Source organism: Panicum hallii, chromosome 9, assembly GCF_002211085.1.
Source record: "Panicum hallii strain FIL2 chromosome 9, PHallii_v3.1, whole genome shotgun sequence".
NCBI classification, from domain to species: Eukaryota; Viridiplantae; Streptophyta; class Magnoliopsida; order Poales; family Poaceae; genus Panicum; species Panicum hallii.
Genome location: NC_038050.1, coordinates 50,885,258 through 50,957,346, shown reverse-complemented (window position 1 = coordinate 50,957,346; position 72,089 = coordinate 50,885,258).

Sequence of the window (72,089 nt, the reverse complement as noted above, 5' to 3'; positions counted from 1 at the left end):
ATTCTATTGAAACCACACTAAAGATAGACAACACTTTACCTATCCTTAAAAGAACAACACATTCAAGCACTCATTTTGTTTGTTAATGGATTATGCATGCACGTACTAGTCGACCTCACAACCAAAACAATTGCCGAATATCTTCGGACTTACGTGGTTAGTTTCGATGGCATAATTCTTACGTCTCTCACTAATATCTAGTCGATAAGTCCTATCTGTCTTAACCTCTTAATCGTGGTTAGTGTACCTGCAGAAGACCATAATATATATCCAATGAACCTTTCATGCTAGCATGTCATGAAAGCGTTCCCAGTCATTACTGTTCACTATAGAAACAGCATCTATACAATTACTGCTGTACAGACAACGTTAGCATACGTTATCGAAACAACGTATTCACGGGGGTACCGCAAAATGCGGGGGTATGAACAGCGATCACCATACCCTGCACCGAACCATATACTCCCAATATATTCCACCAAAGTTGATATATTGGCAGCATCTCAAGTAGGCCACTGCTTGAGAAATAGCGTTCGGTTCGCATCACCAACGGGAAGGCCAAGCTCCCTCAGTTGGCTGAGGATCCTTACCTTCTTACCTCACCATCGAAGGTGTCGTTACCGAAAGTAAAGTTGGGTTATGCATAAATTTAAGTTTTGACGGAAAAGTAATACTGGGAGTTAGAGTTATATTTATATATATTATAGCCATCTCTAATTCCCCTTAATAAACATCACCCTAGGGCTTTACGTACTAAGCACCATCCTTAACAAAACCAACGTAGTTTTGCAAAATACTTTGTTGGTTTAATTTTATATTAAAAGATATTTTAAGGCTAATTATATCTCCAGGGTACACTTGTTAGCTCTGATACCAGCTGTGGCAGAACCAACCTGAATTACACCAGCTCAAGTACGCAAGTCCTCTCTCAAGGGCTCCAATCGTACTTCAAATGGTGTAACCCCTTGGCCTGTCGGGTAACATCCCGATAAACCACCAAAAGCAGGATCAAACAAGGTATCTCGCACAAAGGCGAGTTCAGAGATACAATCGCCATCATATTTTACATCACAGGCATTTATATTACAAGAGTTTCCAAAAGTGGCATAAGTTCCAAACTGATAGAAATTATTACAAACCAGTATAAAGTTTCCAGTTCACGGCAGCGGAATTTAAAATACGACAACTATACACGTCGCCAGTACAGACATCATGCTAAGCCCTGGCATGACATCACTCGGTATGATCAGTGTTGGTCGGGGACGGGTCCTATTCCACGGACCAACCATCGGGAAGAGCATAGGGCCATGGCACAGGCAGAGTAGAGTCCTCAGGGGGATTACCTAGAGCAAAAGTCACAATGCAAGGCTGAGTATCCTAATACTTAGCAAGGCTTACCCGTTTCATGGTATACTTAGCAATGTAACTAGACTATGAAGGCTTTAAATGGTTCTGGGTTTAGTTTTAAGCTGAAAAGCATCAAAGAGTAGATCCTTACTTTCAAATTTTAGCTTTCAGGTTCTAGTTGATTATCCATTCTAGGTAAGCAACTATAACTAATCAAGCATGGTAGAATCTTTTAAACAAACATCATCTTTGATAACCATAAGGTTGCTCTTGTTACTCTATGTGGCAAAGGGATCAAGCAGTCTCAATCTCCACGAGAAACGGACGATTCTGAATTGAATTTCATAACCTTGCAAGGGCAAACCTAACTCACATGCTTGGAACATCCAACGATTGTTCCGAAGCAACCGTTTGCCTTTCATTCCGACTCGTGGATCAGATCCACCACAAGCGACTGCAGGACCGTACCCACATCCAATGTGCAGGACGTACGTCTGTAGCACGACTACATGACCGTACTCCTTGTTGCCCTGCAACACATATTCCCACACGTCGAAGCGAGTAACCGGAAAAACCAAATACGAGTGGTGGGAGGTATGTCCACTTGCCGGGCCGATTGGTTACTAGGCTTACCGCTTACAATATTTAATGGCATGTGGCTAGTACTTTCAAACGCTTAACCACCGCTACCACACACTGCAACCTTAGCCAAATTCATCAACACAAACGGGGTATCATTGCAACCATGATACTTCACATAGATCCCGTCCATCATCCTTATAGTGATTACTATAATGTAAACACTACAATTCCTATAAAGCTCGCGGGGGATAGGCAATCACTCGACTTCTACCGGTCCTATTAGCATAGCAGCTATTCGGACTCAAGTTCTAATATTCAGTATATTGGTTCCTAGGAATATGCAACTAGAGTTTCTAGACAACTCCTAAGAACTTAATGCACAAGTATATATATATAAATGTAGATTGCAGTGTAAATAAAGTAGCGGGTTTATGTCCGGGGCTTGCCTTCTTGAGTGAGGCTGGGGGCAGGAGTATCAAAGTTTTTCGAACTTTGGTTCGGAGCTTCAGTTAGATTTCCGATGACGTTCCCGGGGTCTTCAGAATAACCTCCTTCTGGTTCCAGGATCAATTCGTAGTCTCCGTCAGCGAGAGTGGTTGAGTCTATATGTTATGCGAAGATGTGGTTCAATGGATGCATACACTTTCATTTCACTTCATGATAAAGTTACAATCCAAGGAAAACATAGTTCACTCATCAAACATCTCATTTACTCTTCTGCTGGGCAGTCATTTATCGAGTATAAACTAACCTAGTTAGCTACACTAAACAACATGTTTCATTTTTACAGAACAAACTACTATAGCACTGGGGTTGAAACTTTTTATTAATTACAGATAAAGCTATATCTAAGCTACCGTAAATTTATCAAGATTTCATCTTCACAGAATTTATGCCACAAAAATAAACATCAACAGCACTAACATATTAAGAATTATTTATAACTATAGATGTACACAAGATTTTGTTCTGGATTTTTGTGAACACGTTACACTACTCAAGAGTAACATCTCAAAATATTTTCATATTTTTTCATGAACTAGAGCTACTGTTCATGAATTTCCTTTTAATCTAAGCTTAAATTTCATTACTGAAGCTACACTAGGGTGCTGAGTCTCAAACCTTTATCTTGGATTATACATACTGAAACAAAACTAAGGTAAAATTTTCAGTTATAAACATGAAGAGGTGCATTTGGAATTAAATCATGAAACTTTTACCAACATAAAGCAAAGTTATCTAAACACCATAGCTAGAGGGCTGTTCTAAGTCTCCAAAATTTACACATAACTACTTATAGCCTACACATCTCATGTTTCAATTTTGAGCCTTAGCACTGCTATGGATAAAAAGATCTACTTAAAGTACCCGTTATATGCTAATTAAATCACAGCACAAAATACACATATTCATCTCATGATCGTAATACAAAAGTTGTAGTATTTAACACAATGATTCAAACCCAACTAGTTTGACATTTTTTTGAATTTTCTACAATATTCTACACATTTTAGAAGTTCACTAATTTGAATTTGGGGGAGGGACTGGAAATTTACAGACAGAACCCTAGAAAGATTGAAATCAGAGCAATTGGGTCCTTGCGCATCGGGGAAGAAGGGGCAGGGACATTGCCGGCCAAATTCAAGCGAGGGGCGGTGTCGGGGGTGGAGTAGGACTGGCTCACGAGCATCAGGAGCTCAAGGCGCGTCCTGGGGTGAGCTTGGGAGGAAGAGGAGGTGACCGGAGGTGGGGTTCCCACGGCGGACCGAAGCAGCGGCGGAAAGGAGCTCGTCGGCGAGAGGTTTCCCGGCGAGGAGGACGGTCAAGTTCTGGTCCAGCAGCTGCAGCAGGAGGAGAGGAAGCTACTGGGGGGGTTGGATCGGTCGGAGGAGGGTTTGAGGGATGAGTTCGACGGGAACAGAAACTCACCGGCGAGGAGGTAGCGATGGCGAGGTGGTTCCGGTGGGGGTCCGGCCGCGAGGAGTGGCGTGGAAGTATTAGTGGGGCGAGGGGAAGCTCCCCAGGGGATTGTAGTGGTGCGGGGAGGGCTGGGGTGAGCTGCCCACGGCGAACAGGGAGTCACCGGAGTGGAGGAAGGTGGCGGCGGTGGTGCTCGGGGCTCGGGGCGTTGGGCGGCAAGGGAAAGGGAGGGGAATGGGTTGAGTACTATCTGCTGGTGCTGTGGGCAGAAGAGGGAGGGGAGAAGAGCAGGCGTGGGCGCGGGACACGGCAGCGGCCGGCAGGAGCTCGGGTGGCCGTGGCGCTCGCGGAAGAGGACAATAGGGGAGGGAAGCAGGACCGGGGAAGGGGAAGGGCGACGCGTGGAGTCCGCCCGCGCAGGAGGTGGCGCCGGGGAGGAGTTAGAGCGACGGTGGGCGGCGCTGACAGCCGGCGGCAGAGGGAAGCAGAGGAGCAGAGGGGCGCCAGAGGAAGAAGAAGAGAGGGGGGGGGGGGGGGGGGCGTCCGAGGGACTCGCTTGCAAAAATAGAAATTCCAGGGACCTCACTGTAAAGTAAGATTTCCCACTGATCCAAAACCCTAATGAGAAAATGACCAAAATAGAAGTTGTAGTGTTTTTCAAACCCTACAGCATTGCTTTAGGGTTCAAGTTCAAAAACCCAAAGTACAAAGCTTTAATTTTAAACTTTGAACTAAATTTAAACTTAATAAGGTTTTGTCCTTATTAAGGTAAATTTTATGCAGTATTGGACATAATTGCAAGTTTTCATGTAATGTCATGATGACTTGCATTCTTACACTTTAGCCCTAAGTAAACTTTGAAAGTTGCTTTTTTACTTCAAATATTTTACATAAAAGGACTCATACTTTTGCAAAAATTACACATAAGTCCTTATTTTCACATAAACACCCAAATTTTATATAATTCAACATATCTATTACAATTCCTTCCCTAGTGTGATACAAATTTGACACCTAGGGTGTCACAGGTTGAGTCCTTGCCGCCTTTCGAAAATGGATCAGCGCACTTGAGCCAGTGTAATTCAGGTTGGTTCTGCCACATCCAGCAGCTCCGCCATCGAGCTTAAGAGATCCATTGAAATACATGGTCCAGTGCTCTAGCTTGTCAACTGGAGTTGGAATTTGGTTCTCTCTCCATGCAGCCATAAAATCGACTAGAGCTTGAGACTTAATTGCAGTGCGTGGTTTGAAGTCGATTGACAGAGCCCCAAGTTCCACTGCCCACTTTGATATACGTCCTGTGGCATCCTGATTGTGTAGAATATCCGCCAACAGAAAATTCGTAATCAAAGTGATCTTGTACTCCTCAAAGTAATGGCGTAGCTTTCTTGATGTGATTAGTATTGAATATAGAAGTTTCTTAACTACTGGATATCGTACCTTAGATTCGGAGAGTACCTCGCTGATGAAGTACACGGGCCTCTGCACTCCGAATGCATGGCCCTCCTCATTGCGCTCGACGACGATGGCACTGCTGATGACATGAGTTGTCGCCGTAATATAGAGTAGTAGAGTTTCTCCCGGCAGTGGTGCTGTGAGGATGGGGGGTAACTGTAGGTGTTGTTTCAGATCCTGCAGGGCCCGCTCGGCCTCTTCCGTCCACTAGAACTTGTGTTGGCGCTTCAGGAGTTTGAAGAAGGGTAGTCCTCTCTCCCCGAGTCGGGAGATGAACCTGTTTAGGGCTGCCATACATCCTGTTAGTTTCTGCACATCCTTGATTGTGGCCGGAGCCTCCATGTCAGTGATGGCCGTGATCTTTTCAGGATTGGCTTCAATTCGCCGGTGGCTGACGATGAACCCGAGCAATTTCCCTGATGGTACTCCAAATACGCACTTTGTTGGGTTGAGCTTCCATCAAAACTTTCGTAAGCTGTTGAACGTTTCTTCCAAGTCTACGATCAGGTCCTCGAGATTCCTGGTCTTGATGACCACATCATCCACGTAGGCCTCAACATTCCGATGCAGCTGATCGGCGAAGCACATTTGAATTGCGTGTTGATAGGTTGCACCTGCGTTTTTTCAACCCGAAAGACATAGTTTTGTAGGCATATGTCCCGAACGGGGTGATAAACACGGTCTTTATTTGATCTTCTTCCTTGAGTGCGATCTGGTGGTACCCCGAATAGCAGTCAAGGAAACAGAGGAGTACACAACCCGCCGTCGAGTCGATGACTTGATCGATGCACGGTAGCCCGAAGTGGTCCTTTGGGCAATGCTTATTGAGGTCGGTGTAGTCAACGCACATTCTCCATTCATTGTTCTTTTTCTTTACAAGGACAGGGTTAGCTACCCACTCTGGATGGATTACTTCTTTAATGAAGCCAGCCACGAGGAGTTTAGCTATTTCCCTTTTGATTGCCTCTCGTTTGTCTTGAGCAAACCTGCAAAGGCATTGCTTTTTGGGCATAGCTTGTGCGTGTACATTTAGGCTATGCTCGATCAGTTCCTTGGGCACCCCTAGCATATCCGCTGGTTTCCACACGAATATGTCTCGGTTAGCCCGAAGGAAACTGACGAGCGCGATTTCCTATTTCTCACCTAAGCTTGCACCGATGACAGCGGTCTTAGATGAGTCGCCCTCCTGGAGCTGGATTGTCTTGAGGGCCACATCACGGGTCGACTGGATGCTCGACTAGCTTGCCTTACTTGTTGGGATTTCCAGCCTGGCTTGGGAGAGTTGTTGCGCGGCCGCGAGTACGTCTCCTGAAGCGTGTGGCACACGCGTAGTCGAAGCATACTGGATGGCCTCCTGGTTGCAGTCATACGACTTCTTCAAGTCACCTCGGAGAGTGAGTACCCCACTTCATCTTGGCATCTTGAGAAGTAGATAAACATAGTGCGGCACTGCCATAAATTTGGCGAGTGCCGGCCTGCCTAGTATGGCATGATATGAAGATTCGAAGTTGGCAACTTCAAATTTGATGAACTTGGTATGGTAGTTCTCCCACGTGCCGAAGGTGACTGGAAGGACCACCATGACAAGAGGACGAGCTGCATTTCCTGGGACAATGCCGTAGAAGGGAGACTTGCTGGGGACGAGCATGTCCATTAAGTCTAAGCCCATCTTTCTCAACATGCTGGCGAAGATAAGGTTGAGACCGCTTCCGCCGTCGATGAGTACTCTGGTGAGCTTGACCTCTGCCACCACCGAGTCCAGAACCAGGGGGAATTTGCCGGGCTCCGAGAAGCTGGTCCATTGATTGTCTCGTGAGAACGAGATGGGGACCTCCGACCATCGGAGTGGTCGTTGTACCGCCGGCTCGACAGACATGATTTCTCCTAGAACTGAACTCTTCATCACCTCCAAAGATGAAGTTGATGGTTTTCGAGGCATCTTGGAACTTCACGTTGCGCGATTTGTCCCCTTGGTCATCCTCTTCGGGCTCTTTATCTGTTAACTTGTTCTTCTTGTCATTGCTGGGATTGCTGAATGTCCTCCGGAGGTTGTAGCAATCGATTGCCGTATGATTGGCATCTGGATGCCATGGGCATTTCTTCTGCAAGAGCTATTCGAATTGCTCCTGCGTCGTTGTCTTCTTGCCTCTTGGAGGACGATCCACGGCCGCGATGAGGTCATCTGGCTTGCGCTTTCGGGATGAACCCGAGTAGTCCCGCTGGCTCTTGTCGGTATGGTTGTCATTTGTGCACCTCGGGTTGTTGTCGTTGCGCCTCGGGAACTGTTCACGCATCTTATCCTCTTGCTCGGACCAATCGTGCATCATGTCATGAAGTCCTACAACAGTTTTTGGTCTATTCCGCCCAAAGTCTCTAAAGATGCCTGGGTCGGTGAGGCCATTGTAGAAGTAGTCGATGATGTTCTCTTCCGAGATGTTCGCAATGGTGGCTCGTACGTCAAAGAAACGGCATGTGTATGATCGTAGGAGCTTGTTGCGTTCTTGTTTACACTGAGCAAGGTCATGTCGAGTACTTGCTGTGGTAGAACGAACCCAAATTATACCGGCTCAAGTACGCGAGTCCACTTCCGAGGGCTCCAACGTGCTTCAAATGGTATAATCCCTTGGCCTGTCGGGTAACGTCCCGATAAACCACCGATACTCAGGATCAAATAAGGTTACCTCACACGAAGGTGAGTCCAGAGATACAATCACCATCATATTTTACATCACAGAGAATTACATTACAAGAGTTTCCAAGAGAAGTATGAAGTTTCAAATTTAGAGAAAAGATTACAAACCATTAAAGCTATGGTTTTTGGCAGCGGAAAACATACGCGACGATTACAACACGTCGTTAAGACGGATGTCATGCTAAGCCCAGGCTCGACATCCCTCGGTAACCCAATGTTGGTCGGGGACGGATCCATTCCACGGACCAACTTTCTGGAAGAGCACAGGGCCAAGACAAGGGGAGAGTAGGGTCTTCAAGATATTACCTGCAAAATATATAGCTAGCAAGGCTGAGTATACTAATACTCAGCAAGGCTTACCCGGGATTGGGTATACTTTAGCCCATAACTAGACTCATGAAGGCATTGTAAAGGCTCTGGGTTTATTTTCAGCTGAAAAGCAACAAAGAGTATGAACTACTTTCAAGTTTTAGCTTTCATCTTCTAGTTGAGTATTTAATCTAGATTAGCACCTACACTAAGCAAGCAAGGTAGTGATTATCATCCATCAAGATTATCCATCATTTGTTACACTTCTTACTCAATGTGGTAAAAGGGATAAGCAGTCTCATACATCGTGAGAGGCGGACGATTCGAATCGAATTTAACCTTGCAAGGTAAACCTAACACACACGCTTGGAAGATCCAACGATCGTTCCGAAGCAACCATTTGCCTTTCATTCCGGGTCGTGGATCAGGTCCACCACAAGCGACTGTAGGACCGTACGCACACCCAATGTGTGCAGGACATACGTCTGTAGCGCGACTACAAAACCCGTATTCCTGTCTGCCTTGCAGAACGTACTCCCACACGTCGGTGCGTGTGAACATAACATAAAATCGAGTGGTGGGAGGTATGTCCACTTGCCGGGCCGATTGGTTACTAGGCTTACCGCTTACCATATTTCGCGGCATGTGGCTAGTACTTTCAAAAACTTAGCCACCACTACCACACATTTCGACTTTAAAGCTTTTATCAAACAGACAGGGTAAACTTCCAGGTCATGATACAACACATGACCCTGTCCGTCATCCTTATAGTGGTTGCAGGAATGTAAACATGCAACTCCTATATCGCGCGAGTGACAGGAAATCACTCGACTTCTACCGGTTCTATTAGTGGAGCAACTATCCGATAAGGACTCGGGAGTATTACATTGGATTCCTAGGATTCATGCATCTAGGGTTTCACTTCAATTCCTAGACTTAATGCAAGATATAATATAGATAGACATAGATTGCAGTGTAAATAAAGTAGTGGGATATGTCTGGGGCTTGCCTTTATTGGTGGGTCTGAAGTTAGAAATGTCAATATCTTCCGAACTTTGGTTCGGGGCTTCAGTTAATCCCTTGGTGACGTTCATTTGGTCTTCAGGAACATCCTCCATAGACTCCGGGGAGATCTCGTAGGTACCGTTGCCGAAGTAATCGTATCTACATGCAATGCAATATTTCATTCAAAGTATGCACTTTAAACTACCTTCACAATTCAATTGCAATCCAGCACTCATATAACATACTATTTACATATCAACCAGAAAGATCGGAACTAGACTTAGATAGAGCCTTAGAGGGATAACTAATTAGAATCGGCTACTTGTTGAAGATTACAACAGAGCCATTTGGAACAACAGGGGTTTAGCTGATTGATGAGCGCATCGGGTTCTCAGATTAGATGATCGATGAAAGCATTGATTACTTTGGCAGAAGGATGATTCCTAAAGCAATGGTCTTGACTAAGATGTGCTTAAGTGTGATTCTAGGTAACTAAGTGTGGTTGTATCGGCTCAATTACGTCAGCACAACAATTGAGTGACGTATAGCCGATTGGAGTGTGGTTAAGGGTATATGACCGATAAGTATAAGGCCGACCTCTCAGTCGATAGATCGACTGATAGAAGTGTGTGGATAAGGATGGGGAAACTAAGGATTGATCGGCCATATTTGACCGATACGGAAAACAACTAGAATCGGTTTGGATTGGCCGATAGCAAGAACCCTAAGATCGTGTGTGCACCTCAAATTGATCGGCTATGTGATAGCCGATGTAGGACAGAACAACAGAATGTTACCGGCAGTAGCCGATACTAGAAAGGTAACAACCGTATCGACTAACCAGCCGATGGTAGAAATATCGACTAACAGCTGTTACATAGAAACATCCTAGACGCAAGGAAATGGATGCTTAGCGGCTGAATCAAAAAGCTGATGTTGAATTGCAGCTGCAGAGATGAATAAGCTAAGCAACAGATGCACATGAATTAATAAAGATCCTTATATGAAGAGAATCTTAAGGAAACGGCAATCAAGACAAGGATAACGTCTTAACGGTAAGGATATGAGCACTTCGTGGGAAAGGATTAACTAGATATCGTATATCTCTACTTATGACATAACTTCTATAGCTTACTCTTTAGCTATAACACAAGCATACAATATAAAGCACAATAAAATATTCATTCCCTAACATTTGACCTAGACCACACATCAAAGATCTCAACTCAAGATCATGACATAAAACTTATAGAGTTTGACTTGGGGTTTCAAACAAAACTGATTTTACATTTTTATGAACTTCCTACGAAAATCTATGAAATGTAGAAGTTCATCGATTTGAATATAGCAAGCTTTGGAAATTTTACAAAGAACACCCTAGAACTTTCTAAAACATAGCAATCAAGTCCCTGGTCCGGGAAAAACAGATAGCAGGAAGATACTGACGATATTCCGGCAAAGGGATCGCCGGCATTAGAAAGATTCAAAGAATCAGGGCAGACCTTGGTTATGGAGGAGAACACGCGGAAAGTAATTTCCCACGGTGAACAGGATTGGCGACGATAAGATGAGCTCGATGATGACGAGATTTTGTGGTTGACGAAGAAGTTTGCCGGGAATGGTTGTAGTGGATGGAAGATGGCCTGTTGTCTTGTACACGCATGCGCTTGCAGAAACGAGCCGAGTCGGTCACTGGTAGAACACTCTCGCTCTTATCCGCGGACGTACTATCCAAATCCGTACGAACCTTCACTTTTGCTTCGCCACGCCACACTTGCCTTTTCTACCTCCGCGAGGACTGTGGTCAACCTGTATTAAGGCCGTGCCTTCCGTTGCGTTTCCCTCGACGGCCTCTAATGTCCATCACGCGTGACCCTCCTGCACACCAGCTCGGTCGTGGCCTGAGCTCGCCCAGTGGGAACTCCGTCATGCGTTGCACGCCGCCGCTCTGTACGTCGTTGCCCTGCATAGGTCTTCCTCCTTCTTCCGTTGTTGGTCACGCGCTCGCTTCGGCCTCGCCGCGTCACATCTGCACATGTCCAAGCCGCGCGCATCCTAGACCCGCTCCCACTTCGCAGGCTCAGCTTCACTTCTCCTGCGGTTAGCATTTCGTCGAATACCTTGGCTGCGTCCTCGATACGGCTACCATGTTCCTGCATCTCGCGTAACAGCTTTCCACCGCTACTCCTCCTGCGCGTGCCGTTGCTCGGCACGTCGCGCTTCAGCACCGTCTGCTCGTGCCCATGGGCCCGCTTTGCTCCGGCCGCCCAACACCTGCGCACACGCGTCACCGCGCGCTCGCTCGCACCACCCGCTCGGCATCGCTCACGTTCTTGCCGCTTCAGCACCTGCACCGGCTTTTCAGCACGCGAGGTCCTGCATCGCTGAAACCATGCCGCTCCAGCTTCCGTACTCGCTCGACGCCAGTTCGCTTGCGTCGCGCCGTATCAGCTCAAGCCGGAGCCGTTCGTGCCAATTCAGCTGCGGTCGTCGCTCGTGCGCTCTGCTCCCGCGCACCCTTTCCTCCTGTGCCGCCCAGCTCCTGCTCCACCCCTGCACAGCCGGCCCCACTCCAATGCCTGCCTCCACCCGCTCCACTTCACATCCACGCTCTGCCTAGGCGCCGCTCCGCTGCTGCCTGGCCATCGCTAGCCCGCGCGCCTGGCCTAGCCGCCAGCGCCAGCCACTCGTCCACGCGCTTCTGCTCCGCCAGTGCTCCTCCCAAGCCGCGCGCACCCACGGCCGCCTCGCTCTAGCGCCACCGCGCTCCCACGCAAGGCCGCCCAGCTCACGTACGCGTCACCACGTCACCTGGATCCGCCGCGCTGTGACCCGCTGCTCGCCTCCGCTCCAGCTGTTCGGGTCACCAATGCCAGCCACCCGCACCCGCTGCTGCGCTCCAATCCCCGCGACGCACGCGCCGCCTGCTGGCCTGCCTCCTGCGCCGCGCCACCCGCCGTTCTGCCCAGGCCGCCTCCGCTCGCTCCTCTCACCAGCGCGCCGAACTGAGCCGCGCGCCCGCGCCTGGGAGTCGCGCTCCGCCCGCGTGGGCCGCTCGCCGTTCGGGCTGGCCCCACTCCGCGCGCCCCCAAGCCGCTGGTCAAGCCGCGCGCCACCGCCAGGGGCCCGCCACCGCCTGCCCCGCGACCCGACCGAGCCCGCGCCGCCATCCCCGAACGGCCGCGCTTCGGCCTTGCGCGCGCCGTCCCGCCGCCAGCTGAGCCGAGCCGCCCCGCGCGCGCTCAGCCTCCGCCCGCCACGAGCCGCTGCCGCCCTCGAGCCCGCGCGCACTGCGCCCAGGCGCACCTGCGGCCGCCGCCTCCGTGCCCTGCGCCAGTGCTCGTGGAGGGGAGATAGAGGGAGGGAACCGGTGGAGATAAGGATGGGGTCTGAGAAAGGGGATGCCGCCGGTGGGAAGAAGATAAGCGCCAGGGGCAGGAATAAAACAGAGAGAGAAGAACAGAGGAGAAGAAGGAGGGGTGGATTTTCCCAAGGACTTATGCGCAATTTCAGAAAATCACAGGGACCTTTCTGTAAAGCAAAATTTCACATCAATCCAAAACCCTAATGAGGAAATGCCCAAAATGAAAGTTGGAGAGTTTTTCAAACTCTACAACATTGCTTTAGGGCCCAAGTTCAAAAACTCAAAATTTATATTTTTACACGTGAATTTTTGAACAAAAATCGGATTTGAATTGTTTTTGTCCTAAAGAATAAAATTTTATAATATTCAGGATCTAAATGCAAGTATTTATGATATGTCATGATGACGGGATAGACTCGTCATAATGGTTGGATAGACATGTCATGATGACTTGCACTTTTACACTTTAGTCCTGAGTAAATTTGAAAGTTACTTTTGTAAATCAAACATTCGCATAAAAGGACTTGTACTTTTATAAAATTACATAAACACTCTTAATTTTTTACCATTTTACCCAAAATTTTACACACTTCAACACATGCATTTCTAATGCAACTTTTGGATAAATATATATTTTTTACAGGGAATAAAATAAGAAAAACATGTTTACAAAACCACTTTTCACTTATTTTGAAATTACCCTAATCCAAATACATTTTGCAAAAACTACCCTAGGTTTTTCTATAATTATAAAATACCCTTTTTATTTGTACGTTTAAATTTTCAAAAGTTTCACATAAACATACACAAGCTTTACATTTAACAAACATATACTTCACACTAACAAAATATATGTCTAGCATTACAAATACACGAACTGTCACACTTGCGTGGGCGATCGCCCCCTGGAAGTTGTCGATGAAGACTTTCTTGAGCCCCTCCCAGGAGTCGATCGAGTTGTTGCTGAGACTCTCCAGCCATGTGAGCGGTGCAGGGTCCAAAGTCATCGGGAAGTAGATAACCTTGGTGGTGTTGGAGCCTCCTGCGACTTCTATGGCGGTAGAGTAACATCGTAGCCATTGCTGAGGAGCTTGTTTGCCATCATACTTGGTGATCCCAATTGGCTTGAAGCCCTCAGGGTACTTGTAACTGTTGAACCGTGCTGTGAACGCTGTAAAGCGATCACTGCAGTCGGTACCTTCTGGATCGGCTACTTCACGCTCTCTGCGTCTGGAATCAATTATGGATTGCGCATCGTGTCCTTCATTGATTTTATGGCGCAGGTCTTCAATGGGTAAGTCTTGAGGATTCCGATGGTTGGGATGATTAGGTTGTCGCGGGTTGCCTCCTAGAGGTGGCTGCTGCCTCTCGCCAGTGGCCTGACTTCCACGAGTGTTGTCGTTGTTATTGCATCATTGATGTCGAAGACGGCCGCCTGCCGTTCGACTGTTAGCCTGGCTGTGACTTTCGCCCATGTGTTCTTCTCCGATGGCTGATGCCAGGTTTTGTTGATCGAGCTGGATCCATGCTCTCTGCACGTAGCGAAGTGCTTGGCGCAAGTTTGGATCGTTGCTACGTTCGAGTATGGTGGTTACCCTAGCAATGTTGGCCATGGGGGTTATGAAGCCCCGCTCGCTCACAACGGTGAATTCGGCGTCCAGTTCACGATGCATAGATTGTATGCGCTCGTTGACCCTCCTTCGCCGGGCTGCGCGGGCTCTGTTCCTGGCCCTTCGTGCCTCACGCTCGGTGTCTTTTTCATCGCTGGCATTGGCTATGGCCTTGTCTTCGGATATCATGTCAAGTGTTTCGTTGGGTGAGAGGCCATCGTCCTCCCCCTCTTCTGCCATCAACACTTGGCGTGATATGAGTTCGTCGGAGCTCGCTTCGACTAGCTCGGTCGATTCTTCTGCCGTGGTGCCTAATGGCGTGCCCTCCTGAAAAGGCAAGGGCTCGAGGTGTGCCACGAGTCGGTCTTCATCTTCGAGTAGATCGGAGAGTTTCATTCCCTTCCAATGCACGAAACAACCTTCTGGGGTGGAGGTGATCATCAGACCATCATCACCAAGGTGACTCGCAGCCCCCCGACGTGCCGTGGCTTCGGGTTTCCCGATTTGGAGTAAAAAGTTCAAGTCCTTTTCCAATGTGGAGAGGGACTCAGAATTGTTGGCCTCCTGAGGTTCAGTGGCCGAATTGCATGGACCAAGTCGTGATCGGCTAGGCAAGTCCTTAGATTGGAGTGAGTAAACAGCGATCGCCATACCCTGCACCGAACCATATATTCCCAATGTAGTCAACCAAAGTTGGTACATTGGAAGCATCTCAAGTAGGCCACTGCTTGAGAAACAGCGTTCGGTTCGCATCACCGATGAGAAGGCCAAGCTCCGTCAGTTGGCTAAGGATCCTTACCTTCTTACCTCATCATCGAAGGTGTCGTTACAAATGTAAAGTTGGGTTATACATAAATTTAAGTTTTGATAGAAAAGTAATGCTGAAAGTTAGAGTTATATATATGTATTACAGCCACCTCTACTTTTCCTTTAAACATCACCCTAGGGCTTTACGTACTAAGCACAACCTTAATGAATCCAACGTACTTTTGCAACATACTTTGTTAATCAAATTTTATACCGAAAGTATTTTTTAGGCACTTCACATCTCTAGTGTACACTTATTAGCTCTGATACCAGCTGTGGCAGAACCAACCTGAATTACACCGGCTCAAGTACGCGAGTCCACTCTTGAGGGCTTCAACGTGCTTCAAACGGTATAATCCTTGGGTCTGTCGGGTAACGTCCCGATAAACCACCGAATGCAGGATCAAACAAGGTACCCCGCACGAAGGCGAGTCCAGAGATACAAATGCCATCATATTTTACATCACAGGCAGATATATTACATGAGTATTCAAACGTGACATAAACTTTCTGAACTGAGGAAATTATTACACAACAACCTTAAGTTTCAAGTTATGCAGCGGAGTTTTAAAGCACGGAAACTATACATGTCGTCGATGCAGACATCATGCTAGCCCAAGCATGACGTCACTCGGAGGGGTCTACGTTGGCCGGGGATGGGTCCCACTCCACGGACCAACCATCAGGCAGAGGGTAGGGCCATGGTACAGGTAGAGCTGAGTCATCAGGAGGATTACCTGAACAAAAATTACAAGGCAAGACTGAGTATTCTAATACTCAGCAAGGCTTACCCGGTCATGGTATACTTAGCCAAGTACCTAGACTTATGAAGGTTTGTAATAGATCCGGGTTTAGTTTTTCAGCTGAAAAGCGATAAAGAGTAGATCCTTATTTTCAACTTTTAGCTTTTAGGTTCTAATTGATTATCCATTCTAGGTAAGCACCTATATTTAAGCAAGCATGGTATAATCTTTGATCAAATATCATTTTTGATAATCATATGATTGCTCTTGTTACGCAATGTGGTAAAGGGATCAAGCAGTCTCAATCTGCGTGAGAAGCGGACGATTCTGAATCGAATTCAACCTTGCAAGGATAAACCTAACAAACACGCTTAGAACACCAAAGGGTCATTCCGAAGCAACCATTTGCCTTTAATTCCGACTCGTGGATCAGAGCCACCACAAGCCACTGCAGGACCATACGCACTTCCAAAGTGCAGGACGTACGCCTGTAGCGCGACTACATGACCGTACTCCTGGTTACCCTTGCAACACGTATTCCCACACGTCAAACTAAGTAACCAGAAGAAGCAAGACGAGTGGTGGGAGGTATGTCCACTCATCGGGCCGATTGGTTACTAGGCTTACCGCTTACCATATTTTGCGGCATGTGGTTAGTACTTTCAAACACTTAACCCGCACTACCACACACTGCGACCTTATCAAATTCAACAACACAGACGGGGTATCACCTTAACCATGATACCTCACAAAACTCCCATCTGTCATACGTTGGTTCCTAGGGAAATGCAACTAGGGTTTCAAGCAATTCCTAAGAACATAATGCATAGAATACGTAAATAGATATAGATTGCAGTGTAATTAAAATAGTGAGTTATGTCCGGGGCTTGCCTTCTTGCGTAGAGTTGGGGGTAGTAGTGTCAAGATTTGCCGAACTTTGGTTCGGAGCTTTAGTTAGACCTTCGACGGTGCTCTCGGGGTCTTCGGAAACTTCTACGGCTTGATCCGGGATTAGCTCGTGGTCACCGTCAGCAAGAGTAAACGGGTCTACATGATATGCAACAATATAAAATTAAGGAATGCATATTCTTTTATTTTATTTCACGATAAGGTTGCAATCCAAACAATTAACACACATGAACTCATGAAACAGAAGGAGGTTTAGTCTTGAGTTATCACTCATATTTAAGTCATGATTACAGTATTGAATTTATTGAAACAGGAACTAAAATATTTGAATTTGAATACAAATTTCAAGTTTAAGTTCAAACCCTAGACAAAAAGAATTATAAAGTCTTGAAAATTTAATTATAGACTAATTATCAACATATTAAATCATGACAAAAAGATCTAGTTAATTAAGCCTAAGGAACATAGTTAATTAATTTCATAGCATTTCAAATTTGAATTTCCCAAATCCAAAAGAACTTAAATTACAAAATATTGCTGGGTTTGAAACTTTTACATAAGCTCACACATGACCTATGGAAGCTACTTACCAAAAATTACAAGAAACAAAGTAAGCATGTGAAAGTTATGCATCCTTTACCCTTTTACCCTAAGTTTAAAATAGATTTAAAAATATTTAGTTTCACACCAAACTTTATTAATAAAAGTTGTAGATGTTGAAATCTTGTTCCCAGCAAAATTGGTTTGACATTTTTTTGAAATTTTCCACAAATTTCTATCAATTTTACAAGCTATCAGCATGGCTCACATGAAATGATAGAAACCTTTACATAGAGGTCCCTAAATAGCACTATTCCTATAAGTAGGACTTTGCAAATAGCCCCCTAGGCTTCTGCCTCTTCTAACCCGCGATCCTTGCTGGGTCAAGGCAGTAGCTGCGAGAGTTGACCGGCTTGTCCCGGCGACGGCGATCACCGGCGGCGAGGATGGAGGGGTAGGGAAGCACCACGAGGCTCTTGCGCACCTGTGACAGCTCGGAGTCGGGTGGGGGCAGCCCGCAGTGGCGGCGCGACAGGAGCGTGCGGCCGGCGGCGGAGGGGAACAGCGGGGGCCGTGCTCTGGTGGTCTTGGGCGGTGAGGAGGTGGTCGAGGAACCTCCTGGCAGTGTGAGGAAGCTTAGTGCAGCAGCAATTGGGGTTGAGGAAGGCTAGGGAGGGGTGTCCCGCGGCGAGATCGAATGGCGGCGGGTGGAGCTCACCGGCGATGACGCTTCGGCCGAAATTGAGCTGCGGCTACAGGCTGGGGAGCACGAGGGGGAATTGGGGAAGCTGATTAGGGGGTCGGTGGAGGCAATTGGTGGCCGATGGCTGCCGCCCACGGTGGTCCGGGGTTTACCGGAGAGAAGGAGCGGTGGCGGAGGTATTTGGAGGCCGGGATGTGCACAGCGAAAGGAGAAAAGATTCAAATGACATCTCTAAGATCTTCTAATCAGGTTAAGCAGAAGAGGAGAGAAGAAAGGTAGGCGTGGGCACAGAATGTGGCGGCGACGACATGGCGGCCGGCGGGCGGCTTGGGACGCCGTGGCGCGCGCGCAAGGAAGCAGCAAGGGAGGGGAGCAGGGCTAGGACAGGGAGAGGACAACGCGTGGGTGTGATCCCAGCAGGAGGTGGGCGGCGGCGGTCTGCACAGCGGCTGCCAGGGGAGCGGCACTGACGGCGGAGCAGAGAAGGCAGGGGAAAAAACAGAGCAGAGCAGGTGCTCGGGGAAGAAGAAGAGAGGAGAGGGGGTCCAGGGACCTGTTTGCAAAACTCAAGAATAACAGGGACCCTTCGGTAATCTAACTTTTCCCACTGATCTAGGGGTTTTCTGAGAAAAAGACCAAAATGAAAGTTGTAGAATTTGTCAAGCTCTACAAACTTGCTTTAGGTCTCAAATTCAAAAACTCAAAGTTTACAACATTACATGTTGAATTTTGAGCAAGGTAAAATTTAAATTACCCCTGTCCTTACCAAACGAGGTTTTGATCAAATTTTTGATATATTTGCAAATATTCATGAAATGTCATGATGACTAGTATTTTTACAGATAAACCCTCAAGTAAACATGAAAGTTACTTTTATTCCACAACTATTTGCATAGAAGACCCTATAGCTTATATTTATTTACAAATAGGCCCCTATTCTTACTTAAGGGCTTATTTTTCCTTATGATAACATAAAGTTAACACCTAATATTATGTTTCTCCTAAGTTTCAAGGCTACCTTCCAATCCACCCATCTTACACTTAAAGGCCTATATTTTCATAGAAATTACAAATACACCCCTAGCCCTTTGTACTACCCATAACAAACATGCCTACTCCACACTAGAGTTTGGAGTCTATATCCCTTATTACCTGGATGTCACAGCCTTCCCCCCTAAAAAGAATCTCGTCCCGAGATTCGAAAGTAGAAGAAGATTGGACGATTAGATTTGGGAATTGGTTGAAAGAAAAGTTGGGAAATTTTGTTGAAGATACGATTCTGTTTCCCAAGTTGCTTCTTCTTTGGTATGGTGATCCCAAAAGATCTTATGCATTTTGATCCTTTTCCTTCTGGTGACCCTTTCCTTGGTATCCAGGATTTGGATGGGTTGCTCAATATAGGATAAATCGGGTTCAATCTCAACAGCTGGGGTTTCAATAATCTCCATAGGTACTTTGATACTCTTTTTGAGTTGGGAGATATGAAAAACATCGTGGATAGCAGCCATTTGAAATGGAAGGCGAAGTTTGTAAGCCACTGGGCCACAAACTTTAAGAATCTCAAAGGGTCCGACATATTGAGGTGCTATTTTTCCTTTTATGCCGAAACGTTGAGATTATTCCCCAAGGTAGTTTAAACTTGATCTCCGTTGAGTCTACTTTGCGGGATAAAATCATCATGTCGCAGCTACATGATGAGGGTGTCAAAATTATTAAATCCAAGCTATCCCAGGGAGAAGCTAAATATCGGTGTTTTCACACTGATCATCAAGGAGTCCTATGGTTCAACGATCGAATTGTTGTGCCTAAGGATCATCAACTTCGTAAGCAAATTCTCGACGAAGCACATTTGTCCAAATTCTCTATTCATCCTGGTAGCACCAAGATGTATCAAGATCTTCGGCAACATTTTTGGTGGACCAGAATGAAGAGAGAAATTGCCAAATATGTGTCTGAGTGCGATACGTGCCAGCGAGTCAAAGCCAGTCATCTCAACGCTTCTGGTACACTTCAGCCATTACCCATACCATCATGGAAATGGGAAGACATTAGCAAGGATTTTATTGTCAGTCTTCCCAACACATCTCAAAAACATGACTCCATATGGGTAATCATCGATAGACTCACAAAAACAGCTCATTTTCTTCCGGTGCATACCACTTACTCTGCTAAGAAGTATGCCGAAGTTTATCTGGAACAAATCGTTCGATTGCATGGGGTTCCGAAAACTATCATATCTGATCGTGGGCCCCAATTTATCGCACGGTTCTAGGAGCGGTTACAATCAGCTCTAGGAACCAAATTGATTCGAAGCTCTGCGTATCATCCCCAGACTGATGGGCAGACTGAGCGAGTTAACCAAATTCTTGAAGACATGCTCCGAGCTTGTATTATTCACTATGGTACAAGTTGGGACAAGTGCCTTGCTCTAGCTGAATTTGCCTACAACAACAGTTATCAAGCTAGTCTTCAAATGGCTCCTTTCGAAGCGTTATATGGTCGCAGGTGTCGAACTCCTTTGAGTTGGTCAGAGACCGGTGAACGCAAAATCTTTGGACCCGACCTAGTCATTGAAGCCAAAGATAAGGTTAAGGTTATTCAATCTAATCTTAAAACCGCTCAGTCCAGACAAAAGAGCTATGCAGATAAAAGAAGGAAACCTCTGCAATTCCAGATAGGAGATTTTGTCTATCTCCGAGTATCTCCTACCAAAGGTGTCCAACGTTTCGGCATAAAAGGGAAGTTAGCACCTCGATATGTCGGACCCTTTGAAATTTTAAACGTTTGTGGCCCAGTGGCTTACAAACTTCGTCTTCCATCTCAATGGGCGGCTATTCACGATGTCTTTCACATCTCTCAACTTAAGAAGTGTGTCAAAGTACCCACAGAAATCGTTGAGACAGGTGCCCTTGAGATTGAACCTGATTTGTCGTACATCGAACAACCTCTTCGAATTCTGGATACTAAGGAAAGATTCACCAGAAGAAGGGCAGTTAAGATGTACAAGGTCTTATGGGATCATCACACCGAAGAAGAAGCGACTTGGGAGACTGAGTCTTATCTTCAACGGAATTTTCCAGACTTCCTGCAAGCCAATCCCCAAATCTAATTATCCATTTCTGTTCAGCTTTGGAATCTCGGGACGAGATTCTTTTTAAGGGGGGAAGGCTGTGATATCCAGGTAGTTAGATAACTAGATACTAAATCTGGGTGTAATATATGTAAGCATGTTATAGTGTATATAAGTTGTACAAAGCAATAAGGGTATATTTGTAAATTATGAGTTTTATAACTTCTCATGTGCAAGTATGTGAAAATGTTCTTAAGTGTCAAATTTCAGATGGCTATAGAAAAGAAAAGATCAAAAGTTAAATAAACACTAAGGGGAATAGACTTTATATGAAATTAAGGACCTATATGTAATTAATACAAACATATAAGGACTTACATGTGAAACGGTAAAAAGATAAAAGTAAAACTTAGTTTTACCTAAGGACTAAAGTGTAAAAAGAGCTAGTCATGATTACTGCAGAAAAACTTACAAAAGGACCCCAAACATTAGGGCATTTTGTTTTAGTTAACACATAAAAATTAAAATTTGAATTGTGTTCAAAAAACTCAAAATAAAACCGTACCCTTTAAGATTTTAAACCAAAGCCTTAAAGCAATATTGTAGAGTTTGAAAAACTCTACAACTTTCATGTTGAGCACTTTTCCATTTGACCTTTGTAACAGTGGGAAAATTTTAGTTTACAGAGGGGTCCCTGAACTCTTTGGAAATTACGAACAAGTCCCCCTGACACCCCCTGCTTCGTCTTCCTCTGGCACGCGCCGCTTCCCTCTCTGCGCCGCTCCTGCCACCGCCGCTCACCGCCGATACCGCGCCCCGAGCTCCACCTCTTGCTGGCATAACCTCCCACGCGTCATCCTCTCCCGGTCTCGACTTCTTTCCTCTCTCTTCCTGGCCTCACGCGCGCGCGCCACGGCAACCCGAGGCTACCGCCGGACGCCACCTCCTGGTCACCGTGGACAGGCCACCCCAGAGCCTTAACCTCCTCCCTCGCTCGTGCAGCAGCACCACATCAACACCCACATGCTGTTCTGCTACTCCCAGCGTCCAATTTTCAACAACCAAACTGCATTTCCTCGCCGTCGTCTTCTTCCTCTCCGGCCGCGCACAACCCGCCCGTGGGCAGCCCACACCGAACTTCCTCCGCCCCAGCCAACACTTGCACCAGCTTCCCCGTGACTTGTTCGTGCTCGACGACCCCCTGATCCTCCCCAATTTCCACTGGAGCCCTGTCCTCGACGAGCGCCGCCGCCGTCGCCTTCGGCCTCCACCGTGGGCAGCTCGCTCCAGGTACTCCCACACCACCACGACCCCCTAGCCAGCACCACATCATCACCCTGAAGCTGTACGACTCATCCATTGGCTCTTTAGTGCATCACAGTGCCTTCCCGACGCTCGCCGGCGTTCTTCCTCGCCGCCGCCGCATCGGTCTCCGTCGAATTCCCTCAATCCATCATGATTTCATCCAATTGATGACACGTGAACGTTCCCCATGACTCACTGGTTCTCGTGCGCAGGATCTTGGCCAACGTTCATCACCGGAGCACCCTCGTCGCCGTCGATCCCTCCGCCGCAGCCTCGGGTCCTCGTCGGGATCCATCTTTCCGGCCGTTCCAACCCTCGACAAGTGGAGCAACGGGATCACCGTAAGCTCCTGAATCTATCCCTGCACCTGGACCTCGCCGCCGGCGACCACCGTCGCCGGAACATGGCCGCCTCACCTTGCTCTATCTCGGTTCCCAGACCAAGGGCTTCGGGTTAGAAGAAACAGAACTTCAGGGGGTTATGTGCATAGCCTTATGTAATTTTTGCTGTCAACTTAGAAATACCATATCTCTTCAAGGAAAAATCATAAAATGGTAAACTAAATTTTGTTGGAATCTTTAGACAAAGATCTGTAACTTTGCTTTAAGGGTCGACTTCAGTTTTTGAATGTTTAATGACTTAATTTAAATATCAAAGTTAATTGCTTGTAGGCTTAAGAAATACATAGTAATTCACGGAAAAATGATAAATTAGTAAAACCAGTGCTGATAAATTTCTTTTAACATTTAGAATTGAAGAAAAATAATTAGCCTTGTACTCTAGTATTATTTTCTTGTTGTATAAATTTTATTAGGAATAAGGAGTAGTTTCCTTAATATAATTAATAAATACAGTTTTAAATGTTCTAAAATCATGAAAATAGATTAAGGTCCTGTTTTGAAATATTATAGCATGTTATTAAAATTTTCAACCAAGATTTAGATGTTAATTAAATTAGATGTAATATAATTGATTTTAATGCAATGGTAACTTAAAGTTCATATAAATTGTGAGGTCAATGTGTAAAGCTTTTTAATACAAATGTTAAAAACCACCCCACTTGTTGCTCCATGCTACTAGTTAGTTAATTAGTGTAATCAACCCCGTTGTCTAATGGATTTAGATAAAATAATTCATACTCCATAAATGACTGCCCAGTGCAGGGTTAGTTAACTTATCATCGTAATGTAATTTTTCTTAGGATTGGATTGCAACTTTATTGTGAATCATTATAAAAATATCTATACAATTTCATAACTGGTAACCTTGCATCTCATATAGACTCGACCACGCTCGCTGACGGGGATTATCAGCTGATCCCGGAACAAGAAGAAGGTTATTCTGAAGACCCCGGGACTCTCGTCGCGGATTTCTCTGAAGCCCCGAACCAAGGTTCGGAAGAAAATATTTTGACTAACCCCAACCCCACCAGCGAAGGCAAGCCCCGGACATAACCTCTACTTTATTACACTGCAACCTATAATACTTATGTATATCTTTATGCATTAAGTTCTTAGGAGTTGTTTGTAAACCCTAGTTGCATAATTCCAGAAACCTATGTATTTAACACTAGAACTTGAGTCCGACTAGCTGCTCTGCTTATAGGACCGGTAGAAGTCGAGTGATTTCCTGTCACTCGCGCGATATAGGAGTTGTAATGTTTACATTCCTGTTATCACTATAAGGATGCCGGACGGGAATTGTGAGGTATCATGGTTGAGATGATACCCCGTCTGTGTTGTGGAATTTGATAAGGTCGCAGTGTGTGGTAGCGGTGGCTAAGCGTTTGAAAGTACTAGCCACATGCCGTGAAATATGGTAAGCGGTAAGCCTAGTAACCGATCGGCCCGAGGAGTGGACATACCACCCACCACATGTATTTGCTTCTTTTGGTTACTTTGTTCGACGTGTAGGCATATGTGTTGCTGGGCAACCAGGAGTACGGGTTTTGTAGTCGCGCTACAGACGTACTTCCTGCACTTTGGATGTGCATATGACCTGCAGTCGCTTGTGGTGGCACTGATCCATGAGTCGGAATGAAAGACAAACGGTTGCTTCGGAACAACCCTGTGGTGTTCCAAGCGTGTGAGTTAGGTTTACCTTGCAAGGATTGAATCTCGATTCAGAATCGTCCGCCTCTCACGATGTATGAGACTGCTTATCCCCTTTATCACATAGAGTAACAAGAGCAATTATGTAATTATCAAAGATGATGTTTGAGTAAAGATTCTACCATGTTTGAATAGTTATAGGTGCTTACCTAGAATGGTTAATCAACTAGAACCTGAAAGCTAAAAGTTGAAATTAAGGATCTACTCTTTGTTGCTTTTCAGCTAAAAACCCTACCCAAAGCTAAAAGCCATCATGAGTCTAGTTATGGGCTAAGATATACCCAATTCCGGGTAAGTCTTGCTGAGTATTAGTATACTCAGCCTTGCTTTCGTTGATTTACTTCAGGTAATCCTTCTGATGAGCCAGCGTTCATTACACCGTGGCCTTACCCTTTGCCTGATGGTTGGTCCGTGGAATGGGATCCGTCCCCGGCCAACACAGACTCCGCCGAGTGATATTATGCCAGGGCTAGCATAATATCTGTAATGACGCCGTGTATATTGACTCCGCTTTTCAAACTCCGCTGTTTTAACTAGAAACTTGAACTTGTGTTGTAATAAACTCTCCTCTGTGGGAACAAATGTTATTGTGTACATTTTTGTAATATAACTGCCTGTGGTGTAAATTATTTTGGCATTATATCTCTGGACTCACCTTCGTGTGAGGTACCTTGTTGGATCCTGAGTTCGGTGGTTTATCGGGACGTTACCCGACAGACCAATAGTTTATACCGTTTGAAGTACGAGATAGCCCTTCAGTGAGGACTAGCGTACTTGAGTCGGTATAATTCAGGTTGGTTCTGCCACAGCTGGTATCAGAGCTAACAAGTGTACCCTGGAGATATAATTAGCGTTAAAAAGTAATTTTTAGTATAAAATTTCATTAATCAAGTATTTGCAAACTACGTTGGTTCGTTAAGGATTATGTATAGTACGTAAGCCCTAGGGTAATACTATTATGGGAATTAAAGGTGGCTGTAATATATATATGACTCTGACTTCCAGCATTACTTTTCTGTTGAAACTTAAATTTATGCACAACCCAACCTTACTTTCTGTAACGACATCTTCGATCGGGAGGTAAGAAGGTAAGAATCCTCAGCCAACTGAGGGAGCTTGGCCTTCCCGTCGGTGATGCGAACCGAACGCTGTTTCTCAAGCAGTGGCCTACTTGAGATGCTGCCAATGTACCAACCTCGGTTGACTACATTGGGAGTATATGGTTCGGCGCAGGGTATGGCGATCGCTGTTCATACCCCCGCATTTTGCGGTACCCCCGTGAATACGTTATTCAATAACGTATGTTAACGTTGTCTGTACGGCGGTAATTGTACAGATGCTGTTTCTATAGTGAACAGTAATGAATGGGGACGCTTTCATGACATGCTGGCATGAAAGGTTCATTGGATATATATATGCATTGTGGTTTTTTGCAGGTACACTAACCACGATTCCGAAACTAGGACGGATAGGGTTTATCGACTAGTTAATAGTGAGAGACGTATTTATATTATGCCACCGTAACTAACCACGTAAGACCAAGATTACTTGGCAGTTACTTTTGGTTGTGAGATCGATTAGTACGTGCATGCATAATCCATTAATCAACTAAATTGAATGTTTAAATTGATGCTTCCTAAGAAATAGACAACATGTTGGTATTTCTTAATTTGGGTAAGTAAGAATCTTTAGTTGAGTATCTTAGGCATCCATCTGATTTCCAGCTTTTGCTGTTATCAGAATCATCTATCTTAATCCATTTACCTTGTGAGCTTTCCGCAGGGTAAATATATCTTACCATTTGCATTGTTGTCGCAGATGGCTGCTCCTACTAGTACCTTTTGGGATCAGGAGGGGCACTTTCACACCAATGGTTTACATTGGGAAGGGTTTCCTCGTCTTTTGTGGGAATCTTTAAGCATGTTTCATTATACAGAGCCTCCTTTGTATGATGGGGTAGAGTATCTTGAAGAAGGAGTTTCCCGCTGCAGGGTTAAGATGATAATTCCTCAACACCCTTTCCGCTCCTTATGGCCTCCCATAGAAGTGGAAGTGGTTGGATATCGTCTAGTGGATACTCTTGAAACTGCTGCTTTAGAAGGTATCAAACTCTTCTGCAATCAACATCCGATTGAAGTTGCTGCATATCCTATTGGGTTATTTCCTACCATAGACCCGGGTAATTCGGACTGGGATTTTCGGACAGATCATCATGGTCATCTGCTAGGAGATCTGGCTGAAGAAACCGTCCGTAGCGTTACCAGGTTTATGGATGTGCAATATCATTACCAGATGCTACTGCGTCATGGGGTGAGTCAGATAACTGGTGTGGCTCAAAGCCACTATCGGAACGCTGACCATCAAGTAATCCAAATAGAAGAATTACAAGCTTTGGTGACTCAGAAGGATGAAATTATTGCAGCAAGAGATGAGACAATCCTCCATCGTGAAGATCAGATCAATGAGAGTGATCATATTATCACTCAGCGTGACACTGTTATTGAGTTCCTACAGGCACAAATTCATGATCTGATACTTGTGGCTGATGATGCCCAAGCTCACATTGAGGAATTGCAGCAGCAACCGATACTTCCCGCTATACCCATAGTACCTGAAGAAGAAGAAGAAGACCCCGAGGAGATTGAGGGTATCTCTGAGATTGATTCTGAGCATGGGGATCCTGTTCTTAGTCCCCATCACTCTCTATCTGGTAGTCAGTCTTCTGTAGGAAATTTCGACGATTTTTAGTAAATCGTCGACTTTCGAGATGTAATCTAAAGGAATGTAATAGTTTAAGTAGTCAAACCTCGCGCCATTTGATGTAACATAGATGGCCTATGTAGTGAACTTTCGACATGCGAAGTGGGAACTATCTGAGTCAGCAATGTAATATAATTTCCGGTTTTATCATCTTGTTCGTTATCTTTAATTCTGAGATGAGATGATTGTGCGGAATATATGCATTGTTTATGTCTTCTGAAATTGGGAGTAAGGATATATGGTTAATAATGGACATCTCCTTTATTTCAGATGGTCGGTGCTACACGAGGAACCCCGGAGGGTTTCCGGGCTGATCAGGCCAGCGGTTCTCAGCAACCGCCACCACCTCCTCCCAACCTTGCCGAAGTCATGGCTCGGCAAACAGAATTGCTTAATTTGCTAGTTCAAGCACAGCAGAATCAGCAGCAACAATTCCGAGGAGGCCGGGATGATCGTAATCCTCCTGTGGCTAGTTACCAAGATTTCCTCAGTACCCAACCGCCTTTCTTCAGTAAGGCCGAGGAACCATTGGATGCCGATGCCTGGCTCCACATCATTGAATCGAAGTTCGCTCTCCTGACCATACCTTGTGCGGATTCTAGCAAAGCTTCTTTTGCTGCTCAACAACTTCGTGGTGCTGCTAGAATCTGGTGGGACAATTTCTATGCCATGCAACCTGCAGGGCATATTATCACATGGGATGAATTCCGGGTCGCCTTCCGAGCGCACTATATTCCCGCAGGGTTATTGGAGCGAAAGCTTAACGAGTTCCTGGCTCTTACACAAGGTGCCAACACAGTTCTGCAATACGCACAGAATTTCAATCATTTGTGCCAGTATGCCGGGTATCATGCAGATAATGATACCAAGAAACAAGACCGCTTCCGTCGGGGCCTGAACACCAAACTCAAAGAGCGCCTGAACCTTGTGAAGGCAAATACTTTCAGTGAGTTGGTTAACATGGCCCTAACTCAAGAAGACTGTATTGTGGCACATTATGCCGAGAAGAAGCGGAAGAACCCTGCAAGGACCTCGAGTGCTCAACCACCAAGGTATCGGGTTGTTTCTAATACGCCGCCCAGGGCACCACAACGCAATGCTCCTACGGGAAGATTGGTTTTTAGGCCGCCTCAGCAGCAAGGAAGGTTCAGACCTCCTGTGCCCCCGCAACAAGCACAACAAGCTGGCCAACGGCCAAATATTCAGCAAGTGCCACAGAAAGGCAGCAGCTATCGCTGCTACAATTGCGGAAGTGCGGATCATTTCATCCGAGATTGCCCGCGGCCTAAGAAACCGAATCAAGGGCAGAGCTCCACCCAGGGAAATCAGAATAAGGGCAAGAAGCCGGTGATGCAAGTCCGACAAGGACGAATTAACTTCACCACTCTTGCAGAACTTCCAGATGGAGCTCCTGTCATGTCGGGTACATTTTCTATTCACCACCAACCAGTTGTTACTTTGTTTGACTCTGGGGCAACACATAGCTTTATTAGTAACAACTGTGGAACCCGACTAGGACTTGAATCTTGTCCTATCCAGGGGTCATATATGATTACTACCCCTGGAGGAAATATTACTTCCAACCGAATAAGTAGATATGTGCCAATTCAATTAGGTAGTAAAGAGATTAAAACTGATTTGGTTTTACTCAGTTTAGAGGGTATCGATGTCATACTTGGGACAAACTGGATGGCTGAACATCGAGTCCAGTTAGATATATCTTCCCGGGTTATCGAAATTGATTCACCATATTGTGGAGCCATTACTCTTGTTCTGCCTCCACCAGAATGTCTTCTACACCCTTGCGCATATACTATCACAGATGTCAAGGTCAAAGATATCCCTGTAGTATGTGAATACCACGATGTCTTTCCAGACGATTTGCCTGGAATGCCACCAGATAGAGACATCGAGTTCATTATTGAACTTCAACCTGGCACTGCTCCAATTTCAAAAAGGCCGTATCGCATGCCTCCAAATGAATTGGCAGAACTGAAAATTCAGCTACAAGATCTTCTTGATAAGGGTTATATACGCCCCAGTGCTTCACCTTGGGGTTGTTCTGCTCTTTTTGTCAAGAAGAAAGACGATAGTCTGAGACTATGTGTCGACTACCGTCCACTCAATGCGGTTACTATCAAAAACAAGTATCCTCTTCCCCGCATTGATATCTTGTTCGATCAACTAGCTGGAGCAAAGGTCTTTTCTAAAATTAATTTACGCTCCGGTTATCATCAGATCAAGATCAGGCCTAGTGACATTCCAAAAACGGCCTTCTCAACCAGATACGGACTTTATGAATATCTGGTCATGTCATTTGGACTTACAAATGCACCGGCATATTTCATGTATCTCATGAATTCCGTATTTATGCCGGAGCTCGATAAATTCGTCGTGGTCTTCATCGATGATATTCTGATATACTCCAGAACCAAAGAAGATCATGCTAACCATTTACGTGTCGTTCTTCAACGATTACGGGATCATCGCCTTTATGCCAAATTTGCAAAATGTGAATTCTGGCTGGATAGTGTGAAATTTTTGGGACATACTATTTCTAGTCAAGGCATATCGGTCGATCCAACCAAAGTTCAAGAAGTTATGGACTGGAACCCTCCCACTTCAGTCCATCAAATACGAAGTTTTCTTGGATTGGCAGGATATTATCGCCGATTCATTCCAGACTTCTCCAAGATAGCTAAACCCATGACTGAGCTACTTAAGAAAGAAGTTAAGTTCCGTTGGGATGATAAGTGTGAGGAAGCATTTCACACTTTGAGAAAACTTCTGACGACTGCTCCAGTACTAGCTCAGCCAGATAGTACCCAGCCTTTTGATGTCTACTGTGACGCTTCTGGAATTGGCCTTGGTTATGTTCTTATGCAAAACAACCGGGTTATTGCTTATGCATCTCGAGCACTTCGGACTCATGAGCAAAATTATCCAACACATGATCTTGAATTGGCAGCAGTTATTCACGCTCTCAAGATCTGGAGACATCATCTTATGGGTGCTAAGTGTAACATTTACACTGACCACAAGAGCCTCAAATATATTTTCACTCAAGCTGATCTAAATATGAGGCAAAGGCGTTGGTTGGAGTTAATCAAAGATTATGACCTTGAGGTACACTATCATCTGGGCAAAGCTAACGTGGTTGCGGATGCACTTAGCCGCAAGTCACATTGTCACTGCTTAACCATATCCACCTTTAATGACACTCTTTGTCATCAAATGCGGAGACTCAATCTTGAGATTATTCACCAAGGTAGTTTAAACTTGATCTCCGTTGAGTCTACTTTGCGGGATAAAATCATCATGTCGCAGCTACATGATGAGGGTGTCAAAATTATTAAATCCAAGCTATCCCAGGGAGAAGCTAAATATCGGTGTTTTCACACTGATCATCAAGGAGTCCTATGGTTCAACGATCGAATTGTTGTGCCTAAGGATCATCAACTTCGTAAGCAAATTCTCGACGAAGCACATTTGTCCAAATTCTCTATTCATCCTGGTAGCACCAAGATGTATCAAGATCTTCGGCAACATTTTTGGTGGACCAGAATGAAGAGAGAAATTGCCAAATATGTGTCTGAGTGCGATACGTGCCAGCGAGTCAAAGCCAGTCATCTCAAGGCTTCTGGTACACTTCAGCCATTACCCATACCATCATGGAAATGGGAAGACATTAGCAAGGATTTTATTGTCAGTCTTCCCAACACATCTCAAAAACATGACTCCATATGGGTAATCATCGATAGACTCACAAAAACAGCTCATTTTCTTCCGGTGCATACCACTTACTCTGCTAAGAAGTATGTCGAAGTTTATCTGGAACAAATCGTTCGATTGCATGGGGTTCCGAAAACTATCATATCTGATCGTGGGCCCCAATTTATCGCACGGTTCTGGGAGCGGTTACAATCAGCTCTAGGAACCAAATTGATTCGAAGCTCTGCGTATCATCCCCAGACTGATGGGCAGACTGAGCGAGTTAACCAAATTCTTGAAGACATGCTCCGAGCTTGTATTATTCACTATGGTACAAGTTGGGACAAGTGCCTTGCTCTAGCTGAATTTGCCTACAACAACAGTTATCAAGCTAGTCTTCAAATGGCTCCTTTCGAAGCGTTATATGGTCGCAGGTGTCGAACTCCTTTGAGTTGGTCAGAGACCGGTGAACGCAAAATCTTTGGACCCGACCTAGTCATTGAAGCCGAAGATAAGGTTAAGGTTATTCAATCTAATCTTAAAACCGCTCAGTCCAGACAAAAGAGCTATGCAGATAAAAGAAGGAAACCTCTGCAATTCCAGATAGGAGATTTTGTCTATCTCCGAGTATCTCCTACCAAAGGTGTCCAACGTTTCGGCATAAAAGGGAAGTTAGCACTTCGATATGTCGGACCCTTTGAAATTTTAAACGTTTGTGGCCCAGTGGCTTACAAACTTCGTCTTCCATCTCAATGGGTGGCTATTCACGATGTCTTTCACATCTCTCAACTTAAGAAGTGTGTCAAAGTACCCACAGAAATCGTTGAGACAGGTGCCCTTGAGCTTGAACCTGATTTGTCATACATCGAACAACCTCTTCGAATTCTGGATACTAAGGAAAGATTCACCAGAAGAAGGGCAGTTAAGATGTACAAGGTCTTATGGGATCATCACACCGAAGAAGAAGCGACTTGGGAGACTGAGTCTTATCTTCAACGGAATTTTCCAGACTTCCTGCAAGCCAATCCCCAAATCTAATTATCCATTTCTGTTTAGCTTTGGAATCTTGGGACGAGATTCTTTTTAAGGGGGGAAGGCTGTGATATCCAGGTAGTTAGATAACTAGATACTAAATCTGGGTGTAATATATGTAAGCATGTTATAGTGTATATAAGTTGTACAAAGCAATAAGGGTATATTTGTAAATTATGAGTTTTATAACTTCTCATGTGCAAGTATGTGAAAATGTTCTTAAGTGTCAAATTTCAGATGGCTATAGAAAAGAAAAGATCAAAAGTTAAATAAACACTAAGGGGAATAGACTTTATATGAAATTAAGGACCTATATGTAATTAATACAAACATATAAGGACTTACATGTGAAATGGTAAAAAGATAAAAGTAAAACTTAGTTTTACCTAAGGACTAAAGTGTAAAAAGAGCTAGTCATGATTGCTGCAGAAAAACTTACAAAAGGACCCCAAACATTAGGGCATTTTGTTTTAGTTAACACATAAAAATTAAAATTTGAATTGTGTTCAAAAAACTCAAAATAAAACCGTACCCTTTAAGATTTTAAACCAAAGCCTTAAAGCAATATTGTAGAGTTTGAAAAACTCTACAACTTTCATGTTGAGCACTTTTCCATTTGACCTTTGTAACAGTGGGAAAATTTTAGTTTACAGAGGGGTCCCTGAACTCTTTGGAAATTACGAACAAGTCCCCCTGACACCCCCTGCTTCGTCTTCCTCTGGCACGCGCCGCTTCCCTCTCTGCGCCGCTCCTGCCACCGCCGCTCGCCGCCGATACCGCGCCCCGAGCTCCACCTCTTGCTGGCATAACCTCCCACGCGTCATCCTCTCCCGGTCTCGACTTCTTTCCTCTCTCTTCCTGGCCTCACGCGCGCGCGCCACGGCAACCCGAGGCTACCGCTGGCCGCCACCTCCTGGTCACCGTGGACAGGCCACCCCAGAGCCTTAACCTCCTCCCTCGCTCGTGCAGCAGCACCACATCAACACCCACATGCTGTTCTGCTACTCCCAGCGTCCAATTTTCAGCAACCGAACTGCATTTCCTCGCCGTCGTCTTCTTCCTCTCCGGCCGCGCACAACCCGCCCGTGGGCAGCCCACACCAAACTTCCTCCGCCCCAGCCAACACTTGCACCAGCTTCCCCGTGACTTGTTCGTGCTCGACGACCCCCTGATCCTCCCCAATTTCCACTGGAGCCCTGTCCTCGACGAGCGCCGCCGCCGTCGCCTTCGGCCTCCACCGTGGGCAGCTCGCTCCAGGTACTCCCACACCACCACGACCCCCTAGCCAGCACCACATCATCACCCTGAAGCTGTACGACCCATCCATTGGCTCTTTAGTGCATCACAGTGCCTTCCCGACGCTCGCCGGCGTTCTTCCTCGCCGCCGCCGCATCGGTCTCCGTCGAATTCCCTCAATCCAGCATGATTTCATCCAATTGATGACACGTGAACGTTCCCCACGACTCACTGGTTCTCGTGCGCAGGATCTTGGCCAACGTTCATCACCGGAGCACCCTCGTCGCCGTCGATCCCTCCGCCGCAGCCTCGGGTCCTCGTCGGGATCCATCTTTCCGGCCATTCCAACCCTCGACAAGTGGAGCAACGGGATCACCGTAAGCTCCTGAATCTATCCCTGCACCTGGACCTCGCCGCCGGCGACCACCGTCGCCGGAACATGGCCGCCTCACCTTGCTCTATCTCGGTTCCCAGACCAAGGGCTTCGGGTTAGAAGAAACAGAACTTCAGGGGGTTATGTGCATAGCCTTATGTAATTTTTGCTGTCAACTTAGAAATACCATATCTCTTCAAGGAAAAATCATAAAATGGTAAACTAAATTTTGTTGGAATCTTTAGACAAAGATCTGTAACTTTGCTTTAAGGGTCAACTTCAGTTTTTGAATGTTTAATGACTTAATTTAAATATCAAAGTTAATTGCTTGTAGGCTTAAGAAATACATAGTAATTCATGGAAAAATGATAAATTAGTAAAACCAGTGCTGATAAATTTCTTTTAACATTTAGAATTGAAGAAAAATAATTAGCCTTGTACTCTAGTATTATTTTCTTGTTGTATAAATTTTATTAGGAATAAGGAGTAGTTTCCTTAATATAATTAATAAATACAGTTTTAAATGTTCTAAAATCATGAAAATAGATTAAGGTCCTGTTTTGAAATATTATAGCATGTTATTAAAATTTTCAACCAAGATTTAGATGTTAATTAAATTAGATGTAATATAATTGATTTTAATGCAATGGTAACTTAAAGTTCATATAAATTGTGAGGTCAATGTGTAAAGCTTTTTAATACAAATGTTAAAAACCACCCCACTTGTTGCTCCATGCTACTAGTTAGTTAATTAGTGTAATCAACCCCGTTGTCTAATGGATTTAGATAAAATAATTCATACTCGATAAATGACTGCCCAGTGCAGGGTTAGTTAACTTATCATCGTAATGTAATTTTTCTTAGGATTGGATTGCAACTTTATTGTGAATCATTATAAAAATATCTATACAATTTCATAACTGGTAACCTTGCATCTCATATAGACTCGACCACGCTCGCTGACGGGGATTATCAGCTGATCCCGGAACAAGAAGAAGGTTATTCTGAAGACCCCGGGACTCTCGTCGCGGATTTCTCTGAAGCCCCGAACCAAGGTTCGGAAGAAAATATTTTGACTAACCCCAACCCCACCAGCGAAGGCAAGCCCCCACTACACCAAAACAGCTCAATTTCGTCGGCCAGATGTAATTTCGTCGGCCAAAATCAAGCCGACGAAAATAGACTGTTTATTTCGTCGGCCAAAACAGGCCGACGAAATTAGAACTTATTTTCGTCGGCCCATTCAGACCGACGAAAAAGTGCTCATATTTTCGTCAGCTAAGATCTGACCGACGAAATAAATGGACTAGTTTCGTCGGCCTGCCCTAAACCGACGAAAATAAGTCTAATTTCGTCGGCCTGTGGTGGCCGACGAAATTAGAGTTACCCTAATAGCCCGATCGGATCTCGTTCTACATCCCCACATGCACGGTCTTCTCTCACCCGCGCCCGAGCCCCCTGCCCCCAGCCCCACCCCCGCGCCCCCGCCGCCTCGGGCGCACGGCCCCCGCGCCGCCGCCGCCTCGGGCACGCGGCCCCGCGCGGCTCGGCCCCACGGCCACCGCCGCCTCGCGCCCGCACGGGCTTGGGCGCGCGGCCCCGTGCGGCTCGGCCCCGCGGCCACCGCCGCCTCGCGGCCCCCGCGGCCTCCGCCTCGGGCGCCCAGCCCCCGCGCCGCCGCCGCCTCGCTCCCGCGCGGCTCGGCCCCGCGGCCACCGCCGCCTCGCGGCCCGCGCGGCCGCCGCCTCGGGCGCACGGCCCCCGCGCCGCCGCCGCCTCGGGTGCGCGGCCCCGCGCGGCTCGGCCCCACGGGCACCGCCGCCTCGCGGCCGCCGCCTCGGGCGCATGGCCCCCGCGCCGCCGCCGCCTCGGGCGCGCGGCCCCGCGCGGCTCGGCCCCACGGCCACCGCAGCCTCGCGCCCGCACGGCCTTGGGCGCGCGGCCCCGCGGCCACCGCCGCCTCGCGCCCGTGTGGCCCCCGCGGCCTCCGCCTCGGGCGCCCAGCCCCCGCGCCGCCGCCGCCTCGCTCCCGCGCGGCTCGGCCCCGCGGCCACCGCCGCCTCGCGGCCCGCGCGGCCGCCGCCTCGGGCGCACGGCCCCCGCGCCGCCGCCGCCTCGGGTGCGCGGCCCCGCGCGGCTCGGCCCCACGGGCACCACCGCCTCGCGGCCGCCGCCTCGGGCGCATGGCCCCCGCGCCGCCGCCGCCTCGGGCGCGCGGCCCCGCGTGGCTCGGCCCCACGGCCACCGCAGCCTCGCGCCCGCACGGCCTTGGGCGCGCGGCCCCGCGGCCACCGCCGCCTCGCTCCCGCGCGGCTCAGCCCGCGGCCACCGCCGTCTCGCGGCCCGCGCGGCCGCCGCCTCGGGCGCACGGCCCCCGCACCGCCGCCGCCTCGGGCGCACGGCCCCCGCGTCGCCGCCGCCTCGGGCGCGCGGCCCCGCGCGGCTCGGCCCCACGGCCACCGCAACCTTGGTCCAGCTTGTTCAGAGCAAGAGCTCATAGATGTTTTCTCGAGGTATTGCCAATATATCAACGCTTCATGAGATGGGATTAAGCCTTTAATTTTGTTTTGACAAGCTTATTTGCGTAATTAGTTGCACGGGATTTGTGAAGCTGAAGATGCAAAACAAGCTTGGAGCTCCAGTTGCATTTGTTGATTTCAAGGTATAATGATTAATGAAAAAAAGTGCTACTCTTCCTGTGTCCCTGATTACTATTTTATTTTATTCTCTATGAAACAGTGATGTGGACTATCATACCGCCTATTCTTAATTTCCAGCCAGGCAGCCATTACATGGGACTAATAGTGGTTTTATTTTTGTTACAAGGCTTATGGTGTACATATAGGGTTCATGATATTATAATGGTTGAGCTTTCAGTTCATGCCAAATCTAGAAGCTTTAGTTAGAGCTGGCACAAGAATAAACACTTGATTTCATCACTAGGCAGATATTGTGAGACATCAATGCCCTATAAATTGAGCCAAGGAGTCGTCTTAAAGGTTCAGAGTATCTAATTAGATTCCTTCCTGGTTATACAATCCTGCAGAGATTCTCTCTCTTTAATCTTTTGAATTGGAACTGAGGAAATGCAGCTATGCCTTTGTAAATGAGTGAAGTGGGTTATGGAAGGAAAACATGTATCTACTTATCATATAGTACTAAATTTCAATTATGTAATAGATTTTTTTTAGTAGGCATTCGATTATTTTCGTCGGCCGTTAAAGCCGACGAAAATACTTGATGTATTTTCGTCGGCCATTGAAGCCGACGAAAATACTTGACGTATTTTCGTCGGCCACTTAGGCCGACGAAAACGTGAACATATTTTCGTCGGCCGTATTGGCCGACGAAAATATCGTTATTTTCGTCGGCAGCCGACGAAAATAATCCTATTTTCGTCGACTTTATTTCGTCGGCCTATTTTCGTCGGGGTGCCGACGAAAATAGCTATTTTCGTCGGCATTTGGCCTATTTTCGTCGGCATTTGGCCGACGAAAATATCCTATTTTCCTGTAGTGCCCGGACATAACCTCTACTTTATTACACTGCAACCTATAATACTTATGTATATCTTTATGCATTAAGTTCTTAGGAGTTGTTTGTAAACCCTAGTTGCATAATTCCAGAAACCTATGTATTTAACACTAGAACTTGAGTCCGACTAGCTGCTCTGCTTATAGGACCGGTAGAAGTCGAGTGATTTCCTGTCACTCGCGCGATATAGGAGTTGTAATGTTTACATTCCTGTTATCACTATAAGGATGCCGGACGGGAATTGTGAGGTATCATGGTTGAGATGATACCCCGTCTGTGTTGTGGAATTTGATAAGGTCGTAGTGTGTGGTAGCGGTGGCTAAGCGTTTGAAAGTACTAGCCACATGCCGTGAAATATGGTAAGCGGTAAGCCTAGTAACCGATCGGCCCGAGGAGTGGACATACCACCCACCACATGTATTTGCTTCTTTTGGTTACTTTGTTCGACGTGTAGGCATATGTGTTGCTGGGCAACCAGGAGTACGGGTTTTGTAGTCGCGCTACAGACGTACTTCCTGCACTTTGGATGTGCATATGACCTGCAGTCGCTTGTGGTGGCACTGATCCACGAGTCGGAATGAAAGACAAACGGTTGCTTCGGAACAACCCTGTGGTGTTCCAAGCGTGTGAGTTAGGTTTACCTTGCAAGGATTGAATCTCGATTCAGAATCGTCCGCCTCTCAAGATGTATGAGACTGCTTATCCCCTTTATCACATAGAGTAACAAGAGCAATTATGTAATTATCAAAGATGATGTTTGAGTAAAGATTCTACCATGTTTGAATAGTTATAGGTGCTTACCTAGAATGGTTAATCAACTAGAACCTGAAAGCTAAAAGTTGAAATTAAGGATCTACTCTTTGTTGCTTTTCAGCTAAAAACCCTACCCAAAGCTAAAAGCCATCATGAGTCTAGTTATGGGCTAAGATATACCCAATTCCGGGTAAGTCTTGCTGAGTATTAGTATACTCAGCCTTGCTTTCGTTGATTTACTTCAGGTAATCCTTCTGATGAGCCAGCGTTCATTACACCGTGGCCTTACCCTTTGCCTGATGGTTGGTCCGTGGAATGGGATCCGTCCCCGGCCAACACAGACTCCGCCGAGTGATATTATGCCAGGGCTAGCATAATATCTGTAATGACGCCGTGTATATTGACTCCGCTTTTCAAACTCCGCTGTTTTAACTAGAAACTTGAACTTGTGTTGTAATAAACTCTCCTCTGTGGGAACAAATGTTATTGTGCACATTTTTGTAATATAACTGCCTGTGGTGTAAATTATTTTGGCATTATATCTCTGGACTCACCTTCGTGTGAGGTACCTTGTTGGATCCTGAGTTCGGTGGTTTATCGGGACGTTACCCGACAGACCAATAGTTTTATACCGTTTGAAGTACGAGATAGCCCTTCAGTGAGGACTAGCGTACTTGAGTCGGTATAATTCAGGTTGGTTCTGCCACATTGGGGATACCGTGCAATCGGACAATTTGATCAAGATAGACTTCGGCATACTTCTTAGCTAAGTAAGTGGTATGCACAGTAAGAAAATGAGCGGTTTTAGTAAGTCTATCAATGATTACCCATATGGAGTCATGCTTTTGAGAGGTATTAGGAAGACCAACAATGAAATCCATGCTAATGTCTTCCCATTTCCATGACGGGATGGGTAGTGGCTGAAGTGTACCAGATACCTTGAGATGACTGGATTTGACTCTCTGGCACGTATCACACTCAGATACATACTTGACAATTTCTCTTTTCATTCTGATCCACCAAAAATGCTGTCGTAGATCTTGATACATTTTGGTGCTACCGGGATGAATAGAGAATTTAGATAAATGGGCTTCATCAAGGATTTGTTTTCGAAGTTGATGATCTTTTGGCACAACAAGGCTTTTGTTGAACCACAAGACTCCTTGAGGATCAGTACGAAAACACTTATATTTAGCTTCTCCTTGAGATAGTTTTAGTTTGATAATTCTGATACCCTCATCATGTAGCTGTGACATGGTGATTTTATCTTGAAGGGTATTCTCCATGGATAAAAGATTTAGACTGCCTTGAGGAATGATTTCTAGATTGAGTTTTCTCATCTGATTACAGAGAGTATCACTGATAGCTGCTATAGATAAGCAATGATAATGTGCCTTGCGGCTAAGTGCATCCGCAACCACATTGGCTTTACCGGGATGGTAATATACCTCAAGGTCATAGTCTTTGATCAATTCTAACCATCGCCTTTGTCTCATATTTAAATCCGCTTGGGTAAAGATATATTTGAGGCTTTTATGGTCAGTGTAAATATTACACTTAGCACCCATAAGATGATGTCTCCAGATTTTAAGAGCGTGAACAACTGCTGCCAATTCCAGGTCATGAGTAGGATAGTTTTGCTCATGGTTCCGGAGCGCTCTGGATGCATAGGCAATGACTTGGTCGTTTTGCATTAGAACACAACCAAGACCAGTCCCAGAAGCATCACAGTAGACATCAAAAGGTTGAGTATTATCTGGCTGAGCTAACACGGGCGCGGTTGTTAGAAGCTTTCTCAAAGTATGGAATGCTTCGTCACACTTATCGTCCCATCGATATTTAGCTTCTTTCTTAAGTAGCTCAGTCATAGGCTTGGCTATCTTGGAGAAATCTGGAATGAATCGGCGATAATATCCCGCCAATCCAAGGAAACTTCGAATTTGATGGACTGAAGTTGGAGGCTTCCAATCCATAACTTCTTGGACTTTGGCTGGATCAACCGATATGCCTTCACTAGAGATAGTGTGTCCCAGAAATTTCACACTATCCAGCCAGAATTCACATTTTGAGAATTTGGCGTAAAGGTGGTGATCACGCAATCGTTGAAGAACGATACGTATGTGATTGGCATGGTCTTCGTCAGTCTTAGAGTATATTAAAATATCATCGATGAAGACCACGATGAATTTATCAAGCTCCGGCATAAAAACTGAATTCATGAGATACATGAAATATGCCAGTGCGTTAGTAAGCCCAAATGACATAACCAGATATTCATATAACCCATATCTGGTCGAGAAAGCCGTCTTTGGAATGTCACAAGGCTTAATTTTGATCTGATGATAGCCAGAGCATAAGTCAATTTTAGAGAAGACTTTAGCTCCAGCTAATTGATTGAACAGGATATCAATGCGGGGAAGAGGGTACTTGTTTTTAATAGTAACCGCATTGAGTGGACGATAATCAACACACAACCTTAGGCTATTGTCCTTCTTTTTAACGAAGAGAGCGGGACAACCCCAAGGTGAAGCACTTGGGCGTATAAAACCTTTATCAAGACGATCTTGAAGTTGGATTTTCAACTCGGCCAACTCATTCGGAGGTATACGATACGGCCTCTTTGAAATAGGAGCAGTGCCAGGTTGAAGTTCAATAATGAACTCGATGTCCCTGTCTGGTGGCATTCCTGGCAAATCATCTGGAAAGACATTGGGAAACTCACAAACTACACGAATATCTCTTACTTTGGTGTCCGTGATAGCATAAGTACAAGGATGCAGATATTCCTACTGGGGCAGATAGAGGGTAGTGACTCCATGATATGGTGATTCAATTTCAATAACTCGGGAAAAGATATCTAATTGTACTCGGTGTTCAGTCATCCAATTGGTCCCAAGTATAATATCAATACCCTCTAAGTTTAACAAGACCAAATCAGTTTTGATTACTTTGCTGCCTAACTGAATTGGTACACTTCTAATCATTTGATCAGAAGCGATCTTGCCTCCAGGGGTAGAAATCATATATGAACCCTGGGTGGGACAAGGATCAAGTCATATTCGGGTACCGCAGTTGTTACTAATAAAACTGTGAGTTGCTCCAGAATCAAATAACGTAACAACAGGTTGGTGATGGATAGAGAACGTACCCGACATGACAGGGGCTCCGTCCGGAAGTTCCGCAAGGGTGGTGAAGTTAATTTGTCCCTGCCGGACTTGCATCAGCGGCCTTTTACCCTTGTTCTGATTACCTTGATTAGAACTTGGCCCTTGGTTAGATTTCTTAGGCCGTGGACAATCCCTAATGAAATGATCTGCACTCCCGCAATTGAAACAGCGATAATTGCTGCCTTTTGGTGGAGCTTGTCGTACATTTGGCCTTGGGCCAAACTGCTGTAGTTGCTGGGAAGGTACGGGAGGTCTATTTCTTCCTTGTTGTTAGGGCGGCTTAAAAACCAATCTGCCAAATGGGGCGTTCCTCAGTGGCGCTCTGATCTGAGTGTTAGGAACAACCCGATACCTTGGTGGTTTAGCACTCGAGGGTCCAGTAGGAGTCTTTCTTTTCTTTTCAGTACAATGTGCCACGATACAATCCTCCTGGGTTAAGGCGTTCTCGCCGGCGGTGAGGGTTTGGCCGGAGAAGAACAGGTGCTACGTGGCCTACAGGAGCTACTGGTCACGGCGGAGCAAGGCCGGCGATGAGAGATGGCGGCGGCCGTGGCAGCGAGTCATCGTTCCCGGCGAGGGGCCGGTGAACGTGGGCAGATAGGGCGCGCATGAGCTTTGTGGGAGTGCGGGGATGCTTATCCCGTACCCAATCTGGTCAGAGATGGGGCAGAAGGTAGTTGTCGACGGTGAGGTGGACTTTGGGCTCTTACCGGCGGTGATAGTAGCACGGTGTTCTACGGGGTGGGGTGACGGAGGGTGGTGAAGGAGGGGCGGAATCGCTTCAGGGAGATGACGTGGTGCTGTTGGTGCCCTTGGTCGGGGTGAAGAGGCCCTGTACCGGCGGGTCGATGGGAGGCCGAGCGGCGGCGGATCTCGGAGCTCACCGGCGCTGTGGGGGGGTGATGGTTGGGCGGGGGAAAATGAAATTGGTTGGGCTTAAGAGCACCAGTGAGTCACTGCGGTGCTCTGGTAGCACTGGATTGAAGCTCGGAGGCAGCAAGGGCGGCTGATGACGGTGGGCAGTGGTGGCGGCGGAGGTCCGGTGAGGCGGTGAGGCGCGGGGTCAGGAGAAAAGAATGCTGGTGAAATTGTGGTTGCAGGAGCAGAAGAGAAGATGCACTAGGGGCTCAAAGCGTGCTTTAAGTTGCTAAAGGGAACACAGCGGGCGAGAGGCAGTGTTAGGGATCGACGGCGTGCGTGGCGACCGCGGCAGAGCTGGGGAAGCGACGGGGTTGGCGTGGCGCGCGCGGAGGGTGGCAGCGGGGAGAGATAAGGCGGCGGTTGGCCAGGGAGTGACGCGTGGGATCTGCAGGGAGCAAGAGGTGGCGCTGATCGGGTCGCAGCGACGGCGAGCGGCGGCGAAGAGCGGCTCGGGCAGACGACAGGCGGCGTGGCACGGCGGGGAGAGGCCAACGCGGCTCGGGGGGGGGGGGGGCGGTGGCGTTGGGCAGGGGCGGCACGTGGCTCGGCCCAGAGCAGCGCGGGGTCGGCAGGGGAGCAGCACATGGCCGGCAGAGCGGCTGCAGCGCGCGAGCAAGGAAACAGAGGAGGTGGGAGGGAGGTAGACGAAGGAGGACTGAAAAGCAAAATCCTAAAAACATAGGGGCTCCACTGTAATGTTCAAGTAACTTTTAAACCAGGGCTCAAATGAAGATGGGCCCAAAAGCAAAAGTGTAGGGTTTTTCAAAATATACAACTTTGCTTTAAGGTACATTTGCAGAAGAGCAACAGATTTGAAACTACTATAAAACTTAGCAAAGTTTCTAAACTTTATATAAATCCTATTTAAAAACTACACTACATATACATCCTATGTGTAGTTTAACCTATATTTACGATTTAAACACAAGTTTTTGACTTTTGCCAAAACAACCTTTATGTATTTGAATTACACTTCCCATTCTCATCTATTTAACACTAAAGGACCTTTATTAATTTTATAATTATATAAACAACCCTTTTTTTCTTATCATTTGAATTTTTAAACATACTTTCTCCACATTTTGCACATAATTCCACACTAAAATCTAGTGTGTCACAATACCAATTACCTGAGTGTTACAGTACTAACCACATGTCAAAATTATGGTACTCGATAAGCTTAAATACCTGATTGGCCTGGCAAGTGGACTTTACTTTCACCCTACCTGAATGAAGTACAGATGCGTATACACATGCAAGTGCAGAATGTGGCTCTATAGTCAGGGAGGGTGACCCTGATCCACAACCTAAAAAGAAAGGGGAAAAGTTGCTTGGGGTGACCCTTCGGTGCTCCAGGCGTGTGTGTTAGGTTTGCCTTGCAAGGTTAAGAAATTTGATTCGAATCGTCCATTTCTCGCGGTAATTAAAATTGCTTAATACTTCTGCCACATAGAGTAACAAGAGGAACTATGGCTATGATGAAACTTGTGGGATGATTAAATATTTTCCACCATATTTGGTTAGAGATAGATGCTCACTTAGAATGGTTAAATAAACTAGAATATTGAAAGCTAAAGAAAACCTAGAGCCTTAGAGCCATGCATGCTTAGGAGTCGGTTATTTATATACCAATAGTCGGGTAAGCCTTGCTGAGTATTAGTATTCTCAGCCTTGCTTGTGGCATTATTTTTAGGTTTGTCTTTTGAAGAAATGATAGCTGGTTTGACTTGGCCTTGTACCTTGCTGCCTGGTTGGTCCGTGGAGTGGGATCCGTCCTCGGCCAACGATAACTCTGCCGAGTGATGCCACGTATGGGCTTCATCGTGGCATCTGAATCGACGATAGATGATCGTGTTTTCTTTCCGCTGCTTTTAAACTCTGAATAAATTTTTTATGTTTGAACTCTGGAGTACTAGTTTTATGAACTCAGTTTGTAATAAATAATTGCCAAACTTGTGAGTTAAAAGCTGTGAAATGTTGTAATCTCTGGACTTGCCTTCTGTTTTGATCAAAATATGAAGTGGTCGCATTGGGAATTACCCGACAGACTATCGGATTATTCCGTTTGTAGTGCATGGTAGCCGTTTCACCTTTATGGATGATGGCTAGTGCACTTGAGCCGGATTAATTTGGGCGGTTCTGCCACAACGCCGAGTCACCATGCTGTTGGAGAGCGTCTTCTGCGAGCTTGATGCCCTTGGCGATGTTGTCGTCCACCTGATCAATTCCGGCAATCAGCTCGTCCAATTTGATCAATGGGCGAGGAGTTGCCCTGATATGGCCCGCGTAGCTTCCAATAAGGTCGGAAAGTTGAATTACTCCGAGATCATCAGCAAGGTCATCAACATCGCGGCTGGATGCTAAAGTGGATGCCTCTGACTTACTAGAGTCGGCAAGGTGGCCGTTGAAACCGCCCGAGCTGTTGGTGACGTAGATCCAGAAGCCAAAAGTGATCGTTGTGCCCTCATAGAGCATGGTGCGGCCTTGTGGCGTAGATGTTATGCTCAGACCCAGGTGACTACTTGAAAAAGATTATGGGTCGTCGTCTGAGTCCGAGTAGTTGTCGACAACAGGGCCCCCCCGACAGGCGGTGGCTCCCTCATCCTCGAGTTCTCCCAAACTCCATCTTGAAGGTGTAGTACTAGTCAGCGAGTACTTTTTGTCAACGAGTACTTTTCATCCTTGGGTACTTTTCATCAATGAGTACTTTTCATCTAAGTCCGAGTAGTTGTTGAAAATGGGGCCCCCTTGATAGGCGGTGGCTCCCTTATCCTCCTTCTTGAGCAGACAATCTAAGTCCTCCTCTAAGTTAGAGAGGGACTTAGACCGTGTAGCCTCCTTGTTGACTGAAGTGGCATTGCATAACCGGAACTGGAATAGAGTACACGCCTCCTCAGATTGGTTTGAGTCCGATCCGCGAAGTCCTGGTGCACCACGAGTTGAAGTCACGTCAAAAATGGACATCCTCTCGATCTCTCCAGTGAGATAGGGGAGCAGCAACTCATCGAGGTTGTCGACGAACTCATCGAGGTTCCTGCTTTGATTTGCTGTAGAGACCTCCAACTTCCTGGAGTCGGCTAGGTGGTCGTCAAAACCACCCAAGCTGTTGGCGACGCAAATCTAGGAGCCGAAAATAAACTTTGTGTCCTCATCGAGCACGGTGTTGGTTGTGACATTCAGGTACTTAGGATTAAAACACACTAGATTCTAGTATAATGTGTGTATGTTTGATCTTTTGTATGTGTGCTAAAACTTTAATGCAAAGGCAAAAGGATCTTTTTGTAATTCTGGAAAATTTAAGTCCTTTGGCGTAAAATAGGTGAGAATGGGAGGTAAAATCAAAATATGTGAAGGTTGTTTTGCAAAAAGGCAAGAACTTACTTTTAAACCACAAATAGAAATGAAACTACCCTAAGGATTCAAGTGGAGTGTAGAATTTAAATAGGATTTCTCTGAAGTTTAAAACTTTAGCAAGTTTTAAAATAGATTCAAATCCTTAACTCTTTTGAAACTAGACCTTAAAGCAAAGTTGTAGATCTTGTTAACTTCTACACTTTTGCTTTTGGGAACATTTTCATTTGAGCTATGGTTTGAAAGTTAACTTGGCTTTATAGGGGAGTCCCTACACTTTTTATAAATAGCAGACTAGTCCTCCTTTGTCTACCTCCAGTCCCCCTGCTCTGCTTCTCTTTGTGCCCGACCCCGCCGCCCTCACCGGCCGATTTCCTAAGCCCCAGCTACCCTCGCGCCGCTCTACTTCGCGCCACGTGCCGCTCCAGCACCGCGCCCGCCGCTCCTCACCCCGCGCTGGCCCTCTCCCTGCTCCTCCACGTCGCGCCGCCGCTGCCCGAACCACCACGCGCGCCGCCGAGCTTGCCAGCACCTGCTCTCACTTGCCGTGCCTCCTTCTCGACTTGAAGTACATCCCTGAGCTTCCTACGGACTCACTCTTGCACTCACGCACGCCCATTCTGCTTCTCGTCCTTCTTCCCGAGCGCGACATCTTGCTGGAGCTCCGCCATAGCTCCTGCTCGCCGTCGACAGCCGCCTCCGCCGCCTCCCACCCTTGATCCAGTGCTTCAGTAGCACCACCACCACCCACTGATGCTCATAGACCTGCCTAATTTCGCTCTCCTACACTAGATCGACCGGACCACCGTGCCGGTGAGCTCGAGTTCCGCCGCCGCTCGGTCTCACTGTCGTCCCGCTGCCCCGTCGCCTCTCAGCCCCGACCAAGCACACCACCAGCACCACATCATCACATGGAAGCTGTCTAGCCACTTCCCCACCACTCTCGTGCCCTCCGGCCACCGAAACGCCATCGTCGTCCCTCGGAGCTCCGCCGCCCGCCCCTGTTCGCCGTCGACTCGGCGCCTCGGCCCTTCGCTTCCCCAACCCCGGCCACCCCCGTGACCGCCGTGAGCTCCTGAACCTTTTCCCCCACTTGCCCTCGCCGCCGGTGAGCCCCCTCACCGGAATTTGATCGCCACTGATTGGCATCCCTGTGTAGCCCGGCCAAGGATCCAATTGCAAAGATTCAAAACATTCCAGGGGTCTTTCTCTGGAAAAAGTTGTACCCCCCAATTTCAAATCAGTCAAATTTGAAAATTCATAATAAATTGTAGAAAAATCCAAAAATGGTCAAACTAGTTTTGTTGTGCACCAAAAGTTTAGCTCTACAACTTTGGTTATTAAAATATGGTTTGAAACCTAATACTTTTTTAGTTATTTTAAAGTTTAGAAAAGGGTATCTTATGTGTAACTTTTGCATGCTAGCACTATTGCCTGTGATTTTTGGTGCGTAGCTTGTTTAGGGTATGAGTGAGCTTGTGTGCAAATCTACTTGTAGTACTGAACCCTAGCTTGAATTAATTTAAACTTATGCAAATCAATCTTGAAATGGTTTAAATTTATTCAAGCATATTACTAGGGTTTTCATGCTTAGATCTTTTTACCTTGTGATGTTCTGTAACTGAGTAGTTCATAGTAAATCTTTCAACAATTTATGGCACTTTTTTGTCTAAGATTTGAATTTAAACTTGAAATTTGAACTTAATTCAAATGCTATAGTTTCTATTTTCAGAAAATTGTGAAAAATTCATAGTAAGCTCATCCACTAGAAGTAAGCTTACCCATAAAAATTCAAGGCCATAGCCTTTATGAATTTCAAAATAAAAATCAACCTTGTTAACCTAATTCAATTAATCCAATTAATTATGATAATTGCACTAAGATACAAATAGAAAGTTTGAATTCAATGTTCATATTTTATGAAGTTGTGTTTATCAATTAGTTGGATTGCAACTTTATTGTGAAGTAAAATTCTTAGCTCAAGAACCACCTAATTCAAATTATTGCATATCATGTAGAGTCAGCAACACTCGACAATGGAGACTACGAGCTAGTCCCCGAACACAAGCAAGGGTTTTCTGAAGACCCGGTGAACGTCATCGAGAATTTAACTGAAGCACCGAACCAAGGTTCGGAAGTCTTTGACATCCCTGACCCCAGCCCCGCTCAAGAAGGCAAGCCCCAATGCATAACCTAGTATTTTAAATTATTACACTTATACAGTTTCTACTTATGTATCTATATTATGCATTAAGTCTAGGAGTTGAAATGGAACCCTAGATGCATGAATCTTAGGAACCTATGTATTGTGCCCGAGTCCTTATCGAATAGATGCTCTGCTAATAGGACCGGCGAATAGATGCTCTACTAATAGGACCGGCAGAAGTCGAGTGATTTCCGGTCACGCGCGCGATATAGGAGTTGAATGTTTACTCTTCTGCAATCACTATAAGGATGATGGACGGGGTCATGTGCAGTATCATGACTTGAAAGGTTACCCCATCTGTGTTGGTAAAAGTTGATAAGGTCGCAGTGTGTGGTAGCTGTGGTTAAGCGTTTGAAAGTAGTAGCCACATACCACAAAATATGGAAAGCGGTAAGCGGTCATGTAGTCGCGCTACAGACGTACGTCCTGCACATTGGATGTGTATATGGTCCTACAGTCGCTTGTGGTGGCCCTGATCCACGAGTCGGAATGAAAGGCAAATGGTTGCTTCGGAATGAACATTGGATGTTCCAAGCGTGTGAGTTAGGTTTAGCCTTGCAAGGTTATGAAACTCAATTCAGAATCGTCCGTTTCTCACCGGAGATTGAGACTGCTTGCTCCTTCTGCCAGATAGAGTAAACACAATAACTATTGCTGGAATAATCTTGATAGATGCTAATCTCTACCTTGCTTGTCTAGTATAGATGCTTACCTAGAATGGTTAATGCAACTAGAAGCTGAAAGCTAAAACATGAAAGTTAGATCATACTCTTTGTTGCTTTTCAACTGAAATTAAATCCAGAACCATTACAAGCCTTCATAAGTCTAGTTACATGGCAAAGTATACCATGAAACGGGTAAGTCTTGCTGAGTATTAGCATACTCAGTCTTGCTAGTCTGCTTTTCAGGTATGACCGGTGAAAACCAAATAGACAGTCTAGCCTGGCCGATCTCGGTTCCGTTTCGCTGGTCCGTGGAGTGGGATCCGTCCCCGGCTGGCAATGACGCTCCAGAATGACGCCATGTTTCGGGCTGAGCGTGGTGTCAACTTTCTCGACGTGTGTAGTCGCGTGTGAATTTCTTCTACTGTGACTCTGAACAACCTGTTTAGCTTGTTGTGTTAAACAATGTTTGTATAAGCTTACTTAAGTTTGAAATAGACTGTAATAATGTTTAATATTTATGTAAATTTAAAGTTGATGAATTTTGGTGTGATTGTAAGCTCGCCTTCATGCGAGGTAAACCTACCTCGATCCTGTGTAACCGTGGTTGAATCGGGCGGTGACCCGACAGACCAATGGGTTGTTACGTTTGAAGTGCTTTGAGTTAGTATCACCTGTATAGCGGTTCTAGCACACTTGAGCCGGAATAATTCAGTCAGTTCTACCACAGCTGGTATCAGAGCTGTAGGTTTACTTTTACATTTGACACTAAAACTGCAACAGCTCTTAAAAATGTTTTCAGGATAAAATTTGCTTAACAAAAGAGTTTACAAATCGCGTTGGATTCGCTAAGGTTGGTGCTTAGATCGTAAAGCCCTAAGGGTTTATATGGGAGTAATCAGGTGGCTACTAGTATATATATGTATAGTTCAGCTCTAACTTGCAGCACTACTTTCTGTCAAAACTTAATTTTGAGCACAACCAACCCTAGATATCTAGTTGTATTGTTTTGTTCCTCCATATTGAGACAAGAAGGTAAGAAGGTAAGGATCCTCAGCCAACTGAGGGAGATTGGCCTTCCTGTCGGTGATGTGAGCCGAACGTTGTTTTTCAAGCAGTGGCTTACTTGAGATGCTACCAATATATCAACGATTAGTTGATCATATTGGGAGTATATGGTTCGGCACAGGGTATGGTAATCGCTGTTCATACCCCCGTTCTAAACGGTACCCTCATGAATACGTTGCAGATGTAATGTATGCTAACGTTGTCCGTGTGACACTCAGGTAAATGGTGTTGTCACATTCTAAATTTTAGTATGATGTTATGTGCAAAAGATGGTAAAAGTGTGTAGAAAAATTTACAAGCTAAGGGAAAAAGGTTGTTTATATAATTATATTTTAATAAAAGTCCTTTAGTGCTAAATGGGTAAGCATGGAGGGTAGAATTCAAATGTATGAGGGTTGTTTTGCAAAAGTCAAAAACTTGTGTTTAAATCACAAATGTAGGTGAAACTACACATAGGATATATATGTAGTGTAGTTTTAAAATAGGATTTATGTAAAGTTTGGAAATCTTGTTAAGTTTCAAATTAATTGCAAATCCTTAAGCTCTTCTGTGGATGAACCTTAAAGCAAAGTTGTACATTTTGAAAAACCATACATTTTTGCTTTTGGGCCCATCTCCATTTGAGCACTGGTTTGAAGGTTATTTATGCATTACAGTAGGGTCCATGCATGTCTGTGATATTGCATTTGGATCCTCCTTCGTCTACCTTTCTCTCCCTTTCATGTGTTTTCTCTGTCGCGCGCCACCGCCGCTGCTCCGGCCCTGTGCGCCGCCTCTGCCGCCTCAGCGCCACTCTGTGCCCATCCACGTGCCCTTCCCCGCTCCACCACCGCCTTCCCCGACCTCGCGCTGGCCACCCCCTGCCCTCGCCACGTCGTCCGCGGTCTGCCCGAGCCATGCTTCGCCGCTGATCGCCGTCGCAATGACTCCAGCACCACCTCCTGCTTCCGATGATCCCACGCGTCACTCCCCTACCTCTCCGCCGTCCTCCTGACCTTGTGCTGTCTCCCCCCGCATCCCCCACGTCGCACTGCCGCCATCAGAGCCTCGCCGTGCCGCCACGCGCGCCGCCGATGCACCAGCTCCTGCTTCTACTCGGTCACATCTTCTTCTTGATCCCGAGCACATCCTGGAATCCCTAGCACCCTCGCTCTTACATTGCACACACTTTTCCACTCAATTTTCTCTGCTCCGATCTCCTTCCTTCACCCGGCCTCCGCCGCCGTCTCTGGCCATCGTCGACAGCCGCCCACATCACCCCCAAACCCCAATCCAGTGCAGCCAGAGCTCCGCCGTGGTCCGCTAGTGCTCCTTAACCCACCAATTTCGGTTTCCTGCATCCCAGCACATTCCCCGCAGCTTCGATGAGCTCCTTCCTCCGCCGCCGCTCGTCCTTCCGCCGACCAGCCGGTGCAGAGCCTCTCCACCATGATCCAAGGCGTCAACAGCACCACATCATTCACCTGAAGCGATCCCGGCCCTTCTTCACCGCCCTCCGTTGCCCTAACCCGCAGAACGCCGATCGCTGTTGCCGCCGGTAAGAAACCGATGTCCACTCCATCGTCGAGCACTACCCTCCGCCCTATCTCCAACCAAATTAAGTTGGGGGAAAGCATCCCCGCACTCCCCCGGTGCTCATGCGCGCCTTGCTTCCCCATGTTCACCGGTCCCTCGCTGGGAACGACGACGCCCGACACGGCCGCCGCCACCCCTCGCCGCCGGCCGTGCTCCGTCGCTGATCTTGATGCACATCACCCACCCGTGGACACCGTAGGTCTGGTAGGTCACGTAGGACCAGATCATCTCCGGCCAGGACCTCGCCGCCGGCGAGAACGCCGAGGACAGAGACGCTGGACGCCGTCGAGAACTGGCAAGGGCATATCTGTGATAGCTTTTTTGGTTCTAAGGGCCTAAGTGCTAAAACCCGAGGACCCCAGTGCAAAACCCTTTGTTATTTTATGTGAGCAAGGCTGCCGGCTTGTAATATTGATAGGAAATTGTAGGAAAATCCAAAAATTGCCAAACTAGTTTTGTTGGAAACTAGATTTCAAACTCTACAACTTTTATTAATGAAGTTTAGTTTGAAACTAAATATTTTTGAATCTATTTTAAACTCAAGGTAAAAGGGTATAGGATACATAACTTCTACATACTAGCTTGGTTTCTTGTGATTTTTGGTATGTAGCTTCTATAGGTTATGTGTGAGCTTGTGTAAAAGTTTCAAGCTTAGCATTATTTTTTGGTTTGAGTTCTTTTAAGTTTGGGCAATTCAAATTTGAAATGGTTTGGAATTAGTTAAGCATATTCATTAGGCTTAATTATTTAGATCCTTTTAGCATAATCTATTATGCTGATAATTAGTTCATAATTAAGCTTTCAAGACTTTATAATTCCATTTACTTAAGATTTGAATTTAAACTTGAAGTTTGAATTCAAATTCAAACATTTTAATTTTTGTTTTCAGTAATTCCAGTACTACAACCATAACTTAATTGTGAATGGTAATTTGAAATTAGCCCTCCTTATTTCATGAGTTCATGTGTGTTAGTCATTGGATTGCAACTTTATCGTGAAATAAAATCTTTAACTCAAGCACCATCTCACTTAAATTATTGCATATCATGTAGAATCGACGATGCTCGACAACAGGGATTACGAGCTAGTCTTGGAACAAGATCAAGGGTTTTCTGACGACCCGACAAACGTCACCGAGAATCAGTTCAAACGACCCGACAAACGTCACCGAGAATCTAACTGAAGCCCTGCACCAAAGTTCGGAAGTCTCTGACACTCCTACCCCCAACCCCACTCAAGAAGGCAAGCCTCGATGCATACCCCAGTATTTCAATTTATTACCATTTTACTTATATATTATATATCTTGCATTACGTCTAGGAGTTGAGATGAAACCCTAGTTGCATAAATCCTAGGAATCCAATGTATTGTACCCGAGTCCTTATCGCATAGACGCTCTGCTAAATAGGACCGGTAAAAGTCGAGTGATGTCCTGTCACTCGCACGATATAGGAGTTGCATGTTTACTATTCTGCAATCACTATAAGGATAATGGACAGGGGCATGTGCAGTATCATGACCTGGAGGTTTACCCTGTCTGTTTTGATCAAAATTGTTAAGGTCGCAGTGTGTGGTAGTGGTGGCTAAGCGTTTGAAAGTACTAGCCACATGCCGCAAAATATGGTAAAGCGGCAAACCTAGTAACCGATCGGCCCGGCAAGTGGACATACCTCCCACCACTCGTAATTTGGTTTTTCTCATGCACCGACGTGCGGGAGTACGTTCCGCACAGCGGACAGGAGTACGGTCATGTAGTTGCGCTACAGACGTATGTCCTGCACAATTGGTGTGCGTACGGTCCTACAGTCGCTTGTGGTGGCCCTGTTCCACAACCCGGAATGAAAGGCAAATGGTTGCTTCAGAACGACCTGTTGGTGTTCTAAGCGTGTGAGTTAGGTTAACCTTGCAAGGGTGAAATTCGATTTAGAATCGTCTGTTTCTCACGAAGATTGAGACTGCTTATTCCTTCTACCACATAGAGTAAGAAGTGTAACTATTGATGGAATTGTCTTGATGAAAGATAATTTCAACCTTGCTTGCTTAGTGTAGATGCTTACCTAGAATGGATAATCAACTATAATCTGAAAGCTAAAATTTGAAAATAGATCATACTCTTTGTTGCTTTTCAGCTGAAAATAAACCCAGAACCTTTGCAATGCCTTCATGAGTCTAGTTACCTGGCTAAGTATACCACGAAGCGAGTAAGTCTTGCTGAGTATTAGTATACTCAGTCTTGCAAGTAAACTTTTCAGGTATGACTTTCGAGAACCCCACAGATAACCCTGCATGGCCAACTTCGGTTCCTTTTGGCTGGTCCGTGGAGTGGGATTCGTCCCCGGCTGGCGGTGACCCTCCTGAGTGAAACCAAGCTTTGGGCTGAGTACGGTGTCAACCTGTGCGACATGTGTAGTCGCGTGTTTATGTTTCCTTCCGCTGTAAACCTGAGCAAGCTTTTAGCTTGTTACTTTAAACAATGCTTGTTTAAATTTACCTAAAGTTTGGAATGGTTTGTAATAACGTTTAATATGTTGTGAATTAAAACTTGGTGAGCTGTTGCGTTGTAAACTCGCCTTCGTACGAGGTAAACAAGCTTCGATCCTGTTGAACCGTGGTTGTATCGGGCGGAGACCCGATAGACCAATGGGTTGTTCTGTTTGACGTGCGTTGAGTTATTATCGGCTGTATAGCGCACTTGAACCGGAATAATTCAGGCGGTTCTGCCACAGCTGGTATCAGAGCTGTAGGTTTACCCTTATGACTGCAGTAGCTCTTAAAATTGTTTTTAGGATAAAACTTTGCTAAACAAATGAATTTACAAAGTGCGTTGGACCGTTAAGGTTGGTGCTTAGAACGCAAAGCCCTAGGGAATTATATGAGAATTATCAGGTGGCTGCTAATGTATATATATAGTCCTATTCTAACTTGCAGCACTACTTTCAGTCAGAACTTAAATTTATGCACAACCCAACTTTACTATTTGTAACGACACCTTCGGTGGTAAGGTAAGAAGGTAAGGATCCTCAGCTAACTGGGGAGTTAGCCTTCCCGTCGGTGATGCGAACCGAACACTGTTTCTCAAGCAGTGGCCTACTTGAGATGCTGCCAATATATCAACTTAGGTTGATTATATTGGGAGTATATGGTTCGGCGCAGGGTATGGAGACCGCTGTTCATACCCCCGCATTTTGCGGTACCCCGTGAATACGTTGTTTCGATGACTTCTGTTAACGTTGTCTGTACGGCGGTAATTGTACAGATGCTATTTCTATAGCGAACAGTACTGTTTGGGAGCGCTTTCATGTCGTGCTTCCATGAAAGGTTCATGTTATATATATGTGGTTTTCTGCAGGTACACTAACCACGATTAAGAGGTTAGGACGAATAAGATTTATCGACTAGTTATTAGGGAGTGTCGTATGTGTTTTGCCGCAGAAATTAACCATGTAAGTCCGAAGATATTCAGCAATTATTTTTGGTTGTGAGGTCGAATAGTACATGCATGCATAATCCATCATCAAATAAACAAATGCAATGCATGTTTGGTTCTGTTAAGGACGAATAGTGTGTTGCTTGTCTTTAGAGTGGGTTAATAGGATTTTTATGGTAGCTTTAAGTTAAGTACCTTAGGTATTCATCTGATTTCCAGTCTTTGTTGTTATCAGAATTGATTATCTCATTCCATTTACCTTGTGAGTTCTCAGCAGGGTAAATAAGTCTCACCATTTGCATTCTTGTTGCAGATGGCAGCCCCTTCCAACGTCTTTTGGGATCCTGCAGGGCATCTCCACACTAATGCCTTGCACTGGGACGGTTTTCCTCGACTTCTCTGGGAATCACTAAGATCGTTTCTCTATACCGAGCCTCCACAGTATGATGCAGTGGAGTATCAGGAGGAAGGTGTTCGCTGATGTCAAGTGTCACACCCGATTTATGAGAACATAAACCGAGCAATCATATATGCGCCAGGATCAAGTCACGCATATATACAACAGAATCATCAAGATATCACAACACGTATCTTGAAATAAAAGCATATAAATTGTAAATGAATATCTTTATTACAACTGAATCAAGAATCAGTTCAAGGAATGTGGAAGCGTAAATAAATATATGAAGAACAGGGTGCCACAGGACGTCGGCTGGGAGACAACGCCTATAAATCATCAAGTCCGCTGATGTAGTCCTCCACGTTGCCTGGTACTGAGCAGCAGTCGAAGATATCCCAAAGAGAACAGAAGAGTAGAGAAAGCAAGTGTGAGTACATAACTTGTACTCAACAAGTATAACACGAATTATGAGGCTCTAAAGTTAGCTGACTCAACTGTCTTAGCTTTTAATCTTGGCAACTTTTATTAAAGCTATTTACTACAAGTGGATGAATTACCATAACCCAGATTACATAATAATTAATCAAGATCAACCATGAGTCTACTGAAAACCAAGCCAAAACCACCAAAGGTAAACCCCACTAATCAGACGGAGGATCTAGGCCGCTCATGACCGTGAGCACGGCTAGTATACCAGTTTTACACTCTCGAGAGGTTGCACAACTTTACCCACAAGTCGTGAGCTACGCTAGTTGTTCATCACACTTCCTTAGGTGAGATGACTAGCAAGCACACTACGAGACCGTTACAAAGGATCACGTTAGTAAGGTGTAACCGCTAAGGTTTCTGGATTAGCGACGATGGGGCCCACCACACGGGTGTACAAGCACACAGCACAGACCAAGCCAGAGGAGTAGGGACCATTGAAGATTACCACCCCTCTTGCCCTGCAGGTAAGTTACTCCCAAACCAAAATGACCTAATTAGTAAGTGAAGACCGTCCCATTCCAGTCTTGTGGTTGCGCGGTTGTCCCAGGTTGTCGCTCTATGAACCGGTCCTTATGGAGAGTGGCCAACCAAGCACTAAGCACCGTGTTGGCCCCCTAAACCATGTTTCTGATGAAACATATTTTAGCGAGACGTGAGCCGCTCAAGCACACAGCACAGAGGGCCACTCTCGGAATCAAGTTGCATATACCATTAATCAAATTTAATTACAAAGGACCATTAAATATGAGAGCGCAGCACCTAGAACAACTAACCACAATGCAACCCAAGTGTGGCAGAACCGCCTGAATTATTCCGGCTCAAGTGCGCTAATGATCACTATACAACTCTTATCATCACAACGCACTTCAAACGGAATAATCCATTGGTCTGTCGGGTCTCCGCCTGTAACACCCTAAGGTAAAATTTTGAGATTTATAATGAATTTAATTGGGCTCCAGTAATTTTCTAAGGATTTATTTTGCCTAGCTTGCATTTATTTATAATTTAATTCACAAAGAACTAAAATTTATTTTAGGTTCAACATATTTGTGCATTCATGCTGGTGCATAAGTTTTATTTAGTTGAGTGCATAGGAGTTGAATTCAAATAGAATCGAGTTGGTTTGAAAAAAAGAAAAGGGAGGAAACGGAAAAGTAGGTCAGTCATTCCTTCTTTTCTCAGTCATTCCTACTTTTCTCAGTCATTCCTTCTTTTCTCAGTCATTCCTGTTCTTTTCTCAGTCATTCCTTCTATTCTCAGTCATTCCCGTTCTTTTCTCAGTCATTCCTTCTTTCTCGGTCATTCCCTCAGCTCGACCCCACCTGTCGGCCCCTTCTTCCTCCTTCCTCTACCGGCCGCGCAACGACCGCCCGAAATCTCCGGTGAGCCCTCGTGCCAGGCTGCATGCCGAGGTTGCCCCATCGCCCCACAAATAGGATCCCCCAACCCCCTGCACCCTTACCCCTACCCCGATGCATCCACCCCGAACCCTAGCGCCGCCGCCGCTTGCTCTGCCGCGCAAAGCTTCCTGCTTCACCATGGACCGGCTGCCCTGCTGCGCCCCAGCCCCAGCCCCAGCCCCAGCCCCAGCCAACCCCCACCTGAGCTTCGCCTCACCGCCAGGAAGCTTCCCAAGCTCTTCCCTCATGACCCCGGCCCGTGCACTTGCCGGAATTTGAACGGGACCCGCCGCCGGTGAGAAGCTCCGCCATCTCGATTCCTCGCCGCCGTTAGCCCTACGACCCTCTTAACCCCCGTGGCACCTCTGCAGGAACACCCCGAGCCGACCCGTGGTGATCAGAAGCTGAAGGACCCCCTGCAGCAGCCTTCCCCTCGAGCGCTGCCTATCCACGCTGCTCGGCCCTCGCCGCCGACCACCCTGCGCTATTTCACCGACCAGTTCGGGCCCTCGGTGAGCATCAGCATGTTCCCCTCTCCCTCTTACGCTAGCTAGCATGAACCGTAGGCCGCACCTGAAGTCGCGATGCCGTCGCCGGCATGCGCAGCCGTGCAGACCCGCCGTCCCCGCGAGCCCAACCAGATCGGACCAGTCCGATCCAGATCGGACCGTCCGGACCCCCGCCGTGCAGTTCGGACCGTCCGAACTAGATCGGGTCCGAACCGTTCGATCCAGATCCGACGGCCTAGATTAGAAGATACCCCTTCAGCCGTGGCAGTTTTGCTAAAGAGTCCCCGGCTTTTCCTGGAATCAACCCGCACTCCTGTGTAGTTCAAAAGAAATTGCTGTGAGGTCCTATTTTATTCGTTTAAGCCCCTGAGCTCCTAGGAAATTGAACCCGCCGTCCAAGCTCTGAGTTTTTACGGGTTAGACCCCAGATCTAGCCCTTAATCAGGTTTAGGCCCTCGGTGTTTGCCGCAGAACCCCTTAGAACCTCCAGTTTTCTTACAAATAGGTCCCTGAATCTTGTTTTCAGCCTAGGTTTTGCGTTTTAGCTCCGTTTTAAGCGATCTTTATATCCACGCGATTGTTGTAACGCATAGAATAGTTCTAGGCCAGTTTTGTGTGTTGTTCTACTGTATTGGTGTACTATTTTCTTATAGTTTGCTATTGTTTGTGCATGTGTGTATGTGTGGACCATGCTTGATGATCGTGAGTAGACGCGGAGCCTTTGGATGAGTACCAGGAGCCACCATCTTCTGAAGCTTTTGAGCAGCAGCAGGAGAACTTTAAGGAAGGCAAGTATAACATGAATATCCTATCACCTTTTTAATACAAATTTCATACTGCATTTTTAATTCTGTACGCGTATAAGGATTTCCTAGCCACCTTTATCCTTATATATATTTGTCCTTGGGTTGCATTGTGGTTAGTTTGCTAGGTGCTGCGCTCTCACCTATGTTGGCCCTTTTTAATTAAATTTGATTAATGGATCTATGCAACTTAATCCTAATAGTGGCCCTCTGTGCTGTGTGCTTGAGTGGCTCACGTCTCCTTAAAAGATGTTTTTGATAGAAACATGGTTTAGGGGGCCAGCACGGTGCTTAGTGCTTGGTTGGCCACTCTCCATAAGGACCGGTTCATAGAGCGACAACCTAGGACAACCGCGCAACCACAAGACTGGAATGGGTCGGTCTTGACTTACTAATTAGGTCGTGTTGGTTCGGGAGTAACTTACCTGCGTGGGCAAGAGGGGTGGTAAGCTTCAATGGTCCCTGCTCCTCCGGCTTGGTCTGTGCTGTGTGTCTTGTACCCCCGGAGGTGGGCCCCATCGTCGCTGATCCAGAATCCTTAGCGGTTACACCTTACCAACGTGATCCTTTGTAACGGTCTCGTAGTGCGCTTGCTAGCCATCTCACCTAAGGAAGTGTGATGAACAACTAGCGTAGCTCACGATTTGTGGGTAAAGTTGTGCAACCTCTCGAGAGTGTAAAACTGATATATCAGCTGTGCTCACAGTCATGAGCGGCCTAGATCCTCCTTTTGATTAGTGGGGTTATTAACCTTTGATTAGGGAGATCTCCCCGGGTGGTTTTGGTTTGGTTGGTTTCTCAGTAGTTCTTAACTAATATTGATTAATTTCTTATGCAATATGGGTTTATGGTAATTCATCTACTTATAGTAAATAGTTTTAATAAAATTTGCCAAGATTAAAAGCTACTGCAGTTGAGTCAGCTAACCCTAGAGCCTCATACTCGTGTTATACTTGTTGAGTACAAGTTGTGTACTCACACTTGCCTCTTCCTCTCTTCTGTTCTCTTTGGGACATCTTCGACTGCTGCTCAGTACCAGGCGACGTGGAGGACTACATCAGCGGACTCGACGATTTCTAGGCGTTGTCTCCCAGTTGACGTCCCTGTGGCGCCCCGCTCTTCATGTATTTATTTTACGCTTCCGCATTCCTTGAACTGATTCTTGATTCAGTTGTAATAAAGATATTCATTTTATAATTTATACGCTTTTATTCATGACATGTGTTGTGATATCTTGATAATCTGTTGTATATATGCGTGACTTGATCCTGGCGCATATATGATTGCTCGATTTATGTTTTTATAAATCGGGTGTGACAGATTGGTATCAGAGCCATGTCAACTGTAGGACGAAGCCTAAATAGAACTGGTCGAGTTTAGGACTTCTTTTCTCTTGCCTTGCTTCCGCAAATCCTCTAACATCATTCCCTACTATTATTCCTTGAGTCTTAAGTCCTTGATTTGCTATATCTTTCCTGTCCTTTCTGAGAAATAGCTTGAGTTTTCCATAGATGTTGGCCTGAGTGCCTAACCCTATAAGCTATAAGTTTAAGCTATCCCAATGAAAATACGCTAGAATGAGGGTGTTAATCGAGTGGTGTGATAAACTCGACTAAGTTGTGAATATTGAATGTTTGTTATTGTGCAAATGTTTGATTTGGATTTTTGGTTGATTGCATAGTTTAGAAGTAAAACTTGTCCATGCAAAACGACTTTAATACAAACTTGAATTAAGTAATAAAATTGAGTTAGAACGTTGGGGGGTGAAACCGTACATTCTTTTCTCCCTATTTTATCCTGTCAGAGCTTTCTCTCCGGAGGTTCATTGAGAATTTCTCCAAGATTGCGAAGCCTTTGACTTCCCTGCTAGAGAAGGGTGTGGATTTCTCTTGGACTGATGAGCATCAGAAGGCCTTCGAGGAGCTGAAGAAGAGGTTGACTACGGCGCCAGTCCTTACTCTGCCAGACCAGAGCAAGAGGTTCACAGTGTACTGTGATGCTTCGAGGGATGGTCTTGGTTGCATCCTGATGCATGAAGGCAGAGTGATAGCTTATGCTTCGCGGCAGTTGCGCCGGCACGAGCTGAACTATCCCACTCATGATCTGGAGTTAGCCGCAGTTGTGCATGCTCTGAAGATATGGAGGCATTACTTGTTTGGGCAGCAGTGTGACATTTACACTGATCACAAGAGCCTCAAGTATATTTTCACCCAGAATGAGCTGAACATGCGGCAGAGAAGATGGCTAGAACTAGTCAAAGACTATGATCTGGAGATTCACTATCATCCGGGCAAGGCTAATGTTGTAGCAGATGCTCTGAGCAGGAAGAGCTATGTTAACATGGCTGTGGCTTTTCAGATGCCTCAGGAGTTATGCGAGGAGTTTGAGCAGCTGAGTCTGGGTTTCTTGCATCACACCTCGGGTACATCATTCGAGGCAGAACCCACTCTAGAGGCAGAGATCAGGCAGCATCAGAAGGAAGATAAGAAGCTGCAGGAGATTCGTGAGTTGCTTAAGATTGGTAGAGCCCTTCATTTCAGAGAGGATGATCAGGGTACCTTGTGGTACAAGGGTCGGATATGTATGCCGGATGTAGCGGATCTCAGGAAGTTGATTCTGAGTGAGGCTCATGATACGGCATATTCCATTCATCCAGGCAGCACGAAGATGTATTACGACCTAAAGGAACGATTCTGGTGGTATGGAATGAAGCATTCCGTTGCGGAGTATGTGGCTATCTGCGACACTTGCCAGCGTGTCAAGGCAGAGCATCAGAGACCAGCAGGTTTATTGCAGCCGTTGAAAATTCCAAAGTGGAAATGGGAGGAGATCACTATATACTTCATTGTGGGATTGCCTCATACTCAGAAGGGGTACAACTCTATATGGGTAGTAGTGGATCGGTTGACGAAGGTTGCCCACTTCATTCCGGTGAACACTACTTACTCCGGCGCTAGACTCGCAGAGTTGTACATCTCCAGAATCGTCTGTCTGCATGGTGTTCCGAAGAAAATTATATCTGATCGAGGATCTCAGTTCACTTCACGGTTCTGGGAGTAGTTGCATGATTCATTGGATACGAAGCTGCGTTTCAGCACTGCTTATCATCCTCAGACAGATGGGCAGACAGAAAGAACCAACCAAGTGTTGGAGGATATGCTTCGAGCCTGTGCTATTCAGTACGGTACCAGCTGGGATAAATGCCTGCCGTATGCAGAGTTTTTGTATAACAATAGTTATCAGGCCAGTCTGAAGAAATCTCCTTTCGAGGCTCTGTATGGCCGGAATTGCAGGACTCCACTGTATTGGGATCAGATTGGTGAGAGGCAGGTGTTTGGTCCGGATATTGTGGAAGAGGCAGAACAGTTGGTGCAGCAGGTGTGCAAGAATCTGAGGGTCGCACAGACTCGTCAGAAGAGCTACGCGGATGTTCGTCGACGAGATCTGACCTTTGCAGTGGGTGATCATGTGTACCTGAAGGTCTCGCCGATGAGAGGAATCCGCAGGTTTAATGTGAGAGGGAAGCTAGCCCCTCGATACATTGGTCCGTTCAAGATGTTGGAACGGAAAGGTGAGGTGGCATATCGTTTGGAGTTGCCTCTCAGGAGTGCACGATGTGTTCCATGTGTCTCAGCTGAAAAAGTGCTTGAGGGTGCCAGAAGAGCAAGCACCGATAGAAAGGGTTGGAAGTACAGAAGGATCTGACCTACACCGAGCATCCAGTGAAGATTCTGGAGACGTCTGAGAGAGTTACTAGGAACAAGAAGATCAAGATGTGCCGTGTTCAGTGGAGTCATCACACCGAGGATGAGGCTACCTGGGAGCGAGAAGATGAGCTGAGGAAGACATATCCCGATCTCTTTGCTAGCTAGCCTATCTGATTCTCGGGACGAGATTCCTGTAAGGGGGGTAGGTTTGTAAGACCCAAAGGTAAAATTTCGAGATTTATAATGAATTTAATTGGGCTCCAGTAATTTTCTAAGGATTTATTTTGCCTAGCTTGCATTTATTTATAATTTAATTCACAAAGAATTAAAATTTATTTTAGGTTCAACATGTTTGTGCATTCATGCTGGTGCATAAGTTTTATTTGGTTGAGTGCATAGGAGTTGAATTCAAATAGAATCGAGTTAGTTTGAAAAAAATAAAAGGGAGGAAACGGAAAAGTAGGTCAGTCATTCCTTCTTTTCTCAGTCATTCCTTCTTTTCTCAGTCATTCCCGTTCTTTTCTCAGTCATTCCTTCTATTCTCAGTCATTCCCGTTCTTTTCTCAGTCATTCCTTCTTTCTCGGTCATTCCCTCAGCTCGACCCCACCTGTCGGCCCCTTCTTCCTCCTTCCTCTACCGGCCGCGCAACGACCGCCCGAAATCTCCGGCAAGCCCTCGTGCCAGGCCGCATGCCGAGGTTGCCCCATCGCCCCACAAATAGGATCCCCCAACCCCCTGCGCCCTTACCTCTACCCCGCTGCATCCACCCCGAACCATAGCGCCACCGCCGCTTGCTCTGCCACGCAAAGCTTCCTGCTTCACCGTGGACCGGCCGCCCTGCTGCGCTCCAGCCCCAGCCCCAGCCCCAGCCAACCCCCACCTGAGCTTCGCCTCACCGCCAGGAAGCTTCCCAAGCTCTTCCCTTGTGACCTCGGCCCGTGCACTTGCCGGAATTTGAACGGGACCCGCCGCCGGTGAGAAGCTCCGCCATCTCGATTCCTCGCCGCCGTTAGCCCTACAACCCTCTTAACCCCCGTGGCACCTCTGCAGGAACACCCCGAGCGAACCCGTGGTGATCAGAAGCCGGAGGACCCCCTGCAGCAGCCTTCCCCTCGAGCGCCGCCTGTCCACGCCGCTCGGCCCTCGCCGCCGACCACCCTGCGCTGTTTGACCGACCAGTTCGGGCCCTCGGTGAGCATCAGCACGTTCCCCTCTCCCTCTTACGCTAGCTAGCATGAACCGTAGGCCGCACCCGAAGTCGCGACGCCGTCGCCGGCGTGCGCCGCCGTGCAGACCCGCCGTCCCCGCGAGCCCAACCAGATCGGACCAGTCCGATCCAGATCGGACCGTCCGGACCCCCGCCGTGCAGTTCGGACCGTCTGAACTAGATCGGGTCCGAACCGTTCGATCCAGATCCGACGGCCTAGATTAGAAGATACCCCTTCAGCCGTGGCAGTTTTGCTAAAGAGTCCCCGGCTTTTCCTGGAATCAACCCGCACTCCTGTGTAGTTCAAAAGAAATTGCTGTGAGGTCCTGTTTTATCCTAGGAAATTGAACCCGCCGTCCAAGCTCTGAGTTTTTACGGGTTAGACCCCAGATCTAGCCTTTAATCAGGTTTAGGCCCTCGGTGTTTGCGCAGAACCCCTTAGAACCTCCAGTTTTCTTACAAATAGGTCCCTGAATCTTGTTTTCAACCTAGGTTTTGCGTTTTAGCTCCGTTTTAAGCGCTCTTTATATCCACGCGATCGTTGCAACGCGTAGAATAGTTCTAGGCCAGTTTTGTGTGCTGTTCTACTGTATTGGTGTACTGTTTTCTTATAGTTTGCTATTGTTTGTGCATGTGTGTATGTGTGGACCATGCTTGATGATCGTGAGTAGACGCGGAGCCTTTGGACGAGTACCAGGAGCCACCATCTTCTGAAGCTTTTGAGCAGCAGTAGGAGAACTTTGAGGAAGGCAAGTATAACATGAATATCCTATCACCTTTTTAATACAAATTTCATACTGCATTTTTAATTCTGTACGCCTATAAGGATTTCCTAGCCACCTTTATCCTTATATATATTTGTCCTTGGGTTGCATTGTGGTTAGTTTTGCTAGGTGCTGCGCTCTCACCTATGTTGGTCCTTTTTAATTAAATTTGATTAATGGATCTATGCAACTTAATCCTGAGAGTGGCCCTCTGTGCTGTGTGCTTGAGTGGCTCACGTCTCCTTAAAAGATGTTTTTGATAGAAACATGGTTTAGGGGGCCAGCACGGTGCTTAGTGCTTGGTTGGCCACTCTCCATAAGGACTGGTTCATAGAGCGACAACCTGGGACAATCGCGCAACCACAAGACTGGAATGGGTCGGTCTTGACTTACTAATTAGGTCGTGTTGGTTCGGGAGTAACTTACCTGCGTGGGCAAGAGGGGTGGTAAGCTTCAATAGTCCCTGCTCCTCCGGCTTGGTCTGTGCTGTGTGTCTTGTACCCTCAGAGGTTGGCCCCATCGTCGCTGATCCAGAATCCCTAGCGGTTACACCTTACCAACGTGATCCTTTGTAACGGTCTCGTAGTGCGCTTGCTAGCCATCTCACCTAAGGAAGTGTGATGAACAACTAGTGTAGCTCACGACTTGTGGGTAAAGTTGTGCAACCTCTCGAGAGTGTAAAACTGATATATCAGCTGTGCTCACAGTCATGAGCGGCCTAGATCCTCCTTTTGATTAGTGGGGTTATCAACCTTTGATTAGGGAGATCTCCCCGGGTGGTTTTGGTTTGGTTAGTTTCTCAGTAGTTCTTAACTAATATTGATTAATTTCTTATGCAATATGGGTTTATGGTAATTCATCTACTTATAGTAAATAGTTTTAATAAAATTTGCCAAGATTAAAAGCTACTGCAGTTGAGTCAGCTAACCCTAGAGCCTCATACTCGTGTTATACTTGTTGAGTACAAGTTGTGTACTCACACTTGCCTCTTCCTCTCTTCTGTTCTCTTTGGGACATCTTCGACAGCTGCTCAGTACCAGGCGACGTGGAGGACTACATCAGCGGACTCGACGATTTCTAGGCGTTGTCTCCCAGTTGACGTCCCTGTGGCGCCCCGCTCTTCATGTATTTATTTTACGCTTCCGCATTCCTTGAACTGATTCTTGATTCAGTTGTAATAAAGATATTCATTTTATAATTTATACGCTTTTATTCGTGACATGTGTTGTGATATCTTGATAATCTGTTGTATATATGCGTGACTTGATCCTGGCGCATATATGATTGCTCGATTTATGTTCTTATAAATCGGGTGTGACACCGCCCGATACAACCACGGTTCAACAGGATCGAAGCAGGCTTACCTCGCACGAAGGCGAGTTTACAATCATAGAATAGCTCATCAACTTTTAATTTACAGGTCTCCAAACATTATTACAAACCAGGTTCAAACTTAGGTAAACTTGTACAAACAGTGTTCAAACTGACAAGCAGAACAGCTTGTCCAAACTCACAACGGAAAGAAAAGATTACGCGACTACACACGCCGCGAAAGTGTACACCACGCTCAGCCCAAGGCCTGATGTCACTCAGGAGGGTCACTGCCAGCCGGGGACGGGTCCCATTCCACGGACCAGCCAAAAGGAACGGACGTTGGCCATGCAGGGTTGTCCATGGAGTTCTCGAAAGTTATACCTGAAATAGATACTAGCAAGACTGAGTATTCTAATACTCAGCAAGGCTTACCCGAGTTTGGGTATACTTAAGCCCGTAACTAGACTCATGAAGGCATTGTAAAGGTTCGGAGTTATTTTCAGCGGAAAAGCAATTAAGAATATAATCTACTTTCAAGTTTTAGCTTTCAGAATTCTAGTTTGATTAGCCATTCTAGGTAAGCACCTATACTAAGCAAACAAGATAGATATTCTCATCCATTCAAAATTATTCATCAGTAGTTACACTTGTTACTCGATGTGGCAGAAGGGATAAGCAATCTCATTCATCGTGAGAGGCGGATGATTCCTGAATCAAAATTCAACCTTGCAAGGTAAACCTAACACACACGCTTGGAAGATCCAAAGATCGTTCCGAAGCAACCGTTTGCCTTTCATTCCGGGTCGTGGATCAGGTCCACCACAAGCGACTGTAGGACCGTACGCACACCAATTGTGCAGGACATACGTCTGTAGCGCGACTACAAAACCTGTATTCCTGTCGGCCTTGCAGAACGTACTCCCGCACGTCGGTGCGTGGGAGAACCAAATTATGAGTGGTGGGAGGTATGTCCACTTGCCGGGCCGATTGGTTACTAGGCTTACCGCTTACCATATTTCGCGGCATGTGGCTAGTACTTTCAAACACTTAGCCACCACTACCACATGGTTCGGCCTTAACCACTTTTAACAAAACAGACAGGGTAAACCTTCAGGTCATGATACAACACATGACCCTGTCCATCATCCTTATAGTGGTTGCAGAATTGTAAACAAGCAACTCCTATATCACGCGAGTGACAGGAAATCACCCGACTTTTATCGGTCCTATTTAGCAGAGCATCTATGCGAAAAGGACTCGGGTACAATACATTGGATTCCTAAGATCTTATGAAACTAGGGTTTCATTTCAACTCCTAGACCTAATGCAAGATATAATATAAATAGACATAGATTGCAGTGTAAATAAAGTAATGGGATATGTCCGGGGCTTGCCTTCTTGAGTGGGATTAGGGGCGGGAGTGTCAGAGGCTTCCGAACTTTGGTTCGGAGCTTCAATTAGTTCCTCGACGGCTTGTGTTGGGTCTTCAGAAAACCCTTGGTCTTGTCCTAAGACCAACTCGTAATCTCCGTCATCAAGCGTTGTTGATTCTATATGATATGCAATAAAATAAATGAGCTGAAATTTATACTTAAGGTCTTATGTTACAACAAAGTTGCAAGCTAAACAAGTCAATACACAAGAGTTCATGAAACATAGGGGTTTAGACTTGAATTACTATTTATAAACAAGTCATGATCATAACACTGAATTTATTGCCAACAGGAATCATAACATTTGCATTTGAATTTCAATTTGATGTTTAAAATCACACCTAAGGCAAAAAGGATCATAAGATTTTGTAAATCTAATTATACACTAAACATCAACACATTAGAGTATGGTAAAAAGATCTTAACCAATTAGGTTTAAAGAGTATGCTTAACTAACCTTAAAACATTTCAAAATTTGAAATGTTCAAACTTAAAAGAACTTTATATTATCGAACAAAGTTAAGTGTAAAACCTTAACATAAGACCACATAAGACTCAAAGTAATTACATCCCGAAAATCATAAGTAACAAAATTAAGGTGTATAAGTTATACACAAGAATACTCTTTTAACTTTAGATTTGAAAAAGACATAAAAGCATTTAGTTTCATCCTAAACTTTACTAACAAAAGTTATAGGGTTGAAAATCTAGTTTCGAACGAAACTAGTTTTGTAAATTTTGCATTTTTCTACAATTTATACGGAATTAAACATGTTGCAGCCAAAGAAAAGAAATTAAACAAAAGCTCTTTGCAGAAAACCCCTTAGCAACTTCTCCCTTTTCACAAATCCACCCCTTCCTCTCTAACCTCCCCTTACAGGTGGGGCTGCCTGCTTCTTCCCCCTTTCCCCCTTCTTCTGCTCACGGCCACAGGCCGAGCGCCGGGGCAGCGCGGTGACCTGCTCCCGCCGGCGATCTGCACACGGCCGAACCTGACTACACGGCGTCCCTCACGCGCAGACCTTCACAGAGCATCCCCACTTCCCCCCTTCTTCTCTAATCGCTCTGCTGACCGGGAACATCACGACCGGCGGCACCCCATGGCTCGGCCATGGTGGCCGGCAATGCTAGGGCCGCGGGGCACTCAATTGGGTGGCCAGGGAGCATCACCAATGCTCCCTGAGCGAGCCACAACCCTAGCCAAGACTCGAGACGGCCGGAGCCCGCGGCTCAACGGCGGCGCCCCATGGCCGCAGCTCGGCCATGGCGGGAGGGCGCGTTCCGGCCGTCCAGGCCTTGGAGCAGGCGCTATTCTACCCCTGCTATGATCTATCACCCGCCCTTGTCCTCCCAAACCACCCAGAACAGACCCAAAGGGTCGAGAGGAGGCTGCCCACCAGAGCCGGTCAGTGGCGGCACTTGGAACCAAAACAGAACGTCAAAATCCGGTGAGGGTAGAAGTGAGGATGGCCTGGGAAGTGGCGGGATGGGTAGTGGATGGTGTCACACAGCTCTGGGCATAAGCAATTGAAGAGGGGCTAGAGGACGGTGACGAGAGCTCGTCGAAGGTGCGTGGCGGCCATGTGGGAGGTGTCTGCCGACGTGGAGAAACAAGAGATGGCCAGCGAGGAGAAAGCGGGCACCTGGAGGGAGGGCCGAGCGACGCGTGGAGAGGGCGAGCAGGAGGTGGAGGCGGCGCTCTGCACGGCGGCGGCTGGGGAAGGCATTGCAGCGGCGGCAGGAGCAGAGCAGGGGAGCAGAGAGGCTCAGGGGAAGAAGAAGAGAGGGAAGAAACGTCTAAGGGTTCATATGTAAAACTAAAAGGATCCAAGGGCCTCACGGTAAAGCAAAAATCCCCGCTGATCCAAAGCTCAAATGAAAAAGTGCCCAAAAACAAAGTTGTAGAGTTTTTCAAACTCTACAAAAATGCTTTAGGGCTCAAGTTGCAAAGCTCAAAGTTTGCAGCTTTACAAGATAGATTTCGAATAGAAGTAAAATTTGAATTACCTTGGTCCTTACCAAGGTAAATTTGATCAAATTTTGAACATATTTGCAAAAATTTTAAGGAGGTCATGATGACTTGCATTCTTACACATTAGTCCTCAAGTAAACACAAAAGTTACTTTTATACATCATTTACTTTACATAAAAGCCCTATAGTTATTGTTCTAATTACACATAGATCCCTACCTTTCTACCATAAACCCATTGTTCTTAAGATTTAACCTCCCTTTTTCACTTTTCTCACTATAAAGATAAAAATTAAACACTTAGCATGATGTTTCTCCTAGGTTCTAGTGCTACCTTCTATTTAACTCGAGTAACACTTAAGAGCCTATATTTTATAGAAATTACCCTAGCCTTTTGTACTACCCACCTATTCCATAGTAAACATACAAATAAGCATACATATATAGTACCAAAACCTAGTGTCCATGTTTTCTAATTACCTGAATGTCACACCAAGGTATTATATAAAGGATAACAGTGGCTAGGAAATCCTTATAGGCGTACAGTATTAAAATGCAGTATGGAATTGTATTTAAAAGATGATAGGATGTTCATGTTATACTTGCCTTCCTCAAAGTTCTCCTGCTGCTGCTCAAAGGGCTCTGAAGAAGGTAGCTCCTGGTACTCTTCCGATGGCTCAACGTCTACTCACGAACGAAATGTCCAAGCATGGTCCACATAAGCACATACATGCAAACAAGGGCAAAAGATAAGAAACAGTACAACAATACAATAAAACAGCATACAAAAGTAAGCTAAAGCTATTCTACGCGTTACAACAAACACGTAAGCGCAAAAACCACCTAAAACGGAGCTAAGACACGAAAACTAGGGTTAAAACAGGGTCTAGGGACCTTTCTGTAAGAAAACAGAAGTTTCAGGGGGTTCTGCGCTAAAACCGAGGGCTTAAACCTATTTAAACCCTAGACGCAGGGGCTAACACGCAAAACTACCAGATCCGGACTACGGGTTCTATTTCTAAAGAATTCAGGGGTCTAAACGCTAAAAACTGGGCTGATCTGCAATTACTTTCGAACTGCGATGGACCGCGGGTTGTTTTCAAATAAACCCAAGGACTCTTTAACAAAAACGCCAGGCCGAACCGGTACCTTCTAATCTGGGCCACTAGATCTAGATCCAACGGCTCGGACCTGATCTAAAGAGTGAACCGGCATCTAGGGATATCAGCCGTCAGATCGTGATCGGACGATCTGGACCCCCTCTTGAGCTAGATCTAATCCTGGGCATTGGCTGCGGATCCTACGGCTCGGATTAACGATGAGGCTGAACCGGTACGTGTGGATCTGATCCGTTGGATCACGATCCTGCGGCTCGGACCCTAACCACCCGCAATCTAATCCTGATCGTCTGCTACGGATCGGGCGGCTGGCGTCCAACGCGAGCGTGGGGGGCGGCGCTGGGTCGCCGGACTCCCGTTCCCGCGATGGAGGTTCGCCGGAGTTGGCCAATCTTGGCCGTCCGGGCTCGGTTTTGGATGAGGTCTAGCCCGGGAGGAAGCTCTCGGTATGCGTAACACACCTGGGTGGTTGGCACAGGTCTGCGGTGGCTGCGGCGGCGCGCTCGACGGTGGGGGCGGGTCGGTGCGGTGGCGCTTGCCGGCGTGCACGCGTTCGGGCTGCTCGGGCTTGGAATGTTTGTGAACAAGGGCCGCGCGCGTGCACGGTGCTAAGGCAAGCTGAGAACAGGGCATGCACGACGGTGCAGGGGGCTCGCCACGGCGACCTGCGGTTCCGCGCGGCGGCGGGGCACTGGCGAGCGGCGGTCCGGCGCTGCGGGGGACTAAGGGCTACAACACCTAGCACCAAAAGGGTCCTGGGGATGACGTGGTGCTCACCGAGGCTTGAATCGGCCGGAGGCGTGGCGGAGCTGCCGGACCACGGCGGAGCAGAGGCGGCCCGCTCCGAGCTCCAATGCGCGGCGGCTAGGGTTTGCGGGGTGCTCTGGTGGGCTAGGGCTCAGGAGCCGTCGGGCAACCGACTTATAAGGCGGCCAGGTCATCCTCGGCGTGCGGGACGGAGGGGCGGGTGCGGAGATCCCGGCGGGCCGTTGTTCAGCCGGTGGAGGCGAGGAAGAAGGGAGGGAAGGGGGAAAATGGGTGCTGCCAGGTGGGGGTCAGCCGGTCAGAGGGACCCGCGAGGGGGCGCTATGCTGGCTTGGGCCGGGGCAAGCGGCCGGCCCAGGAGGGAGGAGGAGAAAGGAAAAGGGCGCACCCGTGCGCGCGGTAGCTGAGTGGAGGGGCTGACGTTCGGGGCCCACACGTCAGCGAGAGGCGATGAGCTCGCGGGCCGAGCTGGCCTGAGCGTGGAGAGGAGGATGGACTGCAGGGGAAAAGAGAGTGGGCCGCAGGGAGAAAAACCGCCCCAAGGGAAAGGGAGAGTTCCTTCTCCTTTTTCTTTTCCAGACTCAAACTCAACCTTTTGAATTCAAACAAATTTTGAATCCAACTCTACCCACACAATCCAATAAATCTTATGCACCAGCATGAATGCACAAACATGTTGAACTAAAAAAAATAAATTTTAATTACTTGTATAATTTAATTAGATTAAATGCAAGCTAGGCACAATAAATCCTTAGAAAATTAATGGAGCCAAATTAAATTCATTATAAATCTTGGAATTTTACATTAGGGTGTTACATTGAGTCAGGATGACTATTCCCCAACATCCCTTCCGCTCCCAATGGCAGCCCATTAAAGTTGACGTGGTAGGTCATCGTATAGTCGATACGATTGAGGGAGCAGCTGTGGAAGCTATTTATCTTTTCTGCAACCAGCATCCAAGGGAAGTTGCAGGACAACCTATTGGTTTATTTTCTACAACAGATCCCAACGATCCTGAGTGGAATCTCAGGATAGTCCCTAAAAGTCACAGATTGGAAGGCTCAACGGAAGAAGCGCTTCAGGGTACTATGTGGTTCATGAATGTTCAGCATCACTATCAGCTTCTACTACGTCGCGGTATGGGTCAATTGATCAGTATCGTGCAAGGTCACTTCAGGAATGCTGACCGACAAGTCACCCAAATACAGCAGCTTCAAGCTTCGGTGACACAGAAGGAAGAAATCATTGCTGCCCGGGAGGAGACTATCCATCACCGGGAAGATCAAATCAATGAGAGTGATGCGATAATTACCCAACGCAACACGATCATTGAGTTTCTCCAAGAACAGATCCACGACCTCATCCTCGAGGTTGATGATGCCCAAGCCCAGATCAATGAACTTCAACAGCAGCCAGCACCTCCTGCTGTACCAGCCCCCGAAGAGGAAGAAGAAGATCCTGAAGAAATCGAAGGAATCTCCGGAATCGATTCTGAGCACGGAGATCCTGTTATCAGTCCCCATCATTCTTCTTCAGGCAGTCAGTCATCAGTGGGTAACTTTGATGACTTTTAGTTTGGTTTGAGATGGTGACATCTTAGTTGTAATTAGTGTAGAAAAATGTGACATAGGTAGTGCGTAGTCTACCTAGATTTAGAGCCACTTGTTGTGTTATACGTGGCATGTGTATTTATGAACTGACTTGTAGTAGTTTAAGCGCCCTGATGTAAGGACCACCAGTGTTTATATAGTAATCCAAACCCTGTGTTCTACCATCTTACTTAATCTTTTTGCATCTGAAATGAGTTGATTGAATGGAATTTATGAACTACAATTTGGCAACTGTATATCATCTGAAAATGGAATAAGGATATGGTTGATAATGGACATCTCCTTTGTTTCAGATGGTTGGAGCTACTCGAGGAACCCCGGAAGGTTTCTGGGCAGATCAGGCCAGCGGAT